At 54.0% G+C, this 70,015-nt stretch overlaps 1 protein-coding gene and 2 non-coding genes across 3 annotated transcripts; all 3 read right to left on the reverse strand.

Moving 5' to 3' along the window:
• Window positions 1-4,362: 4,362 nt before the first annotated feature.
• On the reverse strand, window positions 4,363-25,983 carry HSPA9 (heat shock protein family A (Hsp70) member 9). Its single transcript, XM_050312330.1, has 17 exons — window positions 25,855-25,983; window positions 24,638-24,696; window positions 23,051-23,138; window positions 22,777-22,958; window positions 22,089-22,213; window positions 20,165-20,238; window positions 19,976-20,082; window positions 19,044-19,206; window positions 18,339-18,431; window positions 16,479-16,688; window positions 13,895-14,122; window positions 13,050-13,154; window positions 11,890-12,007; window positions 9,497-9,591; window positions 7,646-7,738; window positions 5,678-5,818; window positions 4,363-5,126 (listed from the first exon to the last, which is right to left on the reverse strand). The coding sequence occupies exons 1-17, from the start codon at window positions 25,933-25,935 to the stop codon at window positions 5,067-5,069; spliced, it is 2,022 nt and encodes a 673-aa protein (XP_050168287.1). The 5' UTR covers window positions 25,936-25,983; the 3' UTR covers window positions 4,363-5,066.
• Window positions 12,538-12,606, reverse strand: LOC126638581 (small nucleolar RNA SNORD63). Its single transcript, XR_007628639.1, has one exon. It is a non-coding gene; the product is annotated as a small nucleolar RNA SNORD63 (small nucleolar RNA).
• LOC126638580 (small nucleolar RNA SNORD63) lies at window positions 13,567-13,638 on the reverse strand. Its single transcript, XR_007628638.1, has one exon. It is a non-coding gene; the product is annotated as a small nucleolar RNA SNORD63 (small nucleolar RNA).
• Window positions 25,984-70,015: the final 44,032 nt, after the last annotated feature.

Here is a 70,015-nt window from a genome sequence, read left to right on the forward strand (position 1 = left end):
AGAGCCCCTGCGCGCGCGCCGCGGGGCACGCCGGGCACTGTGGTCCCGGGGACAGCAGGAGGATCTCGCGAGAGCTGAGCGGCACCGCCCGCGCGCGCCCAAAGGCGGCCGAAGGGGCGGGGCCGGGAGTGAGGGGAGAGGGGAGGATGGGGACACCGAGCCGGGACAGGGACTGAGGGACCCGCTGGATCTCCTGTCCCACACGGCTCAGGAGTGTGTCCACACAGCTCGGGAATATCCCCAGGGAGGAGACTCCACACCCTCTCTGCTCTCTGCTCAGGGCTGGCTCACTGCCCAGCCAACAAGTTCTTCCTCCTGTCCAGTGGAACTTGCTGGGCATCAGTTCCTGCCCGTGGCTCTGGGGCCATTGCTGGGCCCCCCCGAGCAGAGCCTGGGCCATCCTCTGCCCCCTCCCTGCAGCCCCTGACACACCCTGGGGAGGGCCCCTCTCAGGGGGTGCTCTGCAGGCTCAACAGCCCCAGCTCCCTCAGCCTTTGCTGCTCCCAGAGATGCTCCAGCCCTTGGGCATCTCCGCAGCCGGCGCTGGAGCCGCTCCAGGAGCTCCCTGGCCCTGCTGTGCTGAGGAGCCAGAGCTGGGCCAGCCCTGCAGATGTGCCTGCCCAGGGCTGGCCAGAGGGGCAGGATCCCCTCCCTGCCCTGCTCCAATGCTCTTCCTGATGCCCCCAGGATCCCATTGGCCTCCCTGGCCCCAGCACACACGGCTGGGCAGGGACAGCTGGTTGTCCCCCAGGACCTCCAGACCCTTCTCTCCAGCAGGTCCCCCCGAGCCTATGCTGGTTGCTCCTCTCCAGATACAGGACCCTGCATTTGCCTCTGTTGGATTTCAGAGGGTTCTTCTCTGCCCATCTCTCCAACTTGTCCAGACCCTCCTGGAGAGGTGCACAGGCAGATCCTCCCAGCTTTGTGTCAGCAGCAAACTTGCTGAGGAGGCATCAACCGCCTTATCCAAGTCATTGATGAACGAGTTAAACAATACCCAGAACTGAACCCTGGGGCTCACTGAACCACCAGTGACAGCCCCCAGCCAGCCCCAGTGCCACTCATCACAGCCCCCTGAGATCTGACACAGCCAGTTCTCAGTCCAGGCCACTGCCCATCCAGCCACATGAGCTGAGTGTCAAAGGCCCTGCTGAAGTGGAGGTGGGCAATTCCCACTGCCGTCCCCTCCCCCACCCAGGCAATCATTCCATCGTGGGAGACGATCAGGGTGAGCAAACATGACTCACCTTGTGTGAACCCACACTGACCACTCCTGATCACGCTCTGGGCCACTTCAGTCACCCCAGGCCAACTGTTCTACACCCCACACCCCCCCGTGCCCCTTCCCCAGCCCCTGCCCGCTCACCTGGCCACAGCAGGGACCATGTGCCCCCTCCAGGTCCCCTGGTTCAGACCCCCCCAGCAGTGCCTGATGGTTCTGTACTGGGGGGTGCAGCCTCCCCCTCCCATCCCAGGGGTTCCCTCCCTCTGCTGTGCCCTGGCCCTGCAGCAGCTGCTGTCCCAGGCACGGCCAAAGGCCTCAGCCCACGCTCTGGAAACGCCTGGTCCCTCCTGGCCTGGGAACATCAACATCTGGAGGAGGCCAAGCAGGACAGGAGGCAGGGGGAAAGGAGATGGGGGACATGGAGTGGTTTGTGGAGCCATAGGGTTATCTCCCATTCCTCCTTTCCTGGGAAGCATCCCCCTCCTGCTGCCCCACTGCTGCCAGGGGTGTCTGAGGGCACACATGGCACCCACAGGGTCTGGGCCAGCCCCCTGTGTGCTCCAGGTAAAAAACCCAAAGCTGGGTTTTTACCATCAGGGTTGTGCCAGGAGGACATCGGGAATTTCTGAACTACCTGGTTGGGTTTAAAATCCTGCTTCTCTTCTGGGGCTGAGCAAGTACCAATTTCAACCCTCAGAGGTATTTTTTCCACTTGCACCTGGTCCCACAGAGCCCTTTCTAATCCCCCTCGGAGCAGGAAGACAGTGGATTAGCTGTGGCTTTAGGAGTTGATCTGCTGAGATGGAAGTTTTGTGTCCAGTGTGCACAGAGGAGCAGGAGGTCAACTTACTCTGTCCTTCCCAGGCACTCCTGCCCTTCCAGCTCCATCCAGGGACTCTGCTCTCTCTTTCCTCCTGGCCAGTGCTGCAAGTACTTCCCCAAGAAGCCGAGCACGTGGAACACAGCAGATCCTCATCCCCCCCAGGCACACTCCCCAAACAGGTCACCCTGGCCCGAGCTGGGGGAAAAGGCTCCCAGGAGAGGGAAAGAAGGCACTGCAGGCACAGGGAGATTCCTGTAACTGGGATCTGCTCAGTCCTGTTCGTGTCACTGGATGGTGTTTGAGGCTGGCAGAGCTCGAGGGCTGTGCCTGGCACTGACCAGCTCCCACCACAGGTAGGTGGGAACACGGCCCTGTTGCCTTTTCCCCAAAGTTTTACTAAATTTTTCTTGATTACTACCACCCCCAGAGCAATAATTTATTCCAGAGCTGCAGCACTGCTGGAGCTTCCTGAAATAACTATTGGCCTGTGTGGAAAACAACCCCCGAGCAGCCTGCCCCAGTGCTGCCAGTGCCTTCCCAGAGGTGGGATGGCAGCACTCAGTGGCTCAGGACAGGAGTCACTCCTCCCCCAGAGGTACAGCCCAGCTGCTGCCCCTCCTGCCTCCCTGGCAGGTTTTCCCAGCACAACACACATCACCCCATTTCACTGCTCCTTCCCCAGTTCAATAATTCAGCATGTAAAGGAGGAGCTAAGAAGAGCACATTAATAAAGAACATCTATGAAAGATGTATTTAAACTGTCACAGGGAAAATAATTCACTGAAGAAGCAAAGGCCAATCCTGATCAATCATTCAGGACCCTGAAGGCAGCAGAGGATCCGTCCATGGCTCCACGAGCCCAGCAGGGAGGAAATGGCGTGTGAGCAGCTCCCAGAGCAGCCCCCTGTCCTGGGCTGCCCCAGCCCTGCTCTGGGAACAGCTGGCTGCCTTCTGGGGGAGGGAGCAGGAACAGCTTCCACCGAGGATGGTTTGCAAACTGTTTCACTTAAGGACGTTTCCTTTCAGCGCCTGAAACGCCCACCTCGCTCTGCCAGAGGATTCCTTCTCTTTTCCAGACTGTGGTTTTATCCAAGGGATCACTTTTGACTGGAGCAGCAGCAGCAGAAGGGAACTGAGGACAGGAGTCACCTGCAGTCCAGCCTTGTAAAGATAATTCTCAGGAGATGAGAACTGCCAGGCCCAGAGCAGGGCAGTGCTGTGCCAGGACACCCAGAGCTGCACACCCCGATGACACACACGGCTCCTGGGGGCAGCAGTTGCTGTGCTTGTGCACATCCTCCCCACTTGTTCCTCAGAACTTCCCGGAAAGCCCCAGGCACACAATCCGTGTAAACTGTGACAAACTTGCCACTTAAAAAACCCCAACAGAGCAGGGCCTGGACCCACAGCCTTTGTGTCACCTGTACACTTGTGGGAGACCCACAGTCACACAGCCAGCCTGGTGAGAGCCCCTGGGGCTGGCAGTGGGCACCATACCCCCCATCCACCCTGGAATCAGCCACAGCAGAGCCAGGATCCCCAGGCCCACCAACTCCCCTGCTGAAAGCAAAGCACTCCAGGTTGAGTTGGAACTCCTCAGTCCACCTGCACTAAGGCAGCACAAGTGCTGTGAAGACCCCCCTGCACAACTGCCTGCCCCCCATGGCACCCCATGCTGGGCACTGCCTCTTTCCCTCCTCCTCTGGCTGCCCCAGCCCCTTCCTCACCAGGACAGAAGGCTGCAAGCTCCCCCTCACTTCACAGCCTTGTCCCTTCCAGCCAGTAACTCAGAAAGCTCACAGAATCAGCAGTTGGAGCCTTTCCCCCATAGCTCCTCTTCATTAGGAAAATGTCTAGAGCCAGAAAAAAAATCCTTTCCTCCCTCCTAAATACCTGAGATGTCAGGACAAAGCAGCTGGAAACTGTTCCTTTTCAGTCAATGACACAGGAACAGATGGGGAAAAAGGAGACACGGGTAACCTTTCTGTGGCAGAGAATGCCACCTCCTTGGAAGACTGGGCTGTGCAGCCACAGTGGGCAACTGCTGCTCCGAGCCTACAGCCTGCTTGCTAAGGCTGAGCACAAGCACTGAGTGCCTGAGGGTGAAGTCCCACTTACTGCAGTCACAGGACTTGAGGCATCTCCTGAGTGCAGCAGTGACACTCCCAGCAGGGACCCACCCCAACCTGACACCAGAGACCTTCTTTTTTCCTGCGAATGAAGCCCAAGTTGCAGAAAGGCTGCCTGTTCCCCTGGAGCTCTCACACGCAGGAACAGGCTCGTGTTCTCCATCAGAGGCCAGGATACCACGAACTCCATGTTGGACACTTTTCTGCTTTTATTTTAAAAAAATCCAGAGTGGATCCAGTAACAGTTTTATTATCAAGGAAATTGTTTTACCATAAGCAGAGAACAGACACAGGATGGAGCAGAAGGCTCAGACAAGCAAAGTATTTAACTTCCACATAGCCTCTTGTGTAAGAAATGTTACAGCTGAGTTTGAAGTACCCCCTTTCCTAGAGAACAAGGGTAGCAGCCTAGCCCAGGGCTGAACAGTCTCCACCAACGTCACCAGCCTTGCCCCACTGCTCACAGGCCACATTACCTGCTCACAGGTCCTCAGATGCACCAGGAGGGTCCATGCAGTTCTTCTCCCCCCTGTTCCAGCACAACTTCCATCTCCACCCTCAATTTAGTGACATGGTTTCCAAACTGGGATCTCGGATTTCATACACCATTGTGTCAAGTATTAAATGATCAGCGAGTGCCCAGGTGCCTCGGGTGAACGCCCCAGGCCCAACGCCTAACTCTGTCTGGCATGAATTAACTTTCATCAAGTGACAATTTATCTAGCAGACACATCACTAAGTTTATACATTAAAGAATTTTATATATAGAATACTGCAAAAACACAGTAAGTCTGAATTCTGCCCCTTGCTGCTCAGGAAGGTCCCTTCTCTCCCAAGCGACAAGAAAATCGACCTCTTCGTCATACTCCAGTCAAGGCAAGACAGAGACTTATTGCTTCTCTTCCTTCTGATCCCCTGAACTTCCAGAACCCTCTCGTTCAGAGGCCATCTGTGAAAACATTGCTTTGTTAGCTGCAGTTAACAACAAACTGCTCCTGGACATTCTTCCCCAGCTCGCTGCTTGGAGAGCCCCTCCCTCAGTGCAAGGGGCAATTGTCCACTGGAGAGCAGAACCAACCCCACCTCTGCAAGAGCTCTGAGAGGGAGGGAATGATCTTCCCATTATTTCTGCTTTCCCAGGGGATGTAACAAGCTTATACTGCAGCTCTGGGCATTACTTCACTCCTTGAGGCACCCCCTGCACCGAGGGGAAAGCCCTCTTCTTGTTGCTCCTTCTGAGGAGCTCCCAGCACTTTTCCTTGGAATGCTGTCCAGCAGCAGAAGCCCTGGCCTGGATGCAGGGCACCTGTGGCAGCACAGCCATGATTCAGGCCTCCAGCTCTCCCTGACCTTCCACAGCTGCCCCTGCAGCGAGTGTCACTCACAGGGAGCTGCACCAAGGCCCAGCACCACCTTCCAGCCCAGATCCTCTCTGGAGCTTGGTGTCCCAACCTCCTTTCCCCATCCTAGGGCTCTGAGCTGGCAATGCCCCACACCTACCTTCTTGTATGCCATTTCAAAGAGTTTCAGGGAGGCCTGCTGCAGGCTGGTTGCTGCCTGCCTGATGTTCTCCCCCGTTTCAGAATCTTTACGAGCCAGAAGTTCCCTCATTTTAGCGATTTCTTCCTTTAATTTGTTGCACTGCAAATAAGACACAAAACCCACAGTGAAATGCTGCACTTGGCTCACTGAGAATCTCCATCCCACCTAACTGCCACAGCAAAACTACCTTTCCTTTCCTTGCCAGAAATCGTGAAGTTAAGCCTCAAAGTGAGCCTGCAGGGGCTCGGCCTGTGCCCAGCTCCCAGTGGGCACCTGTCCACTTCACTAACCGTGTCCCAGTTGGCGTTAATGGGGCCTTGTTTGCTGTCTGGGCAGAGGTGCCAAGGACAGAGAGCCCTGCAGAGCCTGACAGCTCGCCAGGGCCGTGTGTCTCCCTGGCACACCTCACCCATGAGTCAGCCACCCCAGGAGCCAGGGCAAGGGGAGAGAAAGCTGGTTTTCATCCATATTTAAGGCACTGTCAGGGAGCCAACGAGGAAGGCTGCTCACCACCCTGGTAATCTCCTTGCACGTGGGAGGAGGAGCAGAGAGGCAAAGCAAAGCAGTGTGGGCTCATCCCAGCCCCGCAGCCATCTGTCAGCCCCCGCACAGGCTGGCATTCCCCTGCCAGCCTGGCAGGCTGCTGGAGGGGCAGGGGGCTCCTGGGGACAGCTGTGCCAGGAGCAGGCAGAGCTCTGGTCACACCACAGTGAGGGGAGGGAGAACAACACCTTCTGTCAGCCCCCACTGGCACAGGGCTGCTCCAAGCACTGCTGCCCACCTCCCCCTGGTATTCCCTCAAAAGAACTTACAGGGAACAGTCCCTGCAGGGAACAGGGATTTAGGCTCTGTGCTCCTGTATGAGAAAATTTCAGTGACCATAACCCCAAAGAGCCAGCCAGTATCACAGAATGGTTTGTGGGGGAAGGGACCTTAAAGCTCATCTCATTCTACCCCCCTGCCCTGGGCACAGACACCTTCCACCAGCCCAGGTGGCTCCAAGCCCCGTCCAACCTGGCCTTGGACACTTCCAGGGATCCAGGGACAGCCACAGCTTCTCTGGGCAACCTGTGCCAGGGCCTGCCCACCCTCCCAGCCAAGAATTCCATCCCAATATCCCGTCTAACCCTGCCCTCTGTCCATTTAAAACCACTGCCCCTTGTCCTGTCACTGTCTGCTGGCTGAGAAACAGCCTTTTAACTGACCAGAGCCTACTACCAATAAACTATCATCATGTCCCCCCAAACACCTCAGAGCCCCAGAAACCTTTTTATTCTGCTTCCCAGAGACTGGGCACTGTGTTCTGAACTTGGCTTTTGAAATGCACAGTGCACCACCTCAGAGTGGTGTGAACAGCACTCTTTGATCCTAAAATAACCATTTCACTCCCAAGAGAGAAAAACTGGAGCTAAGCTGATAAAATAATTTTTATTGCCCCCAAGCTCCTGGGTGCAGTGCATGCACTGCCAGGACAGCACAGCAGCTCTGCCTGTCTCCCTGTGTTAACACACTGGCAGGCACTGCCCAGGGATCTCCAGCTTCTGAGCAAAACTCTCTCACAGGCCCCAGCAAAGTTCTTATCAAACCTCTGCAAGGCCAAGCCAAGGACAGAGCTCGTGCAGAAACCTTTCCTGAGCAGCCTCCCAGGCTCTGAGATCCTCAGTGACACTGAACTCACACCCTGAAATGGGAATCTGCCATTACCCAAATCCTGTTCCTCTATGTTTGTGGTACAGCCTCCCACCAGCCACACTCATCCCAAGCCCCCAAACCAGAGGCTGAGGATTGTGCCACCTTTACCTGGCCTGGAAACAAGCCCAGAGCTGGGGCCAGGGGTCAGAGCCAGCTGTGAGCTAAGTGAGAATCTGAACAAAGATTGAATAAGGAATGTTCCCTGCTTTCCCCTACAGGGCAGGAACCACCTACCTCATCTGCTGGCAGCTGATCCTTGAACTCCTCCATCTTGGACTCGGTGTCGTGGATGATGCCCTCGGCCATGTTCACAGCTTCCACGCGTTCCTGGGGAGACAGCTCGTGAGGGGCTGCTGCGGCACCACTGCAGACACAACTCCAGGACATGTCTTTGCCCAAACTGCCAGGCTCCAACCTAGCTCCCTCACAGGCTCCTTCTTAGCGGCCAGGGGGCAAGAAATGCAGGCCAACAATTGCTAGGTGTGCTCTGGCATCAAGAGGTCCCTCACACTGCCACACTCCAACTCACTTCCCTGAGGTTGAAGTACTAAAGCAGCATCGCTGCTGGCACACTGGAACCTCAGGGACAGCACAGCACACTCTGCTCCTTGGGAAAGCAACAGAGCTTTAGGAAAATACTTGAAGCTTCTTCAGCTACAAGGACACTCGAGACAACTCAAATGCTTGGTTGATTTAGCTGTGCTCCCTTATCACAAAACCTCCCATTTATGCATTCAAGAGATTTCCACAGGAGTAAAACCAGGATCAGAAAAGTAAACGAGGGAATTTTGACAATTACAATTACACAAGACAAGTAAAGAAAAGTGTTACAGTAACCAAATCACCTTCCTCTAGAGCTCACTGAACAGGGGTGAGTCCCAGTTCAGGGCTACAACAGGGAAGAACTTAGCGAGCAATTTAAGATACAAAGGAAGGCAGCAGGAAGGTTTTCAGTGCAGTCTCTTCAATGCCTCCTCCCTAAGCTTCATGGCAATGATGAGGTTACTGAACAGTGGGACTTTAACACCAAGCTCTTTGATGGTTCTCCATCTAACCCACAAATGCTCATCAGCCAGTGCTTTGTGGCTTTACACGTTCTGAGGTGATGCTGCTTCCTGTGAATTTATTCCCTGCCTTCTCCCCTTCAGTCCCCTTCTGATCCCTTCACTACTGAGGGCAAGATTTACAGCACTGCCTGAGCACCTGAGACAGCTTCCTACAGACTGGAAGAGCAAGAGGTGGATCAATTCCATGTGCCAGTTTCAGCAAGCACTGATCATATACTGGTGCCATATCCCAGAGTCAGCCTGTGCTGTGTCTGCTTAAAAATCAATGCTCTATATTTAGTTGCATAATTCATTAGTATTACCCTCATTAAACCAATTAGTTACAACCATTAATCCTGTGTGTATCACAGGTCCAGTCACTCGACTATGGCAAGTGCCAGTCTTTCCTTGCAGAGCCAGTGAGGATTTCCAACACCTCCTGAGGGCCAACATCTGTGCTCAGATGGATATGGAATTCCAGATGCCACAGTGAGACTTCAACCACTATGGAAAGCAACTTCCCACTTTAAGAAGGAAGAGGCTGAGGTGCACTTTTGTTTGGCAGGTTCTATAAATGAGGCTTTCAAATGAACTCGGATTAGCTGGACTGTTCCCACAGTATCCCCATCCAACCAGAGCACTGCTGTGAGCACCATCTGCAGGGGGCTGATCCCAAGGCATGGTAACAGGCAGGTGGGCACTAAAGAGCAGTCATGGCAAAAACATAACTAGAGCTGCAAAGCTGTTAGTCACGAGCAACAGGCAGGGGAGTTTGCCCACTGCTGTCTCCATGGCCCAGGAATTCCTCAGGGAGCAAATAAAACGCCAGTCACACAGGGCAAGGCACCCAACCCAAACCCCAGAGCCGGAGGGTTCTGCGAACACCTTCCTGCAGCTCCGTGTGAACCGACTGTAAGGAAGGAAGCAGACACTGGGGTAACAGCTGAAGGGCTCCCAGGGCAGAGCTACAGCCCCTCAGAGGGGAGCACAGCCACTGGCACAGGGGTGAGCAGCAGCAGGGACCCCGTGCCCCCCGTACCTTCCTGCGCCTGTCCTCCTCCGCGTACTTCTCCGCGTTCTTCACCATGTTCTCAATCTCGTCCTTGCTGAGGCCGCCCGAGGACTGGATCACAACTGCAGCACAGAGGAGCACCAGTGAACAGCCTGCTCTCACCCCGAGGAGAGGAGGACCTCCCAAACACAACAGCAGCCCTGCTCAGGGACTCTGCACCGGTGAAGATCTTGTGGGCAGCACTAAGACAGCCGATTTCTGCAGAGGCAGAGATGCTGCTGGCAAGGTAAAAACCTGATCTCTCAGATCTACAAACTCCACAGCTCTGCCAGACACTTCCTGCCCACTGCTCTGGTCTGTAAGTCACTTTGGCTGGTCTTCAGTTACTTCTCCTGGAAAGTGAGGGAGCACCAAAGGCCCCAAAGCAAAGAGGCTTTCCAGGTTAAAACACAGAACTTGAAAAAAAAAACCTCCCAGCAAAAATCTAACCAACAAAGAAATCCAAAGAGAAGGAATTGTTTTACCAAAGATTCCTTTCCCTGTTGGAAAGCAGCCCAGGTTGGTGGCAGGATAAGACAAGATTCCCCACCCAGCTCCTTACACTGCCCTTAATAAGGGAATGTAACAAGATTTTATGAGCAGGCTCTTAAAGGTCCCTTTTTTTTCCCCCACCATTAGTGTCAAAAATACAGTCTAGACTAAACTAATTTCTGCAGTAAAGCCTAATTTCATTGTGAAAGGGAGGACCAACATCCAGGATATCCAGGTACATTAAAATCCTCATATGAAGTTAAGTTTTCTATGTAAAATCTGCCAAAGGTGCAAAGCCCTGACCAAGGACACACATACACAAGTCCTCTGGGTACAGATGTGGGATGAGCAATTCAGCTTTGTAATTAGGACCACATCTGCACACAGGTAGGCAGTTAAAAAGTATTCTGATTGCCTGTTATCAGAAGCCTTTCACTTAGCAGCAAAAGGCTGCCACACAACCAAAATCTGCAAGGAAATCCAAGTAACAAGCAGTGTGATTTTGGTAACGTGCTGCTGCCAAAAAGGCAAGAGTGTGATTGTGAGCAGCACGCACCTCTGAGCTGTGCACACAGAGTTAATACTTCCCTTAGCTGAGTGTGCATTCCACTGCTCAAGGGTTGTCTCCAAGAAACAACTGAGGGGCAGTACAGAGGCTTCCCAGTTAGAGGAAGAAGAGAGATCTATTTTCTATCAGGGGAATCCGTAAATGCTTCAGATTAATTTTCTGAGCCCACAGCAGAGCTTTAGAAACTGTCAACTGTGGCATTAATTACCCTGGAACACCAGGCCTAACATTTCATTGCACCACAGACAGCTTGAAGTCCCTGAGCCTCCTGCCAGTTCAAGACTTCCAGCCTAAGAGGATGAAAATGAACAAGCTGGTTACAGGGAATGCCTGCTGCTCAAAAAGACTTGACTCTCCAGACCTTTGTAATGGAGTAATTACAAACAAACAGGGTCTTGGCAAGAGCTGATTTGTTCAGTTGTACATAACACACCTTGGAGTCAGAGATCTCCCTAATTTGATTTCTCCCTTAAAAGCTGGCACCTTCACACAGACAGGCTCAGAGACAGCAATCCCTGTGTTACCAGAGGGCATTCCCAAAGGAACAGCGTGCCCAGCAGCACAGCTCAAGAACAACTAGTGCTGCATTGCCAAGCCCCATTTTCTGTCCCCTCAGGGTAACTCAGGGCAGGATGTCACTGCTCTCAGCATCTCAGTGACACAGGACACCCTGTGAAGCAGCAGGAGCATGGCCCACAAATATCTGTGAGCCCTGTCAGCCAACCTGTGCCCAGCACCTCTGGGCACTGAGCCACAGCTGACCAGCACAGCAAACCCAAGAAACAGCTGCACTCTGCTGAAACGCTGGTGGAGCGATCCCAGGACATGGCAGGACCAAGCAAGGACTGTCACACAGGGCAAAAGGAAACCCTGCCAGCAAGGGCTGCCTCGACCTTGGCACGGTCAGGTGCTTCACCTCTGCCTAACATGCAAGGAAAGCATGTCCTGGCACAATCTGTCAGCAGGCTGCTGGAGAGGGCAGTGCTGCATTCACACAGGAGCCTTCCCACCTTAGAATAGATCTACAGGTCACTGCTGTCACTTGTCCCCTTCCCCAGCTCATTCTGCCCTCCTTTCCAGGGAAGGCACTCAGACTAAGGCGACTTCAACTGCATCTGTGCTGCACTGACAGCAGACTGCTTGGGTCCTCCTTGCTCTTCATCAAACCGGTGCTGCAGTCCCACCTGGACTGTGGGATGAGGCAGCACTCCATAACCTCTGGAGTCCCTTGGTGTTCCCCTCAGTGCCCAATGTGCCACAGCACCACCATGACCCCTCCAGGCCTTTCCTCCCCACCCCAGGCAGCCCCCCAGACACTCACTCTGCTGCTCACGCCCGGTGCCCTTGTCCTTGGCCGACACGTGCACGATGCCGTTGGCGTCGATGTCGAAGGTGACCTCGATCTGGGGCACCCCCCGTGGCGCCGGGGGAATCCCAACCTGGGGACAGCAAGGGTTGCCCATCAGCTCCCACAGGGACACGAGCTCAGGGCACGAGGCTCCAGGGCTGGGCACGTTACCCTGGTCACCTGACAATGAATCAGCTATTGACCAACCCTCGGAGCTGAGCCCTCTGAACACATGTTGGCATCATGTGCTGCATCACAATCTTGACAGATTTAACAGGATACAGGTTTCTACCCAGAAAACCCCGTGAGAACACCCCCAAGTTTGTTTTCAAAGTGATACAGGTTCTGTTTTCTTGCTAAACAAGCCCCTCTCCCATGGGCATGGCAGGATGCTCTAATTCCTCAGTTCTGCACACAGACTTCACTCACCACCTCTGAGGAACCATTTTAGGACAGTGACAGGCAGCACAGCTTCCTTCTAAAGCACAAAAGGCAGAGCCCTTCCTTTCTGCAGGGCGCTTCCAGCACTGACCAAACCCACCCCGGGCAGGCAGCTTGTCAGGCAGCCACACACTGCACATCAACCCCTGGAGCACATCTGTTCCCCAGCCAGCAGGGTGTGGTGCTCAGTTCCACAAGGTCTCCACACAATTCTTCAGAATGATGTGTTGACAGTTGACATCATGGCACACACACTGCAATCCCAACCAGGCCACAAACCTCCCAGGTACCCTGGCTCACAGCAACTCAGGGACTGCAGGTATCCTGGAGGCTGCTCCAAGTCCTGTCTCTGCAACACCAGAGGAAAGGCCAGCCTTCAGCTTATCTGCTGCACAGGCTTGGGATTGCAGAGGTCTTTTGTGCCCAGAGAGCCCTTTTAGGTCACCAGGCCCCAAAGCTGCAGCAGCTCCTGTGCCACATAAGACTGCTCAAGAGACTCTCAGCTCCATCTGAAATGCTGGTTGCTCTCCTGGCACAGAAAGGCTGTGCCTCTGGAAGCTTCTTTTTTACTACAAATGGGGTCAAATGTCTTCTGTAAGTGACTCCCCCTCAACACTGCCTTTAGGGATCAACTGAAATGGAGAAGGCTCTGAATGTCTCAAAGAAGGTCATGACCAGAGCAGCCCACGTACCAGTGTGAACTGGCCAAGGAGTTTGTTGTCACTCGCCATCTCTCTCTCTCCCTGGCACACTTTGATCTCCACTTGTGTTTGCCCATCAGCAGCTGTAGAGAACACCTATGGAAAAGGAACAGAGTGTTACTGTATAGCTAATAAATTGGAACACACCAACTGATGCATTTACAAGCTGACTGAAGGAATAAAAGGAAGCTACTTGGAACAGAAAGAATCATTAAATGTTTGTTGTTCTCCTGTTCCTCTGACAAAATTCCAAACCACAAAAACTGGCCATGCCCTGTCAGCAGCAGGTTCCATGGCAGCCAAACCCCCCAGAACATCTGCCCCTGAAGCAGCCAGGCTCTGGCCCAGCCCCAGAGCCCAGGCAGCCCCAGTGTTATCAGTGAGCTCACAGCAGCAGGCCCAGACAAGGAAAGGATCACACCCAACTCTGCCAGGGCCTTACAACACAGGAAAAAAGATAACCCCTCCCAAGGTATGCAGACCAAGAAAGGTGGTGTCCAGTGGGTGTGGTGCTCAGTTGCAGAAGGTCTCCACACAATTCTTTTTCAGAATGATGTGTTGACAGCTGACATCACGGCACACACACTGCAACAACCCTGAGCAGGCTGCAAATGTCCTGGGCTATCTTGGCACCCTTTAATTCAACTCCCCTCCACTCCTGGGCACACTAATAATCAACAGAGATACTCACTGACTGACATTAAACCTCATTTCTACAGCTGCTTTTCCTTGCCAGATGAGGAGGAGACAAGACCATCAATTGGGCTGCTCTGGGAAGCCTTCACTGGGTGTCCAGGAGCACCCCAAAAATCCCCCCATCCCAAGTCAATTCGTACCTGGCTCTTCTTGGTTGGGATGGTGGTGTTCCTGTTGATGAGCTTTGTGAAGACACCTCCCAGTGTCTCAATGCCCAAGGACAGGGGGGTCACATCCAGCAGCAGCACATCAGTGACGTCCCCAGCCAACACCCCACCCTGGATGGCTGCCCCGATGGCCACGGCCTCGTCCGGATTCACGGCTTTGCTGGGAGCACGGCCAAACAACTCCTGCACGGTCTGCTGCACCTGCATGGAGACAGCACAGCTGTACTGGGGGAACCCCCACTGCCACACAACCTGCCAGCCTGGGCACAGCCTGGCAGCCCTGTGCTCCTATCCCTGTGCTCCTGCTGCCCCACGAGCCTGGGGCACGACAGACACGCTGAGCGTCAGGTCTGTGCCCCATCTTCCAGGCATCCTGTTAAATGCACTTGTTTCAGTCCACACAACCCCTGCTCTGGAGGCTTCTGTGCCATCGAGTTTGCAGCTGCAGCTCAACTCACAGCAGTGCTTTTATGTAGCCCAGCCATACTCAGAGGGGATCACTCCATGCTTATCTAGGAGTCAAGGATGCCCCTGCTGAGCAGAACACAGCTGTCAAGGACAGCACAGCTGTGGAGCACAGACAGGGAAGGTGAAAAAAAAATCCAGAAGCACAGATCATGTTGTTTGCGTGCAAGAAAGGAAAAATAAAAAGGGAATTGTGTAAAGAACAGAATTTTCCCACTCTCTATTTAACAGGCTGTTCCAGCAGAGCAGATGTGCCGTGCCAGCAGTCTGAGAGGCGTTGTTAGCACTGCACTGCTCGGCCCCTTCGGAAGGACTGTGCTCATGATTCCAACAGATTCACTGCTGAGGCATCCACATGGGAATGCATCAAGGGGCTGCACCAGAGCACAGCCCAGAACTCCCCTGCTCTGCCCTGCAGGGGAAGGGTGTGGGGCTTGTGCTCCTCTCTGAGTACAGCTGTTGGGCACACAGCAGCACAGGGGAGCACAATGTGCCTGGAGAACTGCTGGGAGCAAACCCCCAACTCTGCCCCGCAGCCAGGACACACCTGCCCAGAGTGCTCATTCCAGAGGAACACTCTTTATGTGTGAGCACATCATTAAGTGCAAGGCTTTCCCTCTGGAGGCATATTTTACAGAAACATTACTTCTAACCACCCCTGGTACTTCTCCCAGAGTCCTGGCCATGGGAGCGCTCCAAAGAAGCCACATTCCCTCCAGGCAGGGGCAAGAGCAGAGAACAACAGAGAGAAGAGAAGGTTCTGGGCTGTGTACAACACACCAGCACTGATTTCAGAACCAGAGCTGGAACTACAGGCACTCAAGAAAGCATTCTGTAAGCATAAGGCCACAGATGCTCAGGGTTATAAATGACAGGGAAGGAAAAATAAATACCAAAAAAAAAAAAAAAATCAGTATTTAAGTCCTGTCTTCCATCCTAAAGGATACATAATGTTTCAGGACAGGCTTCCCCACTGAGTGTTTGTCATCACTTTATATGTAAGTAATCACACCATTTTTCCTTTATCCAGCTGGAACAAGAAGGATTTTGGGAACATACAGCAGAGTTACTCCACTTGAGCTTGGGCCAGATCAGGAGTTTCTGTTTATCTTGTTGCTCTGGGTGACCTTCAGCTCACAACAGCTTCACCTCCAGCCATCAGTGTCATTTAATATAGGGAGGAAAAACCCTCCCACCAAACTCCAAATGAACCCAAGCAGGACCACGTACACATGTCCTGTCCTAGAGAGGACCTGCAAATCACAAATCTTAACAGCAAACAAACAGTCTGATCCCTCTGGCTGATCCCTCTGGAATGAGATGCTCTGTAGGAAAGGACACACTGACCCTTGGAGAGCAGTGCACATCCCTGTTCAGCTCTGGCCTGGGGGAGCAGCAGCCTGCCTGGCTGGAACAGGAGCAGTAAATCACCTGCAGACAGCACCTTATCTACAAGACTGTGCATGTCAGCACAGCAGCCTTTTAAGATACCTGTTGGTGCTTATCTCCACAGAATAGAAGGGCCAGGCATTAGATAAGGACTGTCTGGAACAGCCAGTGAAATGGGCTTGCCAACAGCCAGCCTCCAACAGGTATCTGATCACGCACAACCAGCAGGTATCAGAGCAGTTCTGCTCCCGCAGCTTCTTCCCAGCTGCCGAAAGTGCTCTATACAGGGAGCAAAGCCCCTGGGGGGCAAAGATTCCTGACAGGTGATTGTCATTGAAGTGTGCCTTTATCACACACTGAGGCCACAGCAAGAGAAGACACCCTGTACATCTCCACAGTGCTGCTTCTGTCCAGTCCACTCCAGAACAACAGGCTGCAGCTGAGCATGCAACTCCAGACACCTCCCACTTCACTTTGTGAGGAGCAACTCAGCCCCCAGACAGAGCTGAGCTCAGGAACAGGATGAGAGTCCATCAGCACTGCTCCCATGGGACTCCTCAGCACATCTGCTCTGCTCTGGGGACCCTCAGCTGCTGGGGCTCCAAAGCCACCAGACCCTCAGCTTTTCTGCTGCAGGTTCCCCCTAACAGCAAGCCCAGGGCAGCTGTGCCAGCTCTGCCTGGAGCAGGGACTGAGCTCATACCTTGGGCATTCTGGTCATGCCACCGACCAGGATGACTTCCCCAATGTCACTCTTGCTGACTTCAGCATCCTGCATGGCCTTCTGGCACGGTGCCACCGTCCTCTTGATGAGATCAGCCACGATGCCCTCGAACTGCGCCCGAGTCAGCTTCATGTTCAAGTGCTTTGGTCCGGAGGCGTCCATGGTCAGGTAGGGCAGGTTGATGTCAGTCTGCAGCAGGAAACAGGCTTGGAGTGAGCACAGCAATGGAAAACAGGGCTGCTCCACAGTCAGATCAGGTTACAGCTTCTGTTGGCCTGTCCTGAAGCACCTACACGGCTGCTGACCCTACAGCCCAGGCCTTAGGTGGCAGCAGGAACACTTTTATGTTTGACATTTCAGAGAAGAGACAATTATTTTGTTCCACATCTCATGCTTACAACTGTTAAGCTCTCACTTTAATACTGTGTTATTGCAAGGTTTTGCATTGTTAAGAAAAACAAATTAATTAGTCATAGCCAAGAGGTAAGAGCTGAAACACTGGAAGTGACAACATTAATCCTGTTCCTTTAGCACAACTCAGGAAAAAGCCCATCCTCAGAGTTCCCAAAGATTCTGCCAACTAACATTCCATACCAGGTAAGCTTCTTGGAGAAAAGAACTCACGGCTGTTTTCTAAATGCCAACAACTCATGTTCAACAGCCAAAGTTAATTAGTGCAAGGGACCATAATCCCCACTTCCTATGACTATTTCCGAATCTCTTACAAATCCACAAGCTGGATTTTTAAAGCAAATCTTACACTGAGATCATTCAAGTGCTGAGTCATGCTGACATCAAAAGACCCTACAAATCAAAGCAATTAAAACATCAGTGCTTTAAGCTCTGGAGATTAAGTTTACACAACAAGAACTAAAGCCATGTTACTGACTAGAGGTGTGCAGTCACTTCACAAACAGTATGATCAGAAGTATTAGGGGAAAATGGGGCCAAAAGCAAGTTGTTTTCCCTTCACTGCTAAAGAGTTAAAGAATTCAGTTTTTCCTGGTATGAACAAACTGGATTTGCCAGCTTTTGAGCTCAAAAAACAGAGCCTGCTATGTCTCTGGCAGAACTAAGCATCCATTGTGACTGGCCTAAACTCCTTGCTATGAGCTCCCCACTGGCCAACAAAAAGACCACCATCGAATAAAATTAAAAATGTTTATTCAGAATCTAGAAATTGGCAGAGTCCCCATTTCAATTACTATATAATTGACCTTAATTTCACTTAGCCAGGACTATTACACTCCCAACTTGCTCCTTCTCCAGCTCCTCATTCAGTGGTGAATAAAGGACATGCTTGAATGCATTAATACACAAAGTGGATGGAAAAAGGAAAGGGGGTGTATGTTGCCCAATGTCTGGACAACTCTTCTATAGGCAAGTAAGTTGAGAATCTTTACAGAAATCACTGCACAAATTAGCTGTTTCAGTGGGATGAGCAGCACCAAGGTTTTCCAAGGCTTTGGAACAGCCTGCACAAATAAGTGGTTCCAGTAACCCAGCAGCACTGGCTGCAGCTGAATTCCCTGATGCCCATCATACTCCTGAAACACAGAGTAAGCTGGGAACAAGGTCACGTTCCCTGCGTGATCAGAAAACACACTGCCAGAAAAAAGCCCAAATCCAGCACCGTTCCCAGCTCCCAACAAGCGACTGTGCTCCAGAACAGCTCATCCTGGTACAGGACTTGCTGTGACAGTGACACTGCGTGGTGACACAGAAGCTTGTTCTGCCACAAGAGAAATCAGCCATGTCAGAGCTTTGTACACAAAGCCAGTGCAAAACTCACGGCGTCTCACAGCACTGTAGCAGACTGCTGTGGACCCAGGCACGTACCTGCACAGATGAGGAGAGCTCACACTTGGCTTTCTCCGATGCTTCTCTCACTCTCTGAAGGGCCATGTTGTCTTTAGTGAGGTCAACACCCGTCTGAGTGACAAACAACAGGTTAACAGACTCTCAGCTTCTGCTCAGGAGTCACCTCACTGCAATTCACCCTCTCACCACTCTTGACTCTATAGATACTTCTAGAATACAGCCTGCTATGTGCACTTCTGGCACAGGTATTTAGCATTTCAAATGTGCCAGCCCTCTCTGCTCTGCAAGTACTTATACAGTAAGGTACAGATTAGAGCTTGGTAAAGCTGCTGCATCACAGAATATAAAGACAAAACTGAATTAGCAAAGGAGTTGGAATTACCATTGCAGCTTCCTCCAGCAAACCCTGTCTTGCATCTGTGCTGTCACGTTCAACTCCACCACAGATACTTATTTTTAAAAGCAAGCAGATTGTGTATAAGAGTCCTGCTACACAAGAGAGAAAAAAGGCAGAAGTCCTTCTCCTGTGTCTTCCAGGAGATGAATAATTCACCTCAAGAAGATAAATGTAAGAACTGGAAGCCAGGCCAACAGGTGTCTAATAGTCTTAAATTTTAACCGTGCCATAAGTGACCAAACAAGTCCTAATAATTTATGATTCCCATTCTTCTATAGAAGTGAGTCTGAAAAGCAGTGTAACACTGCTCTGAAGAGACCTCTTACCTCTCTCTTGAACTCTTTCACAATATGCTGTAGTAAAGCCTGGTCAAAATCTTCTCCACCTAAGAAAGTGTCACCATTGGTGGACTTCACCTCAAAGACCCCCTTCTGGATTTCCAGCACAGAAATATCGAAAGTGCCACCACCCAGGTCGTAGACTGCAATGCTGCAAAGAGAGAGGCAGGGAAACATCACTTTCCAGGCAAAGCTGTGTGGCTCAAAACTCAGCCTCCCCAGGAAATGGAGTGTGCAGAACTCACATTGCTGCCCACAGAAGGTAAAAGCCTCTCTAAAGGCAGCAGTAAACAAACCTCCCAGTGCACAAATCCTCTGAGCACTGTGAGTCACGTGGGAGTTTCTCAGGCTGTGCAGCACAATGCCCAACCTTGCCCATTACTTCAGAGAGGGCAGTTCCTCCCTCTCCAAAGCCAGACACACATCCAGTGGCAAGGGCAGGAACACCACAACTCTTACGAAACATGCTTTTCAGAACGTGAGGCTTTCACAGCACCGTCACCTACATCAGAAACACAGAATCTCTAACAAAACCCTTGCATTTACATAACCAGCCCTGACAGCAGCAGAAAGCTGAGTGCAGTCAGGGGAGCTGCAGGGCATGGGTACCTCTTGTGCTACCCTGCAGCACCACTGGTGACAGGCTGTCCTGCCACACCCATCACTGCCACGGTGGGTAAGATCATTAAACTGACACCAGGTTTGATAATCAAGTTGCAGCTGCAAGTTATGAACTCTCCTTCTGTAACAAGGCTGGCTGGCACAGAGCAGAGGTGACATTACACAGCTCTGACTCACGGCTGAGTCCACCCTGGCACAGCTCCAACCAATGCTCCAAAAACCAGAAAGAACAAGAGGCATTTCCAGAGCAAATCCCAGCACATTATTTGAGAGGGGAGGGGCAATGCACAGGCACTCACACTTTGTCTTCTGACTTGTCCAGACCATAGGCAAGTGCAGCTGCTGTTGGTTCATTAATCACCCTCAAAACATTCAAGCCAGCGATCTGCCCAGCATCTTTGGTAGCCTGAGGGATAAAGAGGAACAGTGCTCACTACTGAAATTAAATGCAATTCATAAGCCCCAAAGTCTTACAGCTTGATGAATACCTGTCTCTGAGAATCATTGAAGTAAGCAGGGACTGTGATCACAGCATTCTTTGCAGCATGCCCCAGGTAGTTTTCTGGAAGGAGACAAAACAGCAGGTTATCCTTGTAAGAACACTGAGTCCTTATTCAGAGAGTCACAAGAGCACAGAATGGCTTGGGTTTGGGTTGGAAGGGACCTCAAAGCCCATCTCCTCCCACCCCCTGCCATGGGCAGGGACACCTTCCACCAGCCCAGGTTGCTCCAAGCCCCGTCCAACCTGGCCTGGGACACTGCCAGGGATCCAGGGGCAGCCACAGCTTCTCTGGGCAACCTGTGCCAGGGCCTGCCCACCCTCACAGGGAAGAACTTCCTCATAATGTCTATTCTAAACTCATACTCTTTTAGTTTGAATCCACTCCCCCTTGTCCTGTCCCTACATGCACTTGTAAATAAGTCTCTCTCCATTATTAAGTAGTTTGAAATCATTTTTCTGAACTAACAACACAAGACAGGCTTGCTGTTTCCTGGGAAGATGCAGAGGGAACTGTGAAGAAATTCAGTCCTTTCACATAACACAGAACAGTTTGTAGACTTTGGACAGCACAGCCCTATTTTGGCAACACCTCCACAATTCCATCAGTGACTGGATGCCACTGGTGTGAATTCATCTGAGACTATAACCTGTCTATTTAGTGTGCAAGGCTGAAGCTGTTCTCCATCTTTTTTGAGGGTTCAACATGTGATGTATTTAAAATTTCCTCTTTTTCATCCTGATCACCAAATCTGCTCTTGGTAACTTACATAGTACAAATAATGTACATACACTAACTTTATAACCATTTAATTAGTTCAATACTTACTAAAACAGCTTTTAGAACACTTATTAAAATAAGTTTGTGTTTAATTTTTGAGACGGCGAGTCAGAAAAATGCCTATTACACCTCCATTTAAGTTGTGAACTGCTCTCAATAAATGACAACGATGTCAGCAAATGCAGACTCAACCTGCTAAAAAGAAAGGATGAGCAGGGTGCCTTGACAGGACTCATGGCTGTGCACTAGCCCAGCACAGAGCTCACCCACTGCACTGCTCTGTGCTGCTTGCAGAGCCAGATCCTTCCATAGCTGGAGTCACGGAGCACCCAGGCCAAAAGCCAGCACCTTTGTGTCTAAGGCAGGCACACCATCCTCCAAATAAGTCAGATTTATCATCTCTAGATGCTCACATACCACACACTCCTGAGTGGAGCTTTAGCAAATGTCCAGGACCTAACAATGGAAAAACAGTAACCTCTGGATGAAGCTTCAGTCCTGCCCTCCTCACACCTACCACTGGACACAATGCTCACCAAGGAGGGTGAAGAAGGCAGCCACTGACTGTTCTCTCTCTGTATCACTCAGTGTCCCCAGAAACCATTTCAGGAATTGAAACAGGAAAAGAAAACCTCCAGGCCAATGGCTCTTTTCCCCCAGTGAACATTTAAAGTCACCACTGGCTAGTTAGCTATTCACTGAGCCCAACAACGGGGTCCCTTGAACACTCCCTCTCCCTACATGCTCTCCATGCAGTAGCTGAGGAAGAACAAAGTCACTCCAAGGCCTGGATGCCCCAGCCTGTGCTCAGCTGCAGCCAGGGGGGCACAAGGACTGGGCTTCCAAGGAAATGGAGCTCCCCCTTCTGAGGGAGTGTGAATTCAGTCACAGAGAGGATCAGCTCAGGCAGTATGGAACTCTGGTAAGAGCACCCCTTAAGTAGCACTAATATCTTGCCAAAGGTCTGGGATTGAGGAAGGAATGACCTTCCTTGAGGGGTCCTAAGAGCCCACCCTGTACCCTCCCCCCACCTGCCCTGTTCTATGAGGCTTTGGTACCAAAAAAGCAGCTTTTTGGCTGCAGCATCTCCATTTACAAAGCACACAGACAGCAGAGAGCAAACTGTACCAACCTGCAGTTTCCTTCATCTTCATGAGGACAAAGGCACCGATCTGGCTGGGAGAGTAGAGCTTCCCATGGGCCTCCACCCAGGCGTCCCCGTTGGAGGCACGGACGATCTTAAAGGGAACGTTCTTACTGCAAGACACGAGCATTGCACACTCAGCTCCTCTGTCACCACATGACACGGACGAGCTCGAGACAAAGAACACTGAACTCGCCAGAAACTGCCTTAGATCCAGAGGCCCAGTATGCTGCTCCTGCTTTTAATCAGCTACATCATTTGATCATAAACCTCAGGTATGATCTTACAGTTTTGATTGTAAATACCCCCAAGAACGAGAAAAATCTTCACTTTCTCTTTTCACATCAGGAACTTTTTTACTCCTCCTCTGGAAGCCTTAAGGCGATCAGCAACTAAGAAATGCTGAGATGAGCTCAGCTGGCCAGAGCATGGCGCTACCAACAGCAGTGCTGGGAGTTCAATCCCTGGATGGGCCATTCCTTTAAGAGTTGGGCTCTGTGGGTCCAACTCGGGACGTTCCATGAAGCTCTGCCAGCCTGGAAAGCTGGGCCCTCAGACAGAAGCAATGAGCCCTGAGGGCAGAACCACTTCAGCCACAACAGGGTTGTATTTTAAAGGGTCACAGGGCGGTGTTTGCTGCCCCCCTGCCGGCAGTGGGGCGGCTCCCCTCACTCACATGTCCTTCTTCACCTCCGAGTCGTCGAAGCGGCGGCCGATGAGGCGCTTGGTGGCGTAGAAGGTGTTGTGGGGGTTGGTGACGGCCTGGCGCTTGGCCGGCATCCCCACCAGGCGCTCGCCGTCCGCCGAGAACGCCACCACGGACGGCGTGGTGCGAGCCCCCTCCGAGTTCTCCAGCACCTGGGGACACACAGAGCAGGGTGCCAGCAGGGACTCAGCCAGGGGCACCCAGGGGGACGCTCCCATCCCAGCAGCGCTCCCTTCCCACTCACCTTCGCCTGCTTCCCCTCCATGACGGCCACGCACGAGTTGGTGGTGCCCAAATCGATCCCGATGACGGCCCCTTTAATGGCCTCTGAGCTGCAAAGCACATTGAGGGGGGAAAAGAAATTACTGCTGAAAGGAAGAACTAGGGAGCAAAAAACCTGCCAGCCCTGAAGACAGGACAAAAGCAATTTTCCAGTTGGTGTTGAAGCAAATCCATGCTGCACCCTGACTTCTCCAACTCTTACACTGGAATTTAACCCTGTGCCTCTGTTCTCGACCAAGTCTTTACAGGTAAATCCTTGTTTGTTAGAACAAACACATAAAATACTGTTCTTCACCAAAATATCTTTACTATGTACACATACATTTATTTTCTCAACAACTCTTATGATTTTGACATAAAACAAATTCATAACTAATTTTGTCCCTACACAGACAGGACTTGCTTTGGGTTACTTTTGATCATAGTCACAGACTGGTTTGGATTGGAAGGGACCTTAAAGATCACCTCATTCCACCCCTGCCATGGCAGGGACACCTTCCACCAGCCCAGGTTGCTCCAACCCCCTTCCAACCCGGCCTTGGACACTTCCAGGGATCCAGGGGCAGCCACAGCTTCTCTGGGTAACTTTGATGCTTCAACTTGTTTGAAAACATCTACCTGGAGTCAAAATACTACTAAATAGATGGCACTGGTTTATTTATCATTGCTTAGCATGGGGAGAAGCACCCACAATGATAAATTCCTCAGCCCATGTGGGTTCCTCTGAGCCAGAGCCAAAGCAAACTACCTTTTTGATCCTCAGGAGCAACAAGTTAATTTAACTCTGAAAAATGGGATTAAATAAAATTGGAACCTCCTCCTCCTTTCTAGGAAGAGTGCATTAGCCCTTCTGGGGCTCAGATAACCCCAAGCCACAGTTCTGCCTTACAGAGCCACGTTGTGGGATGGGGAAGGCACTCTGCAGGCAGAGCACCCTGTTCATCACCAGGACAGCATCTTCTCCCTCCCCAGGCTGCCAGTGGCTCTAACTCCAGTTCCAGGAATAAAGCAGCGGTCTTGGAATGTCCAACTGCTCAGGTGGTCTGCACCAAGCAGAACCAGTTTTCCTAACAGAGATTTCCCAGCCCATGTCCCAAATCAGCATCAGCCACAAACGTGACTAAGTCAAAACCAACTGCTATTCATTTCCCATTATCCTGCAACAGAAAAAATAAGCGATTCAAATGCATGAGTTGTTTGAAATGAACTTTATCCCCACAGCAATGGAGCCAGGCATCACTCACTCCACGGCAGTGTAAAACAACTTGTTCCATCAATGTTTGGGGTACTTTTTAGCTTGTTTGTTTTTTAATCAAAACAAATCTCAACAATCCACATTTTGTGGAAAGAGCAGTTCTCAAAGTTCCCCTGGAGAAACCCAAGGGATAAAGAAAGAGCCTCAGGAAAGTTCCACGCTGAGGTTCCAGTTTTATTTTGCTGGGTTTGCTCTGTTACTCCATCTCTGGCTACAGCAATCGGTTCTGGTATGAGGAGGACAGCAAACATCAACATCCCGCAGCCAAACCCCAAGCCCCAAGGAAATACTCACGCATATCTCCTGATGGAGGCTGCTCTGAGGACATTCTGGCTGAGGCCATTCCAGAATGTCTGAAAACAAACACATTCCGGTGAAAACTTAGTTTAAAACATCAAGTGCTCTTCAAACCAAGGCCTTCAGAGGCAAGCAATGTCTGAAGGCACATTGTCCCACCACAGTGTTTATATTTAAAAACTTGGGTGCAAACTAAGGAAGATTTAAGGAGGAGTTAAATTGACTTAAAAAAATCCAATTACTGCACTAGTTCATCTGCCATACCCTGATTTCTATGACAGAAGGGAGCATTTCCCTCATATGGGTCAGCCTATGAACATGCTACCAGCCAAGAAACACTCTGGGAAGTCAACTCTGAACCTTCAGCTTCCAGTGAGCAGCAGATAAACATTAACCCCATTTCTCGAGGCTTTGTGCCTGGTCAGCAACAACTGCCCTCCTACATCCCTTGAGGGGTCTTGTGCTCCAGATTCTGCTGCACAGCTCCAGCATTTTGGCCCCTCTGAGCCCTTCTGCAGTGGCCACCCCTCCGCACATGCAAAGCAGCATGCTAAGAATCTCTGGGAGCTTTAGGCCTGCTTCTGTTTGAGAATGAGCTTTTAACAAGATATCTCGATCCAAACAGGGACACCACAGGAATGTTTTGCTCGTTTTCCAGGGCCCGTGAGGCAGGCACAGCCCGCGGGTGGCGGGGCTGCCCCGGCGGGTGGTGTGGGATGTGCCCTGTCCGCCCGTCCCCAACCCTGCCCTTCCCAGCGCGGTCCCGCTCCCGCCGCCCCTCGGAGGGTGAGCGACCCACCGCAATTCTGCTTTATAGAAAACACATCCAGGCACGCCCGCAGGCCCCTCAGCACCCCGGGAGCTGCTCCGCCCCGCGCCCGCCTTGACATTTTCTGAATAAAACCCTGAGCAGCGGAGGGGCCGCGGCCCGGGCCTGTCCTGGGGGAAATCGGGCCTCGCCCCCAGCCCGGGTGTCCCCCGGTCCCTCACAGCCCCCCTCAGCCCCGGTCCCCCTCACAGCCCCGGTGTCCCCTCACAGCCCCGGTGTCCCCCCCCATCCCGGGTGTCCCCTCACAGCCCCGGTGTCCCCCCCCATCCCGGGTGTCCCCTCACAGCCCCGGGTGTCCCCTCACAGCCCCGGTGTCCCCCCATCCCGGGTGTCCCCTCACAGCCCCGGTCTCCCCCCATCCCGGTCCCCCCTGCCCCCGCGGTACCTGCGCGCGCGGGCCGGGCGGCGCGGGCGTGGCGCGCGCCCCGCGCAGGGGCAGTGTGGCGGCGCGGCTCGCGCTCAGCATGGCGGACACGGCGCGCGGACACGGACACGGCGCGCGGCGCTTCTGGAACCCTCCGAGCACACGTGGGCCGCGGGGGGGCGAGGCGGTGCCGCAGGACCCCGCGCCGCGGGCTGCCCCGCGCAAATGCCCGATCCCGCCGCTCGCTCCGGGCGCGCCGCCCGCCGCCCCGCGACCGCGCGCGGCCTCGGCGGCACGGGCGAAGAGATCGCGGCCCCTGCCGAGGCGCGGCGGGGCGGGAGAGGGGCGGCGGAGCGGCGCGGGGCGCACCGGCGCGGCGCGGGCAGCCCGGGTCCTGCGGCGGGCGCGCGCTCAAGGTCGGACAGGATAAAGCGCGGCGATTGCAGCGGCCTTGCGTCAGGGACGGCGCTGCGCATGCGCAAGAGCGCGGGGCGGTGCCTGCGCAGGGCCATCACTCATCACCCTGCGCTCACCCCGCGCATGCGCCGTGCGGGCCGGGAGGGGCCAGGGCGGGACCCTCAGAGAGGACCGGGGATGTGTGAGGGGAGCGGGTGTGGGACACAAACAGCTCTGTGTGCTGGGGCATCGGGGAGCATTGGAGCAGGGCAGGGAGGGGATCCTGCCCCTCTGGCCAGCCCTGGGCAGGCACACCTGCAGGGCTGGCCCAGCTCTGGCTCCTCAGCACAGCAGGGCCAGGGAGCTCCTGGAGCGGCTCCAGCGCCGGCTGCGGAGATGCCCAAGGGCTGGAGCATCTCTGGGAGCAGCAAAGGCTGAGGGAGCTGGGGCTGTTGAGCCTGCAGAGCACCCCCTGAGAGGGGCCCTCCCCAGGGTGTGTCAGGGGCTGCAGGGAGGGGGCAGAGGATGGCCCAGGCTCTGCTCGGGGGGGCCCAGCAATGGCCCCAGAGCCACGGGCAGGAACTGATGCCCAGCAAGTTCCACTGGACAGGAGGAAGAACTTGTTGGCTGGGCAGTGAGCCAGCCCTGAGCAGAGAGCAGAGAGGGTGTGGAGTCTCCTGCCTGGAGATATTCCCGAGCTGTGTGGACACACTCCTGTGCCGTGTGCTCTGGGCTGGCCCTGCTGGAGCAGGGAGGTGGCACCAGATGAGCCACTGTGGGCACTTCCAGCCTCACCCAGGCTGGGATTCTGGGAAATGGCCTTAAACTGAGACAGAGGAGGTTCAGGTTAGATATTGGGAAGAATTTCTCCGCTGCAGGGGTGATCAGGCCCTGGAAGGGGCTGCCCTGGGAGGGGGTGCAGTCACCATCCCTGGGGGTGTTCAGGGTCTGGGTGCTGGGTGTGTGGTTGGACTGGACAATCTCCAAAGTCTCTTCCAACCTTGATGATTCTGTGCTTTGGCTGGAAAGACTCCCAGGGCTCAGGAGTGTTGGTCAGGAGCCTGCAAGGGGGTGAGCCCTGGGCTGGCCAGTGCAGGGCAGGGCTGAGCCCTCCCCCAGCTCCTGGCAATGCCAGAGGCACAGCAGAAGCAGAGCTGTGCCAGTTTGGCACTCTCTGGCTGAGCACATCCTTGTCTCCACCCCAGCTGTGCTGGTTTAATGCCCTTTTCCCAAAGGCACGTTCAGGAAACCAAACACTGGAGCACAGCTCTGGTGCTCCAGCTGCTCCCAGTTTCACACAGCTGGCTGCCCCTGGGTCTGCCAGGGACTCCCACGTGGAGCTCATCATCCCACCCCACCCCTGAGGGGGCTGCAGGTTCCCTGTGCTCAGGTGTGGATGTGTCCCTTGGCTGGCTCTGGGTTGCCAGGACAGGGGATCATAGAATGTTACAGGGCTCAAATTGACCTTAGACCATCCAGTGTCACCCCTGCCATGGCAGGGACACCTTCCACCAGCCCAGGCTGCTCCAAGCCCTGTCCAGCCTGGCCTTGGACACTTCCAGTGTTGGCACATCTGCAGCCTCCCTGGGCAGCCTGTGCCAGTGTCTCACCCCCTCACAGAAGAGAATTTATTCCTATGTCTAACCTAAGTTTGCCCTCTTTCAGTTTGTCCCCACCCCGCCTTGTCCTGCCACTCCAGTTCCTGATGAACAGTCCCTCTCCAGCTTCCCTGGAGCCCCTTCAACCCCTGGAAGGTGCTGGGAGGTCTCCACACACCCTTCTCCCCTCCAGGCTGAGCAGCCCCAGCTGTCCCAGCCTGTCCCCGCAGGGGAGGAGCTCCAGTCCCCTCAGCACCTCCAGGGCCTCCTCTGGGTTTGCTCCAGCAGTTCTATACCCTTCTCATGGCGGGGACACCAGAACTGTGCCCAGCACCGCGGGGATGGCCCTGCCTGAGCAGCTCCGTCCCAGGGGGGCAGTCCCAGCCGCGGTACCCGGGCAGGACCAGCGCTGTGCCGTGACCTCACGGCTCACCCCGGCCTGACCTCGTCCCACTCTGCCTGAGTGAATACGAGTCCCGGCCGGGCAGCCCCGATCCCGCGGGGTGGGAGGTGCCGGTGCCAGGCTCTCCCCTCGCCAGGCAGGGGCAGCAGCCGGCCGTGCTTGCGCTGCTTCCCGGCTCCTGAGCCACAGCCCGGGGAGTGACGGCTTCATCCCCTCGCTGACAGCTCCCGGATCCCGGCGGGGCAGCGGCCCGAGCGCTGGGAGCTCTGCTCGTCCCTTCCGAGGGGAGCAGGGTGAGCGTCCCATCCCGCCCCTCAGGACAGGAGCAGCTCAGCTGCCAGCAGAGCAACAGCCAAATATTTCATCAGTCTCTGCAGACATAGTAAAAAGAGGAGGAAAAAAAATAAATCTCCTGCTCTGGAGGTCACAAAATCCCCCCCTGTGGCTGTTTCTAAGTCAGATGTGACCTGCAGTGGCCCTGGGCTGACTCTGGGTGTCAGTGCCTGTGTGCCCACCTTGCAGGCACCAGGTCCCTCTGGACGCCCCAGTAAAGGCCAGCACACAACTCCAGCCTGCACTGCTGCAGTGCAAGCAGCTCACCTTCTGCTCACCAAGAGCCACAGCTTTGGGCTTCACATGGCCTCAGCTGTTACCCCCAGCTGCACCACTTGCAACGTCCTCTGCTCTCCTCCTCTTCCCACACACACTGATCCCTCAGGACCAACCTGCCCGGTCCCCTCTGCTCCCCACGTTGTGCCCACAGTGCTGGCAGGGGGCTGACATCAGAGCACCCCCTGCAAGAGCTCCAGAGCTTCCCCTGGTGACCCAGAGAATGGACTGCAGGGCAAGGCAGTGAGGTTCCTCTGGGACAATCCACAGCAAGGACAGGCACCAGCCACCTGCAGCAGGGCACAGGCACAGTGACACAGGCAGAGGAGCTGCCCAGGGGGAGCTCAATTAATTTTACTCCCCGTGAACTGTTGCAGACTCAGGGCAGCTCTGCCAGCCCTTTGGCTGTGTAAATACAGCCAAAAGGGCAGCCCTTTGGCAGGTGCAAAGGCAGGGTTCCACGGGGATATCCTGTCCCCACTCCCACAAGGATCCACACCGGAGCATTTACTGGACTGCGTGAGCAGAGTGGGGCTGTAAGTCCTTTCCTACAAAGCCTCAAACCACTTGGCTGCATTTGTCTGCTCCATAAGCATCTGTCTCAGAAGGATGTCACTGCAAATGACAAAATTGCAAGGAGTTCCCCGGTTTTCAGTGGAAGAAGCACATCAGAGGCATCTGATGATCCGGGGCTGCCGGCAGCGTGACAAGGCCTGCGGGGAGCTCCACATTAACTCCTCCACCTTCACTGCTCCCCACGGGCAGGGATTTGAGGGCAGCTCCTGCTTTCTGGCTCCCAGGAGCATTGGGGTTACCCTGAGCCATCACAGTGTGATTTTAGGTGACTGGGTGTGAAAAGGCTCGTCAAGGCAGCTGCCAAAACAGCCACACTTGAGCTGGTTTCCTGCTCACTGAAGGGGAGTCTAATGGAAAAAGCAGCGCTGGATCAAACACAGCACGACATCAGCCTGCTCCCTGAGTCAGGCTGGATCACAGAGCCCTCCATGCTCTGTGCAGGAGGGGAGAGCCCTGCTGGAACCAGGGTTATCCCCAAATCCTTACTGAAGGGCTGGCTGGGGAGGGGGGGGCTGCAGTGGGCAGGGCAAAGATAAACCCACTGCAGGGGTGGGAAGGGTGTAGCTGTTTGACTCGGGTGTTTAACAGCTCACATGCACCAGTTTTGTAATGAACCACCACTCAGATGCTTGGCCAGGTGATCATCTCAGGGGGGATCACAGCAGGAACAGGAGGGTTTGGGGTGGGCAGTCAACACAGAGCTGGCAACCCCACAGCATCCTCCCAGGCTTGCCTGGTTTCACTCCCGTGATTCCAGCGGGGCTGGCAACAAGCATCAGCCTGTAGAGTAACAAAATAAACCAGAAAGCAGCCCAGAAGCAGCGAGCAGGCAGTTGTGAGGGCTGCCTGCCAGAGCTCACCAGACCTTCTTCCTCCAGGGCAGGTGGCAGAGAACTGTCCCTCAGCTGAGGATGCAGCTGACTGCAGGGACACCAAACCACACCTGACCCCTACACAAGGCTCCAGGAGCCACAGTAATGAGGGCAATTAGTGCATTGCAAACGAAAACTTCCAATCGCTGCACTCTGCAGATGTTTTTTTTACCCTGCTCTGAAGCAGCTGAGGTACAAAGATTGGTTTGGGGAAGGCTCTGAAGGCTGCTCTCAGCCCTGCTGAGAGGATGGGCTGGCTCAAAGGTCACCCCTAGCCAAGCTGTGGGAAGGCTGTCGGGGCTGAGCCAGCCATCCTGGGGGGCAGGGGAGGCCCTGGGGACCACTCCTTTGGGGGTACACCTTGATGTGCATTGGCACAAGTCTCCCCTTTGCCCAGCAGGGCTGGATTCATCCACTTTCCCTGGCTCACAGTGGCATTTTCCAGCACACACCAGCCCTGGGCTCTGGCCTGGTGTCTCACATAACCTGCACCATCCCAGCACAAGACCCAAACGCAGCCCTCTTTCCTCTGCTTCCCTAATTTTTCCCTTATCAGTGGCTTTGGAAGGATCACTGCCCTGTGTCAATCCCTCACTGCTGGCCTCCTGCCCTCCTCACCCTTTCTGCCCTCTCTGGCATCTGCAGGATCACCACAGGCACAGCTGTGGGAAGCTCGGTGCTCTGCGCTCCCTCCTCCTCTGGGCCATCCCGAGGGTGTCTCACCACACCGTTAATCCCCTCTGAGCTGGTTGCTTGCAGTGCCTGTTGCCTGCTACCCTTTGACCTGTGCTGGTTTAATCTGCTCTCCCAAGTTTCCACCCAGCAAGAATCACCACGCTCCCCATTCCCGAGGCAGCTTGGAGGATGCAGAACTCCCCAGCCGGCGCCTTTGTCTTCTGAGCAAGAATGCAGCTTTTTGTTCTGGGAACAATATAAATCACTCTGTTGATACGTACCTGCTGTTCCCTTTGTTATTTCCTACGTTCCTGCCCTTCCCTCTGTGAGCTGCAGCGTCGGGAGCCTCGGCAGCTCCTCTGTGCACACACTTTGCTTTGTGCTCCCTGTCTGAAGGCAGAGCCAGGAGAGAAAGGCTCTTCCCTGCCTGGCAGGGCCCGTGCCAGGAAGCTCCTGTTGGATCAGCTGCTGCCAACACACCCGGCCCAGGTAGAGCCCGTGATTTATTTAATATGTACAGTTACAATAATTGCATTTTGGAATCGGCCTCATGAGACAGGCAGGAACAAAGGGGTAACATTTGGAGGAGAAGAATTCCCGGTTTGTGCTCAGACAGAAGAAATTCTCCTTCTCTGCTACCTTGGCAGTAAAACAATGAGGGAGGAAAACATAAAATCATTCACGTTCCTGACTCCCTCCCCTCCAGCAGCACCAAGATATATTTTGAAAAGCTTCAGTGAAGGCTTTTACTGCAGAAAATAAACAGTGAATTGTGTCCCCCCAAACAGCAGCAGGAGAAACATCCTGAGTGCCTCCAGCCCCAGCTCCTCACCTCCAGCTGAACTTTCCCCCTCGACCAAGCCACACCACAGCCACGTTTGGCACATGCCAACCCCTTTATTGCTGAAGGGGAACACATCCAAGACCTCCACATCTTCACTTCTGGGAGCTCCTGCAGTCCCTGCTTACCTGGGGGTGCTTGGCTGTGGGAACTGGGATTGCTGGAGCCCCTTTGTCCTTCCCCAAGCCATTTCCCTGCACTGCCAACAGCAGCCCAGGGTGGGCACAGGCAGCCAGGCCAGGGAGGGAAGCAGCTTAATTTGGTTTAAGTAGCACTACAACCAATTAGGGACCCAAAGGCCTGGCACGTGTTTTTCTCCTGCGGGAGAGGCCAAACCCCCTGGGTGTAATTAGCACTTGGCTCAGGGCTGAGGGGCAGCTCAGGTGCTCTGAACTGCTGCTCCCAGATCCCCTTCCCTCCCTCCTTCAGGAGGAGGAGGAGGCTCTGCTGAGGATGTGGGGCAGGTGCTGCCTGGCAGGATCACGTACTCACACGTGGCTGCCCTGCTGTGTAGGAGCCTGGAGTCCCCACTGCACTCGTGTCGTGCCTGTGACCCCCCAGCCGTGTCCAGGAGCAGCCCGGGGTTGGTGGGGGCAGTGGGTATCACACCCTGCCCCTGAGCAACCACGTCCCTGCTCTGCCATCCCTGCTGCAGCACCCACTCCACCAGCACAGGGACAGCACAGACACCCCTGGCCAGGCTGTGGGAGCCCCACGCGAGGCAGGGCAGCGAAGGAGGAGCTGTCCGTGTCCTGCGGTGCCCTGGGCATGCAGGGGGAACCCCGGGCTGTGGCTTTTCCAGCTCTCGGCAGCAACCAGAGAGCTGCAGCGCCCTCTGACAGCCCCCGACAGCGCTGCCGAGCGCACCCGTCTGCTCTCCGGCTGCATTTTTAAAGCAAATGAGGAAAACGAGGACACACAAACCACGATTCACTCAAACTCACGTGGTTGATCGGGGTAAATTCTGCCCTGGGGTGTTTTCTCCTCGGATCATGTCACTCGTGCTTCAGTCCATCAGCCCTGCCTTTCAAACAGCCTCTCTGACCTGCAGGGAGGGGATCCAGCTGCACCCTGGGCTCACGGCTTTGTTGCCTCGCTCCTTTCTGGGGGCCAGGAGCCACATGTTGGCTCTTCCAGAGCAAACCCCTTCTCTCCCTGAAGCCAGGACTCTGTGTCCTTGGGTGAGAAAGATCAGAAAAGGACAAGCTGGGGAAAAATACGAGCGGTGAGCTCCGCACCAAGCGTGTGATTTCCACGGAGGCATCTCGGGTGCTTCCTATCCCTGTGTTTTTGGAGGGAGGGCACAGTTTGGTGTATTGATTCAAATGACCTCCACCATTAATCTTTGCAAGGTTGTTGGTTTGTTTTTTTTTTTTTTTTTAATTCCTCCAAGAGAACAGGCAATTTTAGCCACGGCAGCATTCTGGGGGGAGGGAGAGGGACGTGGGCAGCTTTGAAGGTACCCAGCTCAAAGCCCGAGTCACTCTCCCTGCTTTTCCCTCACCAACCTCAGCTGCAAGAACACATAAATTGTGTGTCATAGCTGCCTTTTCATCTGTCCCAGGAGTTATAGACTGCACACATAAGACAATTCATGTTCCTCTGCATAATGAGGTGAGTTTTATAAATCATAAATCTTCACTTAATATGCAGGTGGTGTTTGCTGCCAGGTTTAGGAAAACTGATGCAGTTGCCAAGTTCATGAATGTCATAAATCATTCATGCTAAGGTAGTCTGCAATTGCTCAGTCCTTTGAGACAGACCAATTTCAAGGTGGTTGTTTAACACACGAACACGATCTTCATTGATTGTTTATACAAATATGTATTTTCATTAAGTTTTTCCCTCTCCATTTTTTTTCCCTTCTTTAGGTGGCAAGAGAGGTGCCCTGAAGAGTCCCCGCTGGTGGCTTCTCTCCAGCTTCAGAATTCCATCAGAAATCCATTACCAAATGCATAAAAATCCATGGATTTGTAGTAAAAAGAGCCTCCTAAAGCTCAGAAAACAGCCTGGATGTCTCAATAAATCCTGATGCCTGTGATTAAAGAAAACAGAGTGAGAGAGCGTGCTCAATTCGTCACAGGGTCGTTTTGGACACACAGTATTTTCTGCAAAATTGCCATTAATTAAAGGTGTGCTGATCCCAGCAGGGTTTTCATCACCACTCCAGCAGTAGCTGCTGTGTGCACAGGAGCAGGTAATGCACTTCCCATGGAGAATACCTTGTGTGCTTCTGCATTTAGCTCAGCCTACACCCCCCCAGAGCCCGCTGGGTGCTCTGCAGCCCCCTGGGATGTGCAAGATTCCTTGGGAAGTCTCACGGGAGAGCATCTTTCCTGGGAGATCTGCCGTTTTTAGTGGGGTGGAAAATTGGAGCTGTGTAAATCTTGCAAGTACCTGGGAAGAACCTTCCCACAGCGTTAACCCCGAGGGGCTGAGCAAGGACAAACCTGCCCAGGGCTGTGGGGAGGATCACCCAGCCCAGCTCTGCTGAGAGAGGTTCCTCGTGGCCTCGTGTCTCCCAAGCCCAAATGTCCTCAGGAGCTCTCAGCTCAGGGACTCTGTGCCTCATCTTCCTCTCCCACCATCTCCCAGTCCTTGCATTTTGCTTTCTGATTTTTATGACCCCATTATTTCTAGGCTGGTCCTAAAAGGTGGAAGCTCTGTCCTATCTGTAAGTGCTCAGGGTCATCTAGGGAGGGTTGTCACCTCCCCTACAGAAGCAGGACCTTGGATTATCAAAGCCTTTCACTTCCCACCAGATTTACATCTTGGAGAGATCCAAACAAACAAGGCAGTGGCCAGAGTAGTAAATCAAAAAGTGTTCAGGCTCAGAGTCACCCAGCACTTGAGAGGGTCTGATACTGAACTCCACATTAATTTTGAGTGGATCTGAGAAAACTGCGTAGGTGGGAAGAGAATTTTGACTGCTGTTCTATCTTCCATCATCCTTTTCCAGCATAATTAACTCATCACAAATAATTCAGGCACTGAGCTCTTTCTCTTCATTATCCCTGTGATCAGCCAACAAGTGCTGAAGTTTCTCAGGTTTGTTCTTTGTTCCAAACTACTCAAGGAATAATTGTTGCTAATAACTCCCCAGCTGCAGGTTGTTCCTCAGCATCTCACTGTAAGTGTCTGCCAGCCAGAACTGGAGATCTGGGCCAGACTGGTCCGTTCTGGGCAGATGTGAAGGTCTCCTCCCTTGATTTGATGAGCATGAAACCTGGAAAAGATGACTTAAAATCCGACTTGCCACTAATCTGGCATGGGATTGGCTCCCAGCCTGCCCTGAGATTCCTGTGATTTCAGTGCATTCCTCACGAATCTTCACCGATCTCGTGGTTCTCAGGGCAGGATCAGATTGGTGAAACATCCCGGTTTTATTACGCTCCTGCCTGCAAACAGCTCTCCAGGACACAAATGAAAACTCAGCCCTGGGCACAGGCACTGCCAAAGGGACCATCCCTCTCCATTCCAGCAGCTCTGAGGTTTCCTCCTCCTCTCTGCGAGGTGCCCTTCAGAGAAATCTCTTTCTGACTGGAGCAGCAGTTGGGGCCGAGATAAGACCTGGGGGACCCTCAGGAGCTCCAGGACCTTCAGGGCTGTAGCTCTTCCCTCTGGGAGTGTTTCTGTTCTCCAGGCTGACTAAGCTGGGGTTGAGCTCACTCACACTGCTGGAGGGGCCCTGCTCCTGCAGAGCGAACCTGCTCATCAGGGATCTAGGATGTCAGAGAGGGAAAGCTGAGAGCCCACCAGGAATTATCATAACAGGGAAACCTTGCAGGTAAAAATCTGAGCTCACCAAAAGCCAGAGATGTTGTTCCCACCCTGTCTGCAAAGGGAAGAAGCTTTTGGGGTGGTTTCTTTAAGGATGTAGAGGGAGGACTCAAACCTTCCTTTGATTGTTCCTCCAGGTCACAAAACTAGAGACATGAATGATATTTCTGTACAAAACTGTCTCCTCACTCAGGGCAGCCCCCAGGGACAGGACAGGGAACAACAAAATGCAGATAGAATTGGGAAAGAGAGGAAAGAGGAGAAGTTTAAAAAGTCCAATGAAAACAGGGAAGGGAAGAGCTGCAAGGTCCTGCTCCCTTGGTTCCCTGCTGTCAAGGTGCCATCCAGGCAGGCACAGCAAACTGGAGATGGGGCTCCCACACAGCATATGATGAAGAGGAAACTGAACTTTTCCATAACATTTTAATTACGGGAAACTTTCCCCCAGCCTGGGGAGCAGCACACGCTCAGTGGGGTAAATGGGCCTTCCGTGTGTGCTGGTTGGGGTGGGAGGCTCCGAGGAGCACCCCTGCACCCCAGGGATTGAGGTGCTGGATGCCAGGGGCAGGGCCACCCCTGGCAGGCAGGCTGCCAGCAGCCAACATGCAGCAGGGCTTCCTGCCTTCCCTCCCATCCCTTTTGTACACGTCCTACTTCTTCAAAGCTCCTGACCACCCCAGCTCCCCGTTCTCCCTCTCCTCTCTCCAAAGAGTGTGACATTATCACCATCTGTAAAACTGCCAAACAAGCGACTTGCCTTTGCATTTCCCTGCAGGGCTGGCACTTCAATTAAAAGCTTTTCTTGATGTTTTAACTTTCACCTCGCTTAATTGAGGTTCCTTTTCCCAGCCTCCTCCTCCTTTTTAATGAGAGGCTAAAATGCCAGTTAACGGAGTTTGCAACGGGCAGCGCCGGCAGCCACCCAATGTTTGGAGGACAAAGGCTGCCAAAGCCAGGCCTGGCCAAGGGTCACGGAGCCTGGGAGCAAAAGCCAGGGGAAAAATATAGGATCCAGACCACATATCAAGTGATCCTGCCCTTGGTTCACGCTCCTGGGCTCCCTCAGCCAGCACTTCAGCAGCAGTGCTGCTCCTTTCCCTGTTGGAAAGGCAGGCAGGGAAGGGTCGACGGAGGCCAGGCAGGCACAGCCAGATGTGCTGCTTGGCCCAAATCTCTCCTCCAGGAGCTCCACTGCAGCACTACCACCCCCAAATATTTTAGGAGCATGAGCTGGGTTAAGTGTAGTGAAAAAAAAAAAAAAAGGGCTGTACATCCTCTTTAATTTGCCTGCTAATTTATAAGCAGGTAAGCTGCTCCCCTGCCAAGCTTTTCTTCACAGAAAAAGAGGTTAGAAACACTTCATAAAAAATACTGAGCACTTCACAAATTCTGCAAGTCCTTCTTGTGTGGGGATGGGGATAATTTCCTGTGAATTACTCCTTTTTAAAAAAAGATGGTATGTGTTCAAGCAAAGCAACCGCACGCCTTTATTTTACGTCCAACCTTGGCTGAGTTTGGGAGGCTCTGATTAGGAACAGTCAGAGCTGCTCATTTGTGAAAACCAATCTTCTTAGGAAATAATGAACTGGAAGCTTTCATGGGAATTACCCTCACGCTGCTGGGAACTGGGGAGGATCACAGAGCGATCCCAGAGCTCTGCAGGTTGGTCCCTGCCCGTGCCTCTCCTGGCCCAGCCGTGCCGGTTCCTGCGAGTGGCCCCCCAAGTTGCCGGGGATGCAGCAACTCTGGACTGGGATGCACAGGAGCTTTTGGGGCTCATTCCAAAGGGTTTCCTTGGTCCAGAGCTGATCCTTGCTTCAGGCATATCCCCTTGGTGCATCATCTTGCTACGGAAGGCCCCCCAGCTCCTCCGCAGAGCTGCTGTGCTCACTGAACTACTCACGCCCAGGTGGTGCCAGATGTCCTTGAAACGCTGCCAGAAGAAGGGACAAATGTCTGCAAAATCACTCATCTCTTGCTGTCCCAACCATTTTATTTCTTCCTTCATACTGAAGGAAACTGGCTTGTAAAAGCTCAGACCCTCCTTGCAGCTCTCCAGCAGTTTTAGACCTGAACCACAGCTTCAGGTGCAGGTTTTATTTCTGGCCTTGGAACAGTGCAAGGATTTCTGATCACAGGTGATTGTGTTGGCTCTAAAAATCATTCATTTGCACCATTCCATTGCCTTACAGAGCTGTGGTGTGGGATTTGGGAAGGAAGAGCAGGAGCTGGAGCAGAAGGGCCACTGAGAGCCCAGCGAGCCTGTCTTGGAGCCTCACAGATGGGGGAGCAGACGCTGCCACGAGGGGAGAGCGCGAGAGCTCTCGGATGGGAGCAAGTGAAGTGAGGACAGCAGGGCTGGGGGAGAGCACAGGAGCTACAGCCAGGAGCAGAGCTTCCCAGGCTGGAGACTGCCCCCAGGGAGCCAGCACATGGGAACACTTACAGGGCAGCGCAAAGGCAGGACGGACAGAGGAGTTGGCCCCCGGCTCATCCGCGGGCGTGGGGGTGGGAATACCCGGCTAAAGCTCTGGGTGAATTCTGCAGGAGGTGCACGTCTATTTTTGTAGACAATAATTTTGGTTAACAGACAGGAAATCAGTTTTATAGGGGCTTTTAGGAGGACGTCTGCCAGCATGAATAACCGAGCACTCCTGCCTGGCGCTGAGGACAGGCTGGGAACGGGGCTGGGGGCAGAGAGAGCCTCGGTGGGCTCAGCGTGTGCCTAGCACCGCGTGTCCACCACCCCCTGCTCTGTGGGGGCTCGAAGCTTGGTGAGCACCAGAGCCACTGAGAAAAATGCTGGTTTACCCTTTACAGATCATTTAATGCTCTAATGAGATGCCTTAAAAATACAAACGAGCCGCCTGATACGGCGGGATGAAAACCTGTCTCCATGGCAGTGATTTTCCTGAAGACGCTTTTCATCTTTGGCTGCTGGAAGCTTCGACGTAAAAATTTATCGTGCGCCCTCCCCTAATAAAATGTGATGGTTTTACTGTATTTTTTATATAAATGTACATTTAGTTGTGAATTATACCAAGAAACAGGCGCTAGCTTGGGTTGAGCCTGCGACACGCAGCATAAATCACGGCTCCCTAGCAACTTCCCAGGACCACGGCCTTCTGCCTAAGGGTGGGAGTAACTTCTGTTGACTTCAGTGAAAGTTTCTGGTATCCTGCAGTGAGAGAATAGGCCCCCAGAGACTCATTTGCTGTTGATTAAAAGCAAGAGACTAATAGCACGGGGCACCACGGTGCAGCTGAGCGCTGTGCCGCTTCCCCCCACGCTGCTGCTCCGCCTCGAAGCCCAGCCCTGCTGCTCCTGGGAGCCCCAGAGCTCTCTGAAATGCATCCTGCTTCTGACCCAGAAACTGCTTGTTTCAGCTGTTATACCCCCAAACAGCTCCCAGGGTCACCCCAGTGCTCCCAGTTACCCTGCACCGGGCTGGTCACCACAGGCTGCCCGTTCTCACCCAGCCCCTGCCTTCCCGGGGTGTCTCACCCTCCAGCTGATTCCAGAAAGTTCCTGGGGTTCGCTCAGCAAGGCATGGAGAGACAGGGGCAAAGGTTTATGGGATCACCAGCTCCCACTGCCCACAGCAAGGAGCACCAGCCTGGCCGTTCATTTCTTGGCCAGCGTGTCCTGTCGGGGGATGGGGGGTCCAGCAGTGCCCCCGAGCTCTTGGCTGGTGCAATGTCTGATGGAGCAGCAGCCTTTGATCTGATGGAGCATAACGAGCGGCGCGGGACCGCGGGACATGCACCATCAGCACGATTATCCGTGTTCTCCGGGGAAAGGGCTGCGCCGGGGAGATGGGAAGATGACTGGTGATGGAGGAGTAGCAGATGGTCTCTCTCAAGGAGAACGCTGGGACAGTAATTACAAGAGACAAGAGGAGAGCTGCTGGCTGGAGCACAAGAATTTGTCCAAGCAATCATGGGAAGCACAAGTCTCTCCAGAGAGTGTAATGGGGGATGAAGACTTTTGCCAGCAGGCTCCCAGTGCTGCTGCCAGAGCCCACCCACCTCTCCAAGGGGGGCACAGGCTGTGACTCCTTCTTCATCACAATAACCATACACAAACTATATGCTTTGAGCTTGCCTTTGCTTTCTCCCACTCTACATTGTCCTTGTCCCAGCCCCTTCCCAGCAGCTCTGAGGCAAAGACATGACTTTGGTTCTTGCTTATTGTTGGGGACAAACTGTGCCAGGAGGGATGGGCTGGCTGTCACCTGGGAGCACCACTTCCCAGGGCTGCTCAAAGAAGGCAGAATCACAGAGCAAAGCTCCCAGCTTGCAAGTGTTTTCCATCCTTTTTTTTTTTTTTTTTTTTCCCCAGCTGTGATTTTACGCCTTATTGCCCCTCTACCCCGTGCCCTCATTTTTCTACTCTGCCATGGCTCTCCATTCCCCTCGGAGCACTCCTTGCCAGCCAAAGCACGGCAGAGGTTCGAGAAGAGTTTAGTTTGTGCTCCTCTCCCTCCCCGTGGCCACCGCTGCCCGCAGGCCGGGCAGGGCGAGCCGGGCCCCTGGAAAGGGAGAGGCGAGGAGGGCTCTGCCGTCCTGGAGGGCTCTGAGCGGGAGGAATCCCCCACTCATGGGTACCCCTTGATGTTTTAGCTCTGCGATACAGCCTGAGCAGCAGACGAGACCTGGAGGTGACAAGGAAATCGAGGCTAATTAGAACTGCTAATTGGATCTGTGCTGAAACACCGCCCCTGCTCCGTGCCCGAGCGCTGTGCTCCGAGGTCCCTCCCGCTCCCCAGGTCCCTGTGCCGGTGCCAGCCCACCGGCAGCGCACCCGCTGCGCACACGCGAGCCAGAAGGGAGCAAGAATTTTTAAAGAAGTCATTTGACAAGACTGAAGTATTTCCCGTCATGGTACCGCTGACTCGGGCAGAGCCGCAGCCCCGCCGAGGGCGCCGAGCCAGGAACTTCCAAGGGAGATCGATTGCGGTTCCCATCCATCCAGCTGGGCTCTCGGGGGCGCAGCTCCCGCGTGGCTGCGGTGGCTCCGCACATGCCAGGGCGAGCCCACCATCCCCTCCTGCAGCGCTTGCCCTCGTGGGGCCAGCAGTGATCGGGGGGTGTGGGGATACCCCCTGCCAGGGCACCCTGACCCTGAGGTTTCGCAGGGAGCAGAGGTGGGATTCTACTCCTGCACACTTTTCCACGGGGCCCTGCAGCTCATCCCAGCTCCGGCACCGAAACCCTTCCCGCAGAGCCGCGTCCTGCCCCGCGGCAGAGGAGCGGGGGGCACAGCACGGAGGGCACAGCACAGAGGGGCACAGCACAGAGGGCACAGAGGCCACAGAGGGCACAGAGGGCACAGCACAGAGGGCACAGCACAGAGGGGCACAGCACAGAGGGGCACAGAGGGGCACAGCACAGAGGGGCACAGCACAGAGGGCACAGCACAGGGGGGCACAGCCAGCCCCTGGCCCGGGCACCCGGCTGTCCTGGCAGGGTGCTCGGCACCCAAATCCATCCCCCAGGGAGTGGGGGGACTCCCTCCCTCTCCTCACAGCGGGGTTTAAAATGAAAGCCCCGCAGGGCTACGAAGCACAGCCCCGTGCCCAGGAGCATTTCGGGGTGTACCCCGTGTTTGTTGGTCCCCACGGAGCCGCTGAGGGTGCCCGAGCAGAGCCACACACGTGTGGGGTTTGTTGCTGTCCCCGTCAGTTCTGGTCTCACGGGAGGCTGCAGACACAGCCCAGAGCAGTTCCACTGATGACACTGAGCTGTGTGGGGCAGTCACACTGCAGGGAAGGGATGGATCCCGAGCAACCTGGACTGTACAAACCTCATGTAGTTTAGCAAAGCAAAGTGCAAAGTCCTGGGTTGGGGCAATTCCAGACACACCTACAGGATGGGCAGAGAAATGATGGAGAGCAGCCCTGTGGAGACGAACACGATGGGTGAGGGGTGATGGAAAGCTCCACGTGCCCTGGCCATGTGCTCTGGTCACCCAGAACCCCCCGTGCCCTGGGCTGATCCCCCAGCGTGGGCAGCAGGGCAGGGGGGATTCTGCCCCTCTGCCCCTCAGGGGAGACCCCCCTGCAGAGCTGCTCCAGCCCTGGGGAACAGCACAGCAAGGACATGGAGCTGCTGCAGAGAGTCCAGAGGAGGCCATGAAGCTGCTGAGGGGACTGGAGCACCTTCCCTATGAAGACAGGCTGAGAGAGTTGGGAATGTTCAATCTGAAGAGAAGACTGTGTGGAGGCCTCAGAGCCCTTTCCAATGTCTGAAGGGGCTCCTTGGAGAGGGACTATTTGTCAGGAACTGTAGGACACAGAGTGATGGATTCAAACTGAAAGAGGACAAATTTAGGTTAGATGTAAGGAAGAAATCCTTCCCTGTGAGGGTGGGGAGGCCCTGGCACAGGTTGCCCAGAGAAGCTGTGGCTGCCCCTGGATCCCTGGAAGTGTCCAAGGCCAGGTTGGACGGGGCTTGGAGCAACCTGGGCTGGTGGAAGGTGTCCCTGCCCATGGCAGGGGGTGAATGAGATGATCTTTAAGGTCCCTTCCAACCCTGTGATTGAATGATTCTCATACTGTTTGCTATTTCCACCAGCTGTGCCAGGGTGGGCTGTGCACCCACCAGCCGTGCCAGGGCAGGCTGCAGGGCCCTGATTTACTGCCACACTTAAGCCTGTGCCTAACTGTAAGTGCACAAGTAGATCCATTGACTTCAGTGGTTTAAGGTTCGACATTTGTAAGTAAGTTGCTGAACAAGGACCTACATTATTCATCCGAAACCCCGGGTAATGCATTCTTAGGAAATAACTGTAGCAAACTCCACAAATCCCTGCTGAAAGGACATCCTAAAGCCCTGTCTGGATAGAGAGATTAGCTGGGATTGCTTTGTAAACACTGCACATACATACATACATATACACATTATTTTTAAATCAGGCAGTGCAGTTCAGCTTGCCAAGATCCCAGCTCTGCCTCCCTGGGAGGAGACAGGAGAGGGGACAGAGCAGCCAGCAAAGCAGCACAGCACAGACCAGCCCTGCCCATAACGAGCCATAGAGGGGACGATGCAATTAAGCAAGCTAATTGGAGGGCAAGTGGAGGTGCTCACAGCACAGACTGCCAGGCAGCACCAGCCATACCCGCAGTTCAGCTCTCTGATTGCAATATCAAGATGATAGAAAGCCATGTCGAGTTAAGACAGAGGCATAAAATGCTGCAGGCAGAGAAAGAAGGTGCCTCCTTGTTTCAGGGACCCCCTGGAGCAGCAGAGCCCCCCTTCCCGGGGGGAGGTGAGCAGAGCCAGCCCTGCTGCAGCCCAGCTATCACCAGGCCCCAGTGATGGAGCAGAAGAAAGGACAAACCTGGGGCCCTGGCCACAAAGGAGGGCTGGTGAGGCAGGGAGCAGGGAGCTCAGCCTAAATCCCTTAAATCCCTCATCCCCCAGGGTAAGGGGGATGTCCCCAGTGACCTGCTCCCACCTCCCTAGCACCCAGGGGTGCTACCCCAGCAGCAGGAGCCCTGGGCATGGCTGGGCCATGGCAGGACCCTGATGCCCAGAGCCTCTCGGCACCTGCATGATGAGCATCAACCAGCTGGAAGGATTTCCTGCGGGCTGGGAGGGAAGGCAGGAATGGCACTGCAGGATGTGTCCTGCCAGCGGCACTGCCCCCTTTGTGGGGTCCAGAGCAAGGGACCCACATTTGCAAGGAAGCCAGAGAGGCAGGAAGCACCCGGTGCTGCAGCTCCTGCCGCTGGAGTTACCCCTGGGAGCCCATGGTAGTGGCAGGGTGGCATTGGCAGGGCCAGCACGGCACATGCGACCAGGAGCTGCCTGGCAAAGCGAGCTGGAACGACACAGGCTGGAGTAATTTCACAAAATGTAATCGAGAATTATATCCCCGTTGAGCAATTCCACCGGATAGTCGGAAAAAAACCCAGAACCCTGTCAAAAGGATCTCATTCCACATTCAGCCTGATGAGCAGCTGGAGAAATCCTTGCTGCGTGCAGGCGTGTCTGTTGGCGTGTGGGATGTGCCACTGCACTGTGCACTGTGTCCCTGCACAGGGCTGACCCACAGTGCACACGTGGGGGTGTCTGTGGGGGCAGACAGGTCCGTGGATGTGTCCCTGCCAGACCTGGGAGAGGGTGGAAGAGGGTCACGACTGGGATGGCTTCATCTTCCTCGTCCTGGGGAGATTCCAGCAGTGGGAAGCAGGGAGAGCCAAACGTTATGGATCCCTCAACCACAGTTATTTGTCCCCTTGTGCATTGCTGGTCTTTTGCATTAAAATATATGTTGTTAAATTTATGCCTTAATATATATATATGTGTAATATGGCTGAGTTACAGTTGCTGTGGGAACTATAACTTTCTCTTTTCCAAGAGGCTGTTATATGTCTTATTATGTTGTATCATCTGGAGGGTGGCTGGGAACAAGATTGCTGCTGTTAATCCTTCAGCACGGAGGGTGATTAGAGCCAGCCAGACCCGAGCTGTGTGCAGGGGCTGTGCCTGCAGGTGGGCAGCAGCACGGGGCTGGCTACTCCGCTCGTTTGGGGCAGAGGATCCGGGCTCTGGGAAACATCAGGGTGTGAAGCTGCTCCACCTGCTCCCCTGGAGCTGTGCGGGGGCTCGGGCTGTTGGCTGGGGACGAGGGCGTTGTGCTTGGGTTGGGAGCAGCCACGCCCCCACCTCCCCATCCTCGCTGCAGAGGACAAACAGGGTCAAGTCTTGCTTCCCCCACAGCAGGATTTGGGCTGGCTCCAATCTCTGCTGGCCTGACCGTCACTCTACACTTGGGAGCAACTCGGGAGAAGGGCAGATCCAGCACCCCGTGGGACTGTGGAGCTGCTCCTGCCCAACCTCCTCCCCGACCTGCTGGCATCAGTGGGACGTGCCCAAGCCCTGGGCCACAGGGTTCACTCCCGGGCGAGAATCCACAGCCCCTTCCATAATTCCCTGATCCCACCGGGATACTGCCGGGACCCCATCACACCAACCCTGCTGGAGGCGGGATTCATTCCCGAAATCCTGGTGCCGGGTCCTCCTGACACCTCGATGGGGTTTGTTTGTGTTTCGGCTGCCGCCGAGGTGGCTGATTAAAGGCTTTAATGGGCCATGGAGCGGGTTGATTTGGTGGGAGGCTGCTGTAAAAAGCCAGGCAAGCTGCGAGCGCGGTCACGGGAGGTGTAAACAGGGGATGCGTTTGCCACCACATGTCCACTCTCCGTGTAATGAAACGCAAATTGCTCACCGAGAAAGTGCCCCGGGATGTGGATGTTTGTGAGAGGCTAAATGGGCTTCTTAGCGCTTAAATATTTATTCCTTTCCTCCCGATTATTTGTTTTAATTTGCAGAAGCCACGGTGTTTAGAAGCTTCGAGGTGCAGCATTTAAAGGGAAGTAATTTCTAGCTGTTAGATGCTGCCCCACCCGAGCCCTCCCTGGCTCCTGTAACAGCTACATCTCCTGAGGTCTCCTAAAGAGAGATTTGGGTGACTGGGGGGACCCGTGGGGATGAAATTCCTGGCGTGGAAAGGCAACACTGACGCCAAAACCCAGCAGTGACCCAAGGAGCAGTGTATGGGGAGCAGCACCTGGCACTGCCAGGGATCTCTCATCACACTTCCCCAGGTCCAAACTGGGGCAGGGCTGAGAGCTGCAGCTCCCAAACCTGCCCTTAAGCTGGGTTTGGAGCTCTGGGAAGTCTGGCAGCGTGAGAGGCTTTTTCTTTGGAGCTCTGATCCCAGGCAGGCTCAGCCCTGGAGCCCACAATCCTGGAGCCAAGGGGGCTTCCAGCCCAGAGTCACCCCATCACATCTCCCCTTGGAGGGCAAGGTCCAACCCACCGAGGTGTCCTCTGGGGCATCGTGGCCTCCCATCACTCTCCTGCCGGGGATGATTTGTGCCAGATATAAATAACCCTCCAACTGAGGTTGCAGGAAGGAGTTATTTACAGAGGAGGGATGAGTCCTGCTGCAGGCTGATGTTCCCTGCATGACTAATGGCCTGGGTAGCACTAATTGGAGTCTGTCCCCACTGCAAGGAGGTCGAGAGGCAGGGGATGGGATAGGGCAGGGAGGGTTTGGTCCTTGAGCCCCCAGCAACAGGCTGGTGGGAGCACAGGAAGAACAAGGACAGGAGGAGGGGCTTCCCTTGGGCTTTGTCCCATCAGTTCAGATCCTTTCCAGGTGACTTCTCAGCTTTCATGCTGTTACTCAGCCCTCAAGAGCAAAGATTTCCAGATGAAATTAAAAGGAAAACTGATATATTTGTGGCTTCAAGCCAGGGCTTCATCAAAGCCCAAATCCCTCTCACCAGTGGGGTGAGGGTTTCTCCCATCCCCTTACAGGGCAACAGAGCAAAAATTACCCAGCACAAACCCAAACACAAAAGATTGGATGAAGCTGCTGGAAGATGAAGCCGTGGCCTTCCTGGCTGCCCTGGTCACACTCCAACAGCCTAATCCTACCTGTGCAAGCCCTGCCTGTGTGGTTGGCACTGAGCAGGCTCCCCAGGGCAGTGGTCACAGCCCCAGACCTGACAGAACTCAAAGGAGTGTTTGGACAACACTCTGAGGGACAGGGGGGGATTGTTGGGGTGTCTGTGCAGGGCCAGGAGTCAGACTAGACTGTGAGTCCCTTCCAACTCAGGATATTCTGTGATCCCTCCCTGCCTGCACATCATCCTCCCCTGCCTGCACTTCCCTCCCTGCCTGCACCCCTTCCCTGTCCCCCCTCCCCGCCGGCACAAACGCAGGGCAGGCAGCGCGGTGTTGATGGAGAGGTACTGCAGTGAAATGACAGAGATTCCCCTGCCACAATACTGATATTTCAAAGTTATTTATGTACTCGTTGTCCCAGGGTTGCTGTTGTCTCTGCAGCTCCATTCAGCCTTTGCATGCAGGGTGAATTCAGCATCGAGGGCTCGGTGCTGGGGCTGCCTGTGCTGCTCCATCCCTTTGGGAGGGAGCAGGTGGGAATGGCTCCAGCATCCACACTGCCCGTCCCTCCTCCCAGTGCTGCCCAACCTCCAGCCAGGCCCTTACTGGTGCCTTTCATCAGGACAAGTGCAGAAATCAAGGTTTGCTCCATAATTTGCTTTTTGGTTGCAATAAAGGGTAGGTGGAGGTTTGGAGGAGAGCTGTGGGAGGGGGTGGCAGGGGCAGGACAGTGACATTAGGGCAGCATCTGGGAGATGATCCAGCTCCCATCCTGGCCCCAGGATGACAGCAGGGTTGGGAGAACACAGACTCATAAATCACAGAATATCCTGAGTTGGAAGGGACTCACAAGGATCATCAGGTCTGACTCCTGACCCTGCACAGGACACCCCAAGAATCCCACTATGTGCCTGGCTGTGCCAGGGCAGGAGACACTGGAAAACACCTGGCAGCTGCTGCTGCAAGGGAAGGAGAGAACTCACAGCAGGAACAGGGGGGTAAATGTCCCTGTGCACCAGGGAAGGCACTGAAGTTGTGCTCCCTGCCCTCCCCGTGCCTCCCCTTCCCCACCCACAGTGTGGGGGGGCTGAGCTCCCTCAGGTGGCAGCGTGGGGCGGGTGCTGTGTTTGGCACCCCGTGGCAAAGGCACCTCCCAAGCCCTGTCCCAGGAGTCAGGATGCCCTGGCGTGCAGGGAGCCAGGTCCCTGTGCCAGCACCCACCCCAGCTCTGCCACCCCTGGCACAGACACTGATCCACCCAGAGAGCTGCATTTCCAGGAGCCCTGCCTGGTGTGCCTGGCAGGACACTGCCCTGTTCTGCAGGTCACCTGCTGCCCTTCAGACAAATTTGTCCCTGCCCTGGAGTCACTGTTTGGTTTGCAGGTCACTCCCAGCCTGTCATCCCTCCCCATGGTCCCATCTCTGCCTGGTCCTGCCACCTCCTGGTCCCGCCTGGTCCCACCATCCCCTCTGGGATTTTTTTCCTTGGGCTGGTGTTGGGATTTGCACCTCCTGGTTTCACATCCCTCTCTTCTGCCCCTTGCCTGTGTTTTCTTCTGCCCGTTCCATCAGTGCTTTTCCTCTCTCCCCCCATCCCCCCACGTTATTTGTTGTAATTTGGTTTTCTGGCATTCTGCTGGGGTTTATTTTTCTTGGCATCACATCTTTGGGGATTTCACTCACATCATTTCAGCCCAAATTTGCACTGACATCATGATGTTTCTTCTCTTCCTCCTGCCCGCTCCTCCTCCGGAGCCGGCGCTTGTTCCCTGCCAGGGTTTGGGGATGGTGCTCCCTGCCCTCAGGACAGGATTTGGGGACAGTGCTCCCTGCCCTCATGCAGGGTTTGGGGCAGGCTTTGGGGACAATGCTCCCTGCCCTCATGCAGGGTTTGGGGCAGGCTTTGGGGACAATGCTCCCTGCCCTCATGCAGGGTTTGGGGCAGGGTTTGGGGATGGTGATCCCTGCCCTCATGCAGGGTTTGGGGCAGGGTTTGGGGATGGTGATCCCTGCCCTCATGCAGGGTTTGGGGACAGTGCTCCCTGCCCTCATGCAGGGTTTGGGGACAGTGCTCCCTGCCCTCATGCAGGGTTTGGGGCAGGGTTTGGGGACAGTGCTCCCTGCCCTCATGCAGGGTTTGGGGACAATGCTCCCTGCCCTCATGCAGGGTCTGGGGACAGTGCTCCCTGCCCTCATGCAGGGTTTGGGGCAGGGTTTGGGGACAGTGCTCCCTGCCCTCATGCAGGGTTTGGGGATGGTGCTCCCTGCCCTCATGCAGGGTTTGGGGATGGTGCTCCCTGCCCTCATGCAGGGTTTGCCTCCCTGCGTGCAGGGCTCAGGAGCACAGCCTGGCCCCGGGCAGGCACAGGCACGGCCTGGTGAGAGTTCCAGGGCTGAGATGGGCAAACACTGCCAGCCTGTGACATGAGCAGCTGCAGGGGCTGTGCCCAGCTGGGAACAGGGGAGCTGCCTCCAGCCCTGACTGAGTCAGCACAGCCTTCCTGCCCCATTTTCCTGAGGACTGTGCTGTCTGACCCCACCTGCAGAGCTGCCTCCAGCTCTGGGGTCCTAGGAAGGATGTGGAGCTGCTGCAGAGAGTCCAGAGGAGCCACCAAGATGGGCAGAGGGCTGGAGCAGCTGTGCCTGAGAAAAGGCTGGGAGAATTGGGATTGCTCAGCCAGGAGAGGAGAAGCTTTGGGGTGACCTGATTGTGGCCTCCCAGTGCCTGAAGGAGCTGACAGGAAAGATATAGAGAGAGACTATTTCCAAAAGCATTATTTGGTGGTGGTATCTCCCTCCCACTCTGGTTTGTCACTCCCCTCTGTGTCCCTTCCCAGACAATTTGTGCTCTGTATAACTGTGGTGTTTTCCCAGGGCTGGGTATTAATGTTGGTGAGGAAGGACCTGGTGCCCCGGAGCTTATCAGGCTTTCCAAGCACAGGCAGCAGGTGAGGAGCTGAGGACAGACACCCTGCCTGTGTGGGACACCCTGCCTGTGTGGGACACCCTCACCAACTCAGCTCTAAGGCAGAGAGGTATCACTTGGGGATCTGGATCTCTCTGTGTGATGGCAGCAATTGTTCCTGTCCATGGCAGGGAACTTCAGAGTTAATCGTCATAGAGTCATGGAATCATAGCATGACCTGTGTTGGAACGGATCTTAAAGCTCTTCTCATTCACCTTCCACCAGCCCAGGTTGCTCCAAGCTCTGTCCAACCTGGCCTTGGACACTTCCAGGGATCCAGGGGCAGCCACAGCTTCTCTGCCCAACCTGTGCCAGGGCCTGCCCACCCTCATAGCCAAGAATTCCTTCCCAATATCCCATCTAACCCTGTCCTCTGGCAGTTTGAAGCCATTCCCCCTTGTCCTGGCACTCCAGGTCCTTGTCAATAGTCTCTGTCCATCTTTCCTGTCAGCTCCTTCAGGCACTGGGAGGCCACAATCAGGTCACCCCAAAGCTTCTCCTCTCCAGGCTGAGCAATCCCAGCTGTCCCAGCCTTTCCTCCCAGCAGAGCTGCTCCATCCTCTGCCCATCTTGGTGGCTCCTCTGGACTCTCTGCAGCAGCTCCATGTCCTTGCTGTGCTGTTCCCCAGGGCTGGAGCAGCTCTGCAGGGGGGTCTCCCCTGAGGGGCAGAATCCCCCCTGCCCTGCTGCCCACGCTGGGGGATCAGCCCAGGGCACGGGGGGTTCTGGGTGGGTCATGTCCAGCCTCTCCCCCACCAGCCCCCCCAGGTCCTTCTTTCCAGGGCTGCTCCATCTGCTCATCCCCAGCCTGGATTGATCCCAGGGGTTGCCCTTTAATCCTGAGTGCCAGGCACATCCTCCCAGCCTGAGCCTCCTACAAACACCCAGAGCTGGAGCCTTGTCTCCAGATCCCAGCTCTTCTGAGCTTGGCTGGAGACACCAGATTTGACTCTCAGAAAAAACAGGAGACGGGGGATGCACGGAGGGAGCCAAGAGGAAAAGCACACTCAGACATCCTGTGTCACAGGAAAAGCTCCAGCATGGCATGTCTGAGCAGAACAGCAGGGCTCTGCCAGCAGCCCCTGTACCTCAGCCACTGCTGGGGAGCAGAGGGATCTCGGCACAGCAGCACACGGGGAGCTGCCTGCGAGTCCCCCCTTCCTGCAGAACAGCCCAGATCTGCATTTAGACTCTCTGGGAAATTCTGGCTGAAAGGAAGCTGGCACGAAATTTCCATTTGCAGTCACAGGGGCTTGGGGAAATCAATCTCTTTAGAGCCCTTTGGAAACCTCAGGCTGATGGCTTTAAATATTTACTGTACTCCTGCACACCAGATGCCAAATTTGCGGGGCATGTTCTCCCTGGCAGCCCTTTGGTTCAGACACTGTGAGACTCCAAACCAGCCTCTGCAGGTACTACTGAAAAACAGTCCTCAGTATGATTGTGATTTGCAGCTGAGAATCTCTGAAGTGCGTTTGAACTTGGGAAAAAAGCAGGAATAGTTCTTGTGGCTACAGAGCATCAGTGTCCTTCACACCGTGGGCTGGCGAGGAGAGCAGGATGAGGGAAGGCCACACCGAGGAAAGGCCAGCTGTGCCCACTGTCTCCCACTGCAGGGCTCAGCAGCAGGAATACCCACCTGGGATCACCTCCTGCTTCTTCTCTGGCTTTGGATGACTCAGCTGGGGAAGGCAGAGACGATGCTTGTCCTGCTGAGTAGCTAATGACAGTGCCAGCTCATAGGCTTGAAGTGGCCAGAGGGAGCTTTAGGAGCCTTTGGGATCTGTAATTTTTTCTCTTTAGCATAACAGCAGGTGACATCTGTTTTTTCCCCTCTTGAAGATGCTTCTGATGTCTCTGCCTGCTTTCCTTATTAAAACCCTAAAAATTCAACAGGACACTGGGAAGGAGACATTTCTCCCTTGGCCGGGGCCTCTCCCAGCAGTGCAGGGAGCGAGGGCAGGACAGGAGGCTGCTCTTGGCCACCAGGATCCTTTGCCATTGCTGTGACCTGCTTCACCTACACCAAGAGCAACCCCAAGAGCCAGAAAGGCTGGGAGAACTGGGATTACTCAGCCTGGAAAAGAGAAGGCTCCAGGGAAACCTGATTGTGGCTTTCCATTCCCTGAAGGAGCCAAGAAAGATGGAGAGAGACTATTTACAAGGACCTGGAGGGACAGGACAAAGGGGAATGGCTTCCCACTGCCAAAGGACGGGGTTAGATGGGATATTGGGAAGGAATTCCTCCCTGTGAGGGTGGTGGGGCCCTGGCACAGGTTGCCCAGAGAAGCTGTGGCTGCCCCTGGATCCCTGGAAGTGTCCAAGGCCAGGTTGGACAGGGCTTGGAGCAACCTGGGCTGGTGGAAGGTGTCCCTGCCCATGGCAGGGGGTGAGTGAGATGATCTTTAAGGTCCCTTCCAAACCAAACCAGTCAGTGATTCCAAAGTGTCTGTCTCCAGTGGGCAAGAGACACAGGGACCATCAGGGACCTGCAGATCCATGACAAAAGTATTGTAGTTCAGCTGCAGGATGTTGGATGAAGTTGTTGGGAGAATTCTGAGAGGAAATGTCTAAAGGTGACCTGCAGGGAAGGCCTGGAGGCTGAGCAGGCTCAGCGAGAGGCTGTCACATGGATTGTCTCAGTGTCCCATCCAGTGTGCCATAAAGGAACACATCTTCGTGGGTCTCAGAGGCACTTGATGATTGTGAAGGTTTGAGCATTCTTAATTTTTCCATTAGAGAGGTCCTAAGTATCTTCTGTCTGTTCTTCAGTGGCCCAGGAGGGCTGTCCCACTGAAGTCCTGCTGTTCACATGCAGCTTTCACCCCCCAGCACTGCAGCCTGATGCAGGTCCTGTCCCAGCAGGCAGCTCCAGAGGTTCCCTGTGCTGCCCCCCACCCCAGCAGATACTCAGGCCAGCCTGAGTTTGGTGTCTGTTGTTTGCCTGCTCTCTCCTGCACCAGCAGCTGAAGGCAGCACCCAGAGATTTGGGTCAGCCAGGCTCAGCCCCTGCAGCCCAGCTCAGCCTTCACAGGACCCCCCAAACCAACTGTGAGAAATAAAGTCTTTTTGGCAAGAACATGCAGATGTGAAAGGGAGATTAGTATTTGCTGGAGTGATCTCATTAATCACTTCCAGAGAGCCAGGGAGTGTGCTGGGGCTGCCTGGCAGGGATCGCCCCCTAAACACGTGGGGCTCACCAGTGAGCCTGGGGCATCGTTGCTGGGCACGGGAGGTTCCAGGGAGGGCATCACCTACCACAGGTGATGTTGTGAGGAGTGCTAACTGCTCCTCCACCGGGGACAGCCCCCAGGAAACATCCTGCCAGGGCTCAGGGCAGCAAACCCCGCTGGGCATTGCTCGGGCTGGTCCACACAGAGCTCCTCTGGTGCTCAGTGGAGCTCTGGTCTGTGTGGAGCCAGCTGGGTGTTGCTGTAGCTGTCCCTCGCTGTGTGGTCAGAGCCTGGCTGCAGCCTGGGTGTGCTGCCCACCCCAGGGTGCTGCTGCAGGGATTTACAGAGATGGATGTTCTGTGAGGAGCTCTGGCCTTGATCCAGCAGTTTGTTTAGCTGGGCCAGCACAGCACCAACTGCTGCCCAAACACCTGTGAATACCCCTGAGGGGAGAGGGCTGAAATGGCCTTAAGGCTCACGTTGGCTTTGACCAAACAGTTTATTCCTGGTCACTGTGAATGTGCTGGATCTGCTGCTGGGCAGGCTCAACAGGTTGTTCAGAACAGCCAGCAACAACAAACCCTCCAAACCCACCACCCGTGCCAGGCCATCACCTCCCGACCCACCGGTCTGCAGCCACCCAGGGGCACCAGGAGGGACACGCTGAGGGGACCTCTGGGCCAGCGACCGCTGTGCTTGTGTGCAGAGCCCCTGACACCAGCACAGCCCCCTTTGCCACGGGACAGGCAGCAAAGCAGTGCCTCCCTGGCCAGCCCACCCCTGCCAGTGATCCCTGGCACTGAGGCTTCTGATGGCAGTGTCTGACTGCAGGTGTTCAGTACTGACCAGCCAGCTCCCCAAAACATGAGGATCAGAACTATCAGCATGTTGAATACTAAAGAAGTGCCAGGTCACTGGTTTGAGATCCAGGAGGGTGGTGCTGTCAGGAGCTCCCCCTTCATTTTAGGGACTAGCAAGATTTTTTGGATTTTTTCCCCCCCATGCTGACTGAGACCCCCAAAGGTAGATTGTTGCTTTCCAGACTACAATTTACGGGAGGTGCATGTGGGAAATACCATGAAACCATAGAACCACAGACTGTTTTGGCTTGGAAGGAACCTTAAAGTTGATCTCATCCCACCCCCTGCCCTGGGCAGGGACACCTTCCACCAGCCCAGGTTACTCCAAGCCCCGTCCAACCTGGCCTTGGACACTTCCAGGGATCCAGGGGCAGCCACAGCTTCTCTGGGCAACAAATGCACATCAAAACACTGTCAATGCTGCTGTTGATTTCAGTGGCATCTGGTCTCCTCTGGCCTGGCTGTGCCTCATCTGCAGAGCTGAGGGGTCCCAGTGCTCCCAGCACATCCACCCAGGCTCATGGGCTGATTCAGGGAGGGCAGCACAGACCCAAGGACTTGCACCACAAGCTCCAGTGTGGGGATAGGACCTGGGACTGTGCATTCCCAGAGCCCTGCAGCCCCAGCAAAGGCAGAGTTCATCTTGTAGGGAGGATCTGAGCGAGCCCTGCTCTTCAGTCAGAGCCCTTGGGCCCAGAGAACCAGGGAAAAAAGTAACAGCCTTATAAAAGACTAATTAGGGACGATCCTAGCTCCTCTATAGCCAATAAAGTTTTGCTTTTAACTGTTATCAAGTCTGGATTTTACCCAAGGAGATTTCTTGTTAAAAAACAGCTTAATTAAAGAAGGTAGAAAGCCCTTGTAGGTCTCCCCACTGCCACACCAGCACCCCAGGCAGGCAAGTTCCAAACATGCTGCCTTGCAGACCTGAAACTGGGATCAAGGGGAGATAAAAGGGACTGAGAGAGCCCAGGGGCTCAGCTTCCACAGAGGAGCAGCGAGATGGTTCCTTCACACAGAGCCAGGCAGCACAGCATCATCCCCAGCCCGTTCCTTTCCACCCTGCCCGGGCATCCCCCCCGCCATGAAAGCTCTTCCAGCTCCTGTGCTTGCCCTTCTCCAGTCCATAATCACCTGGGCCCCCCATCAGCCCCTCGTTCCTTTATCTGATGTTTCTCCTGCAGGTGTTTTACACCCCTGTGGTCCCCAGGCTGGACAGAAGCAGGCATTGTCTTTGCTCTCATCTGTCAGGGTAGACACAGGCTGAAGCTAGACTGGGTAAGAGCTTTATATAACTGGAATGAAAGAGCCAAATTTATCCCTGCCCTGCCACAGACTGGAGGGTTGGGTGTGCCAAGAGCTCTGCTTGCACTGTGGCCCCCCAGCAGCAGCTCTGGGGGGCCAGGCTGGGGGGTGCAGAGCTGTGCCGGGTGGGTTGAGCGCTCCTCTCCCTCCAGACCAGAGCAAACTGTGCTTTGCCTCCAGTCTGGGAAAGCAGGAGCTCCCAAGGCTTGTGTTGCCACAGGGGGTTGCTGCAAAGCTCCAGTTTCAGTTCAGATTTGGAGGACATCTTTTGCATTAATCAAATGAATGCATCATGTGAGGCAGTTCCCATTGAAATGTCTGCAGCAGGTGCTCGCTCAGGGATCAGTGTGGCAGGAGCACTGTGCATGAGCAGCATGAGCAGCACGAGCAGGCCAGAGGAGATGGGAGCAGTGCAGCTGCCCCTGGGGCATGAGTTGGTCCCTATGCCAAGCCACCCTCTGAGGGCAGAGCCTCCAGCAAGTGCTGAATAATCCAGGGATGGAGAAACAGGAATTCTCCAAACTTTCTTCCAAAGAAGAGAAGGAAGGAAGCTCTGCTTTGCAAGAGCACAACATGAAGGAATCTCATACAAAAAGACAGAAATAATGAATCCAGCTCCAACTCCAGATAAACTCACGTTTTTCCAGTTGCTTTCATTGCCTTTCCTGCAAACTTTCCCACTGCAGGGAAGTGAAGCCACTCACACTTGTGCTGCAGAATGGAATAAATTAGGGTGGCTTATTTTGGGAACTGGGAGCTGAGCTGCTTATTGCAGAAGGGGCACCCAGATACTGCAGGAGTGGTGGGAGAGCCAGGCTTGGGGGAGATCCAATGGTTCATTTGGGATAAGCATCCCACAGGACAGGAGTCTGCCTGAGCCTCCCCTGCACTTGCTACTCCTGCAAGGAAGAGTAGGAACGTGGTAAGAGCAAGGATTTCTTGTAGCAGTGATAGGTCTTTCCAGGAAACATTGAGAAAACACCATTTCCTAAGCTGAACTGGGAGCTCCAAGACACTTGAAAATACAAAGTAATTGCTGGAAACGAATCTGGAAATGACAGCTCCTTTTTCTGCATAGTGTTACACTTCACTGGCTCTTCTCCCTCTTTTCATTAACTCCTGTGACTACATACATTTGAGGAAAGCTCCCATTAGTCACAGTTGCTTTCCCACTCATCCTTCGTGCCTTTCAGCAATCAGACCAGGCTGACTGGTGCCCGTGTAAAATAGATTTCATGATGGCAAGTATTTCCCTAAGTCCAGCCATGATCTGAACATCGTTACATCTGCATAGCATAACCTCTTTCTGAGAAGTCATGGTTAGTGCAAACGCACTAATAATTTGGGACAGATACCTCATATCAAATAAATCCTCCCTCTGACTCCTTTCAGCTCCAGTCATCACTGAACAGCACCAGGAACAAGCACCATCAGCAAGATGATCCCTTCCGATTATCTGGAACTTAAGAGGGTGTCTGTGCACTGGGAAACTCAGGTCTCAGCTGAAATAGCATCAGCTGTCTCTGCCTCCCCTCGTGATCTCCAGAGTGCCCCAGCCATGGGCAGGCAGCAGCTCTTGGCACGGCGACCCTGGCAACCTCCCCGCCCTCTCAAAGGTAGTGGGTTCCACGCTTGCTTCCCGGTGAACACCAAATTTGGTGGCAAAGCCTGCACAAAGGGTCTCCAAGGACTGCCTTTCCCCTCTCCCAGGTGTGAAAAACTCCTGGTGAAATTGGATACCGAGTATGGGCAGCTGAGCAACCGGGAACAGGGCGGGAAAAGCACCGGGAACATCTGACGAGCCAGCTCTTGGCAAAACCCACCCGGGACGCTGCGCTCCAGTGAGTTATCGCTCGCCCTTGGTCTGAGAAGCGCACAGCGTGTTTTCCCTGCGCAGCTCCCGCCCGCGGGCAGCAGTCCCGGCAGGGATGCGGCCGGACCCTGCCTGGGATGCCCGGGATGCCCGGGATGCCCGGGAGCCGCTCCAGCTGCGGCCCCGCCGCGGAGCGCGATGCCCGGAGCTGGCGCTGTTTGCAAACAGGAGGATGTGTTGGCTCCCGGCGTGGAGCAGCCTGTTCCCCTCCGCGCTGTTCCGCTGGCACCTCAGCCGCCCTCCTGGCGTCACACCCTGGTGGGCACGGAGCCAGCCCGGCAGATGGGCAGAGCGGCAGAGCGGCGAGAGAACAGCGTGCACGGCGATTGTCAGGGTGTGCTGGGGGGGGATCTGTGCTAAGGAATGTTCGAACAGCACCCGTGTCACAGCAGGGCCAGGAGCCGATGGGGAACGAGGCTGTTGGCACTCATCTCTACACTCACAGAACCATAGAATGTGCTGGGATGGAAGGGACCCCCAAGGATCATCCAGTCCAACCCCTGGCCCTGCACAGGCCCAGCCCCAAGAGTCACCCCCTGTGCCCCAGAGGATCAGCCAAAGCCTCCTGGAGCTCTGGCAGCCTTGGGGCTGTGCCCACTGCCCTGGGGAGCCTGTTCAGTGCCAACCACCCTCTGGGGGAAGAACCTTTTGCTGAGATCCACCCTGAGCCTGCCCTGACACAGCTCCAGCCATTCCCTGGGGGCTGTCCCTGGTCCCCCCAGAGCAGAGCTCAGTCCTGCCCCTCCTCTGCCCCTGCCCAGGCAGTTGGAACTGCAGGGAGGTCTCCCCTCAGTCTCCTCTTCTCCAGCTGAACACACCAAGTGCCCTCAGTGTCCTCACACGGCTTCAAATCCAGGCCCTTCCCCATCCTCATGGCCTCCTTTGGACACTGCAATGGCTCAATCTCTTCCCTATATTACTCCTGGCCCTCTGCTAGAGAAATCACTGTCTGAAGCCTTGTAGCTCTTTCCCACAAGCTCAATCCTCCTCTGGAAGCAGCCATAGGCGCTGCCACATCAAGGGAATGTGAATACCCTTCCCTGCTCCAGCAGAGCTTTTTATAGATGGCTGCAGCCCATCCCAACATGCCTTGACCACTTCTGGTATTGCAGCTGGAGCAGCTGGATCTGAGGACTGACCTCAAAATAACAATAGGGACATGCTGTGAAATTCCGATATGAAACAACAATAAAAACATCTTTATTGCTGTTACTAAAAGTACTAACAGCAGCACTTTATTCAAGCTGAGTTTTAAAGCCAGGATTTTAAAACCTGCTCGGGGGGATACATGCCAGTAACACATCACGTATCCCCCAGGCTCCTTCCAAAATACTGGACCCAGGATCTTAAGGGCTGCTGGTGGTTTGTGTCCTTCTGCCTCTTCTATGTCAGTCTTGATTTATGCAACAAAAAAAAAAGTCGGGTTTGGGTCCCTTTGTGCCAATGTAGGATTATTGTATTCCAGCAAAAAGGGGTAAAATAGACACTGAGATTTCACAAACAGACAAAACTGGCCACTGAAGCCTCCAAGCGCTGCTTGTCCCCACTCCTGCCCGTGTTCTGTGCCCACTTGACAACGTTGTTTGGGGTGTAGCTGTGACAAGTGAAGGTCTGAGGACAAGTCACGCCAGGTCTATCCAGCCAGTCTACACCAGCCCAATCCCACTGGCAGGGAAGAGGGGCACAGAGGCTTTGCTGTCCTTGCCAGAGCACTGCCAGCTCCCTGTGCTCATGTACTTGCTGCAGTTGCTTCCTGGCAAATTAATTTTGCTGAGCTGCAGACATGTCCCCTGGCCCACCTGTTTTGTTGCTCCTGCCCGAGGACTCCTGGAAACACCAGGGCTCATCTGTCATCCTGAGCATTTTTGCTGGAGAAAGACACCTTCCCTTCCCCAGGGAGCTGTGGCCAAACGGGTGGGGAGCCCCAAATTACTTGCAGCTGTGGTTTCCTAGACCCTCTGCCCCACAGTGAGTCACTGTGTCACATCCCTGCTCCTTCAAGCACTTTCTCATGGTTTTGAATGAAAAGTGAAGCACCTCATGCAGCCCTGTGGCCATTCATAGCCAAATAAGACCAGGCTTGAGTCCAAGCTTCCCTGCTTTGCTCCATGGGGAGCCTTTGCCTGCATGGATGCAAGACTGGTTTTCAGTTTTCCAGGCTGGTTTTGAGATCTTCTGCTGCACCAGGGACTGGAGAGCAGGTCTTCACAGCTCAGAAGGGGGCTCAGCAGGAGAAGGAAGGGGGCAGGGGTGGAGGTAGGTGGATCCCTCTCCAGGTCATGCTGTTGGAAACTGGGAATTCCACCCCACTTCTCTGGTCCTCTCCTGGGTGAACAGGACAAGCTCACCCAAGGTCTGGGGTGAGTCTGAAGAGAAAAGCTGGGAGAATGGTGAGGAAAACAAGCCATGCACAGCAGTGCTCTTGGCAGTCTCAGATCCAGCCTTGCATGAGAAAAAGAAGAGGCATTTGCCACTTCTGCCAAAGCTCTGTGCAGTGCGTGAGACCAGGCAGGGGAGTAAAATGTGCCCTGCTTTCCATTTTTGCTGCAAGGATAAGCAAGAGGGCCAGGCAGAGTGCAAAGAGAAAAGCTGTCTCTGATGACTCTGCACAATTCAGGGTCCAGCTTTGCTTCTACAGAAATAAAGTTTAACTCTGCTGATACCTTAAACTCCTGATTTTCATCCACTGTTACAGCAGGGATGGAGGGGCAGAGGCAATCCAAAAGGCAGCTCACCCCTGAAAGGTTACACACGACTGATTCAAGACAAAATCTTATGTCTTAGTGTCGTAGCTTAGAGTTCAGCTTGTGCCATGGAGCCTGCACTGGGGTCATCCATCAGCCAGGAATGTCCTGCAAAGGTAGCAGAGCACATGAGAATAAGGAGCTGGAAGGAGTCTTGGCTTCAAGGATCTTCTGGAATCCTGGTGCTTCTCTGCTAGCTAGATCAAAACATCCCTGGAAGGGTCCTGTCATGCCCACAGAAAATAAACATACTCTCAACACTGAAAACCCAGTATGACCCTAAAATAGTATAACCAGGGGATCTGCACATTTCCTAGGAAAGCATCAGCACCAATCTGTTAATCCCAGAATCGTGGAATGGTTTGGGTTGGAAGAGACCTCAAAGCCCATCCTGTCCCACCCCTGCCATGGGCAGGGACACCTTCCACCAGCCCAGGTTGCTCCAAGCCCCATCCAACCTGGCCTTGGACACTTCCAGGGATCCAGGGGCAGTCACAGCTTCTCTGGGCAACCTGTGCCAGGGCCTGCCCACCCTCACAGGGAAGAATTTCTTCCTGACACTTAATTTACTTTCTTTCAGTTTGAACCCATTACTCCTTGTCCTGTCACTCTCCAGCTTGTCATCCTGGATGTCAGATGTTGCTGAGGGGGCCACAAGCCTGCAGGAGCAGAAGCAATGTAGAGGTGTCCAAACCCACACATGGGTTCCTCAGTGGAGACAGCATTAGAGCAGAAATCCCCCCATGTTCTTTCACATTCTTTGATCCTACAGATGCTGGTAGTGACAAGGAAAGGGAAAAACAACAGAAAGCCAATTAGAGGATGCAGACAGTGCCCCTTGCCATGTGCATACCCTGCTCGTGGGACTCATGGCTCCCCAACACTCACCCCACCGAAGGCCTCTGGACATTTTGAGATGGGAGGGGTTCAGCACAATTCCTGCCACCACCACTACCAGCAGACAAAACCATTTCCAAACAAAGAGCAGAAGGTCCACCAGCAGATCAGCTCATTTGCCCTCTCAGGTGGGGCTGGCTCGGGAGCAGGCGCTGTGGGGCACAGGTACCACAGGTGTCATGAGGACAGAATTGTCCCCTCCATACCCACCCCAAACACTACTGAGTCAGCCCAGAATTTTGCTGGACATTAAGGCAGCAGAAAAAACACAAGTTATGATGTGCCTGGCCCTGACTCACCCACAGCAGGTAGGAGCAGAGCCAGCACAGGTGCTGTGGTCCCCTCGAGTCCATCCTTGGGACAGCAGAGCTCTGTGTGGAGCACACACAGCCTTTACCATGGGACAGGGGGGTGGAGAGGGTGGAGGAGCTGGGGCTTGGGGCTGGTGCTTCTTGGCTGTCCTCCCAAGGCAATGGCAATGCCTCAGGGCTGTCCTTTCTTCTGTTCTCCCCTACCTGTTGTAGCTGCATCGTGTCAACCTGACAAGAGTAAGTCCCACTCTGCCCTCAGGCTCTGGCCATCCTAAGACTGTCACAGTGTCACCAGTGCTGGGAAAGGCCCTGGTTCCACTCAGTGTCAGCACCCGTGGAGATGGCCAGGAGGAGGAGGGGGGATGCAGGTCTGACTGTTCAGCTCAACATCACCTGGGATGGTCCACCCTTCTCTCTTCTATTTACCGTGCAAGCCACAAAGTTTCAGGCACTTTCCCCAAGTCTGCTCACAGTTCCTGGCGAGGAGGCAGCTCCCACCAGCAGCTCACCACGGGTTTTATAGCTGCACATTCTGTTTCTGCAGCCTCGCAGACGTCGCACTGGGCTGCACTCGTATCTGCTCGGGAGGCACCAGGAGGTGCTTGGGAAGGCTGCTGAGCTCAGCACTGTTGGATTTATTATATGGCCAATCTCAGGAAATGAGCTCTGAACTCAGGTGCCTTCATTCAGGTCCTCCATCTGTCAGAGGGTTAAATCCATGGGGAGATCAGGATCCCACACCACACAGCAGCACAGTCAGTCCTGCTGGGAAGCCTGCAGTGGATGGAGCCATCCCTTCACCTGCACTGCTTCATGGCCTCCTTCAAAGGCCTCCTCATCACGACTCCTAGAAATTCTTTTAGGCTGGCAAGTCAGCACTGAGGTCCTTGCACAGGAATAACCCTGCAGGATCACAGTTTCCAAGGGAAAGCAGCTGGATACACCCAGATGCACATGTGGGGAAAATGCTGCCAGGCCTGAATAAAGGCTTTTGCCATTAAATATTCTCATTTGAAACTGGTGTCTCTGCTGTTTGGGTGGCTTGGGTCTGAACCTCCCTGTGTCTCTGCCATGCCCCAGTCAGAGTGCTGTGCCCCCCGAGACACTGAGCACTCTGCCCCAACCAGGGGCCTTCAGAAATCAGTCAGACCAGTTTGAGGAGTTCTCGGATCTTGTCTGATTTTGAACATATTTTATACTTGTTTTAGCTTTAATAGCTTTGTCCAAAATACTTTAAGGGCCTCCTGCTGTGCCTGCAATTTTCTCCAGGATCAGATGGCTCATGCAGCTTGCCCGAGTTGTGATGGCAACTCAGGTGTCTCTTGTCTGTCCTGTTGGTTTGGGGTTATTTCCCTGATATTATTAACAGCTTCTTATAGCTCAGGTTTTGCTTAGCTTTGTGCAATTGCCTGACTTTCTCCCCCATTGGAGGAATCCCATTGTGCAGAGGGGAGTTCAAACACACCTAAATAATCACAGCACAACTAACACACAGACCAGCAGGAGAGTGAAGATTCTAATCCATCCACAGGTATTATATTATAAAAATAACCCTGAATGAACCCAAAATTGGAGGGGGATGGCTCCCACAGTGCTCCTCCAGACAATTCCCATGAGAACCCGATGGCTCACCACGATGGAAGGGTGAGAATTAATCCAAGGGAGAGGGATGGGGACATGGGATTGGGATTTCATTACCATTTGTTTTACTCCCTGCTCCCAAAGCAGCAGAGATGTCACTGCCAGGAAAGCAGCTCCGTGGGTGACAGTTTGCAGTAGCCTTTCTCCATGCCAGAGTTTAATATTTTTTTCATTTCCTTGTGCCTAAAATTAGGAGAAAAATGGCCAAACCCCATCAGTTTGGGGAAAAAAACACCCACGCCCACGCAACCAGATGGGTCTGTTTTTAGTTTATAATTAAACTCCCCCTCTTGGATGGGAGGGAGAGCCTGCTTTTCCCAGGGGAGGGAACAGGAGCTCCTCTGCAGGCTGTTTTCCAGCCAGGGGGAGTTGCTGGTGCGGGAGGGGAGCGGCGTGAGGGAGCCGTGAGCGCGGGGGGAAGGCAGAGGGATTTGCTGCCCTCCCGGCACGCTCCCTTATCCCGACAGCTGGAATGGCCTCGTTTTAAACGTGTTGAGCTGTTTGTTTTCCGTCCCGAGGAGCACAAATCCCGGTGACGGAGGTGCCATCTGTCCCTGCGAGCCCGTCCGTGGTGATGTGTCTGCCTGTCCCTCCCCACGGGGAGCCGGGGCGGGCAGGGGGGAGCGCCGACCCACGCGCGGACAGCGGGCAAGGAATATTCCCAGAGCGGGAATTTTCCCTGGACAAAGTGACAGCAGTCGCCGTGGAGGGGCTGGCACAGCCCTGAGTTTGGTTGGATGGTGTCTGGAAAACTCTGCCAGCGGAGATGGGGAATGCAGAGGAATGGAGGGGAACAGGGGAGGAAAGGGAAGACAGGGAAGGGGAGAGGGAGAAGGAAAAAGGGAAAGGGGGAAAACAAAGGAAAAGAAAGAAGAGAGAAAGGAGAAAGGAAAAGGGAAACGTGTAAGGGAAAGGGAAAAGGGAAACGTGTAAGGAAAAGGGAAACGTGTAAGGAAAAGGGAAAAGGGAAAGGGAAAAACAAGGGACAAAGGAGAAGAGAGCAGGGAAAAGGGATAAGGGAAAAGGAAAAACCAAAAAAGGAGAAGGGAAAAATTAAACCACTGTAAAATAAAGGAAAAGGAAATTTAAAAAAAAAAAAAAAAAGCACAGTGAGCAGCCTCTACCCAGGCACCAGTGCTCAGCCACCTTCAGCCTGGTTTTCTCTGGACTGGGAGTGTGCAGACAGACAAACAGAACTGAACTGCCCCGTGCAGACCAGGGAAGGACGTGCTTTGGGAAGTGAGTCCAGTGCATGCTGGACACACCAGCCTGGTCCCTGTCTGTGTGACACTAATATGCTCTGGGGAATGACATTCAAAACATTGTACCCTAGAAGCCCAAAACTCCTGAAGGAGAACAAGAAAACTAGATTTCCCTCCTGGCTACAAAGGCTCAGCCACTGATTCCTCTTCCCAAGACTTGCTTGGAGACCCAAGGGTACAAGAGTGCCTTTGGCAAGAGACTGCCTGAAATGCACAGAGAGGGTTTTTTAAAAAATTATAAACATGATTTTTTGATTCTAAGCTAAACACCCAGAGTCTCCTTGCACCCGATGAATGGCAGGTTCCCCTGGCTTGGCTTTTCTTTTAAAGGTTTGTCACAGAGAACACACTTGGCTTAGAACAACTAAATTATTTAGATTCACGAGTCCTGGACGAGCTGCACCCACGATGCCCAAAGTCACGGGTATCGTGATTCAAGTGGTGGGACCGGGAAATTCATGACACCTCCTCATCGTCACTCCTCCTCATCCCGGTGCTGCAGGCAGAGGACGCTGCTGGGATCCCCCACCTGGCGAAGGGAGAACGCAGAGCATCCCTCAGGCAATTACAGCCGGCAGATAACACCTCGTTTGCAATGTTGCCTTCAATTGACAACTTCGTGTGAAACAAGATAACGGCTTGTACTAATGAACGGGTAATTTATAACCCGGTGGGTCTAACGGCGTTCTAAACGTGGCGTAAGAGCCGGGAAAAGGCAGATTAGGGGTGAATGTGCCTGATCTACCATCACATCTGTCCCTGCCACGGTAGAAACCGCCTGGCTGTGGGTTATCGCTGCTGCTCCTGCGTTGAATTGACTGTAACTGATCAGTTTAAGTCAATCTCTGAATTTCTAATTAGGGGATTAGCTGGAGAAGGATTTCCTTGCAGAACACTTCATTGCTGTTTTGCCAACTGTCAAGGATCAGGAGTAAGGACCCACAGTTGCATATTAATGGCAGCATTAGATGCTAGTGCAGCTGCTTTATCAAGGATGTTATCACTCTCCTGAAATAACTGACATGGAAAAGCCTCGTATTTTTATTTTTCCTGAATACAGTGTTCCATTACCGCAGGATTTGTTTCCAAAACTTGAAACGTTTTTATCATTTCTGAAATGCAGTATAACAACAGAACAATTTCCTTTAAATCAAAAGCTGGATCTCTTCCAAGTCATTTAACTTCCAAAAGTTTGATATCTTCAGTAAAAAAAAAAAAAAAAAAAAAAAAAAATTCAGTCTGAGCACTTCTAATGAGAATATCACAATTATACTTAGACTGCCACACGGGATTTCTCTTTACAGCAGCTTGATTCATGGGGGAAATTAACTTGTTTAAAAGTAACAGTTTTTAATAGAAATGTTCTGCTGACTGTTCTCCTTGAATGCTGGCTGGAATCTGCTTTGGCACTCCAGGTCCTAGAGGCTAGGATGAGCTCCTTGTTCTGTGCCCACCTCGTGCCACCGAGTGGATCCTGCCCACAGCCTGCTGCAGCAACACAACTCACACCAAGGAGGCTACTGTAATTGTTTAAAAGAAAAAAAAAAAAGAAAAACTGTTTAAAGTCTTGAAAACTTCCAAAGTCAGCACTTGAAGAAATATGAAATGCAATGAATTAATGAGAAACAGAGAATGAATCATTAAAATTGCATCACTGCGCCGTGTTCCTGATCGCATCTCCCTTAATGTTCTCACAGTCTGAACAATTGATTAAGGAAAACACCGCTGCACACTCAAAATTGGAAACGGTTACGAAGAAACAGGATTAGCAAAGTCTTACAGGAAAGGTCAATTATTTCTCCCAATTTATTGCTAACCTGACATCTGTAAACAAATCACTGGAGGAACTCCCCGAAGACTGCACTCTGTCCGACATGACATCCTAATTAACGAGGATGCACTATGCAAACACAGAAGGAAGCTGAGAGATAATATCTAAACCCAGCCTTACAAAGATACAGTGAAAACCTTTTCCCAGGAGGTCGAGGGAGATCAATAAAAGGGAATAAGGTTCAGGAGAGTCAGAATTTGCCATGGGGTAAGGGCGAGTAATCTTTGCGGTTATCAGAGCTAAGATGGCAAAACGAATTAAATGAGTTTAGAGAGGACTTAGTGAGATTGGCTTAAAAATGAGACAAGGGCTGGCAGAAAAATGAGAGAGGGTTGCAATCATCCCTTGTGCTTCCCAGCAGCAGAGGCCTCAGCCAGGAGTTTTGGGTGCCCTGCCTGCACGGCTTTAGACGCTCCCAGGCTTCGCGAGCATCGCGCTGACCTTCAGTGTCTCTGAAGGCCAAGCCGTCGTGCTCGGAGAGCGCTCCAAGGACGTGCCTGATCCCAACATTGTTCCAGCCAAGTTTCCAGTCCCAAAGGTCAGGTTTTTCTCCTCTCTGGCTGCCAGTCTCAGCCGTGCCTCGAGAGCTGTGCACTGCTGTGGCATCCTCTCCACCGGCCAAAGCCGCTGGCGGTCGGGCACAGCGCCCGCCCAGAGCCCTCCGTGAGCAGAGCTGGATGGTGGCAGCTAATATTAAATATTCCTCTTCATCAGCATCCCAATGATTAAATATGTATAGAGGCATCTGAGATCCAATTTATTTCTTTTGTGTTGTAAATTCCTTTTCTTGTTGGCTTTTTTGTTCTTGAGCTGCTTATAATTAAGACCTTCAGACAGCTCAGCACGGCTGGAAAGCAGCCATGCTCCTGTTATATCCCACCCATTGAAAGTGCATCCCCCTCTCCTACTCAACCAAGAGATTCTTCTTTATTCATTCCAGTAATGATTTGATTTCCTTCTTTCTTAATGAACAGAGTGACACTGCATTGAGTCACTGATGTGCAACTTGCTGTTTTTTCCCTCCCTTTGGAAAGTTTTCAAAATATTTATAAATTTTAAAAGGAGCAGAGAAAGAAAGAAAGAAAATAAAGTTGCATTGTGTTTCTCTGGCTCCCTCTGCTCTTTCTCATCTGCAGAAACTGTAATTCCCTTCATTGTCTGGGCTGCCACAGGGCTGCTTTTGGCAGGCAGGTGGATGGCAGTGCCCCCTCTCTCCCCTCCGCTCATCCCTCCTTACCAGGCAGCACTGCCAGGGGACCAGGCAGGGATGCAGCCAAGCACGAGGTGCTGCACTGGGGTTAGGGCCACCACATCAAGGATCAGAGACCCCTGTGCCCAATGACCCACACCTTGAGAGTCTTCTTTAAAGGGGGTTGTTGTGACTGTGTTGCTTTGGAAAGTGCTTTGAGGTCTTTGGGCAGACACGAATCACAGAATCACTGACTGGTTTGGGTTGGAAGGGGCCTTAAAGATCAGCTTGATCCCATGGTCAGTACACATTCCACTAGCCCAGGTTGCTCCAAACCCCATCCAACCTGGCCTTGGACACTTCCAGGGATGCAGGGGCAGCCACAGCTTCTCTGGGCAACCTGTGCCAGGGCCTGCCCACCCTCACAGGGAAGGATTTCTTTCTAATATCTAATCTAAACCTACCCTCTGTCAGCTGGAGTCTCTCCCCCCTTGTCTTGTCACTCCAGGCCCTTGGAAATAGTCTCTCTCCATCTTTCTTGTTGACTCCCTTCAGGTGTTGAAAGGTCACAGTTAGGTCACCCCAAAGCTTCTCTTCTCCAGGCTGAACAATTCCAATTCTCTCAGCCTTTCCTCGCAGCAGAGGCTTTATCCCTCTGATCATCTTGGTGCCTCTGGACTCGCTCCAACCCAAGGCACAGCCATCCCAGAGGAGGTGTTGGAAATGCCTGTACCAGAGGATCCCCCATGGTGATTGCATGCACAGCTTTCCTGCACAGGGTCCTCTGCTCACCCACAGCCCTTCACTCCCCCAAAACACCAGGGAAGACCAGTCTTTTCCTCTTGCCTGACATAGAATAATGAATAACCAGGAAATCTTTTGGAGTTATAGAAATACCCATTAAGTGTCTGCATCCACCCACTGGGGGTGCTGAGGGGCGTGACACAGAACCATGGTTAGGAGCTGCTGGTTTGCCCCACGTCCCTGGGACAACACTGCAAGCCCTGCCAGGGGAAAGAACAGGAAGGATTTTACAGCTGTCACCTACACAGGGGTAAAATGTGGATGCTGAGCTGTCTGTGGGACGAGATGGCACCAAACATGCTTTGCAAGGGATGCACCTGAGAGGTGATAAACTCTGCAGTCTTGTCAGTCCAGAAAGTCAACAGAATAGCAAGAATGGCAGGTAAGGACTGCCAGACACAGGTAAGGACTGCCAGACCAGTGCCAGCAGAGAGAAGCCTCCACAAGAAGCATTTGGAGGTGAACAAATGCCGTTCACAGCTGACTTACTAGGGACTGCCCCAAGGCAGAGAGTTCTGAGGAGGCAGAAATCTTTGCCAAGCTGAATCCTGCTGCTTGAGACTGTGGATGGACTGCATGGACTTTCAGGTCTGATCCAGCCCTTCCTGCAGAACATTTCCCAGAGCAGACCTGAACCCTCAACCCTCAATTCAAACCCCAAAGCTCAGTTGAGTGACACACAGGGAGTGTGGTGACCCAGACAGTAAATGGGGACCCCCAGCATGGTGTCAGCCTGGGGATACCCCTCTCTCAGAAAGGGGATTTCCATCTCTGTTCCTAACCAAGACAAGCAGTGAGAAGCTGTTCCATCCCCCTGTGCCCCAGACTGGGAGCAGAAGGGGCAGACCGACACACCACCTGGCTGCTGACAGACCCAGGCCACTCCAAAGCCCAACATCCTCCACCTCCTGGCTCTGCAGGGTGTTTGGGGGCTCTTGGCTCCGGCCCAGCGCGGTGTTTCCAGCTCCCTCCGTGCCAACCCCTGCAAAATCTGCCGGCAGAAGCCTCGCTCCCTCCCACAGCCGCGGCGGGCTCTGCAGCGAGGAGTGACTCCCTCCAGATGGCTGTAAAGGTTAACAGGGAATTTATTCGGAGTTACATACAAATCAAATTGTCTTCCCCTCCCCGAGAGGGAACAAAAACAACCACAATTTCAAGCCCACACAGGCAGCGCAGCCTTCCGAGGTGGCTCAGTTGCCATAGACGACCGCAGGCAGCCGAGCTGTCACGCTGAGCCCGCGGGACCCGCCGTGACTCAGGGGACGGGGGTGAGCTGAGCTCCCGTCCCCCCCGGCAGGAGCTGTGCCCAGCCTGCCTTCCCACGGCGAGGGAGGGACAGGGCTGTCCGGCCCCGCCTGGCCGTGGGTGCTGGAGATCACAGAGTCACAGCCACGGGATCAGCGAGGATGGGAAACGCCTCAGAGATCATCAGGTCCAACCCTTGATCCAACCCCACCGTGGTTCCCAGCCCATGGCACTGATGCCACATCCAGGCTGTCCTTAAACACCTCCAGGGACGGGGACTCCACCCCCTCCCTGGGCAGCCCATTCCAATGGCTGAGCACTCTCTGGAAAAAATTCCTTCCCAATATCCAACCCAAATCTCCCCTGGCACAGCTTAGACTGAGCCCTCTTGTCCTACTGCTGGTTCCTGGGAGAAGAGACCAACCCCCACCTGGCTCCCCCCTCCTGTCAGGGAGTTGCAGAGAGTGCTGAGGTCTCCTCTGAGCCTCCTCCTCTCCAGGCTCAACAACCCCAGCTCCCTCAGCCTCTCCTCATAGGACTTGATGGCCCAGCGTGACATCTGATTGAGCAGATGGGATGGGCTCCTACATAGGGTGATGAAAAGTGGAGGAACTGGAGATTTGGGGCAGAATCTGAAATCAGTGTTTTTGCCATCCACCAGGTACACTCAGTTTGGAGCTGCTCTGTCCCTGTTGCTCTGCTCCATCTTTCCCCAGTCTCCTTTCCCTCAGCCCCCACAGAAACTCATCATCCCACCTGCAAAGCCTTGCCTGTGGCCAGCCAGGGGGCTGCTCCTCGGGGCTCCCTCAGCTCTTCACTGGCCAATGGCTCAGGCATCAGCTCTTGGGGACCAGAACCACCAAACTCATTGGGTTTGGTCTGCAAACCAAACACATCTCTGCAAACCCAGCCCATCTCTGGGATGCTCTGGAAAGGGGTAGGAGCAGAGATACCTGACTTTTGTTGTCTGAGGTCAGAGCCCAGGGTCTGTGATGCTGCAGAGGACTGTAGCAGGTGGACACTGCTGTGAATGTGGAAAGAAGAGAAATGTCTGTGTGTGAAAGCTCCAGGAGAAACACCACCCATGCTCCAAGAACTGCCTGTGTTGACAACCCCAGGACATAACAGGCAGCAACAAGGCTGGGAACCCCCAAGGATCAGTTTGCACCCAGACCTGGCTGTGGGCAGATCACCACCAAACTCCAGCACTGGATCTCCCTGGGGAACAGGGACACTGCAGCTCCAGGGGGAGGCACAGTCCAGTAGATTAATGTGGGTTTTCCCAGTGGTGACAGACTGTCTGCATTCCAGGCAGCAGTCTCCTGGTCCCCCAATTACAGACACGGATGGAGCTGTGTTACCAGTCTGAGAAACTTTCCCAAAATCTTTCATAATATAAGTTTTCAGAAGTTTTAGATAGGATTGATGTCAGATATGGAAAGGTCACTGAGGATATTACTGTCCACACAAGAAATGTTGCACTGGACTGAGACCAACACACTCCTGAGTCACTGCAGGCTCCTCAATTCCACTGTGGTGAGACCCCACCTGCAGAGCTGCCTCCAGCTCTGGGCTCCCCAGCATCAGAAGGACATGGAGCTGCTGGAGTGAATCCAGAGGAGGCCCTGGAGATGTTCCAAGGGCTGGAACCCCTCTGCTCTGGAGCCAGGCTGGGAGAGCTGGGGGGTTCACCTGGAGAAGAGAAGGATCCAGGGAGACCTGAGAGCCCCTTGCAGGGCCTAAAGGGGCTCCAGGAGAGCTGGAGAGGGACTGGGGATAAGAGCCTGGAGTGCCAAGGCAAGGGGAGTGGCTTCCCACTGCCAGAGGGCAGGGTTAGATGGGATATTGGGAAGGAATTCCTCCCTGTGAGGGTGGGGAGACCCTGGCCCAGGTTGCCCAGAGAAGCTGTGG

The sequence above is a fragment of the Myiozetetes cayanensis genome, unplaced genomic scaffold (genome assembly GCF_022539395.1).
Source record: "Myiozetetes cayanensis isolate MyiCay16 unplaced genomic scaffold, myiCay2020 scf17, whole genome shotgun sequence".
Classification (NCBI taxonomy): domain Eukaryota; kingdom Metazoa; phylum Chordata; class Aves; order Passeriformes; family Tyrannidae; genus Myiozetetes; species Myiozetetes cayanensis.

Coding starts and splice junctions, on each gene's coding strand:
- HSPA9 (XM_050312330.1), bottom strand. CDS start 25,935: ATGCTGAGCGCGAGCCGCGCCGCCACACTGCCCCTGCGCGGGGCGCGC. Junction 9,592..11,889: donor CACCGGGCGTGAGCAGCAGA/GTGAGTGTCTGG, acceptor TCTGTGCTGCAG/TTGTGATCCAGTCCTCGGGC. Junction 5,127..5,677: donor TTGAAATGGCATACAAGAAG/GTAGGTGTGGGG, acceptor ATGTTTTCACAG/ATGGCCTCTGAACGAGAGGG.